Source organism: Arachis stenosperma, chromosome 1, assembly GCF_014773155.1.
Source record: "Arachis stenosperma cultivar V10309 chromosome 1, arast.V10309.gnm1.PFL2, whole genome shotgun sequence".
Taxonomy (NCBI): Eukaryota; Viridiplantae; Streptophyta; class Magnoliopsida; order Fabales; family Fabaceae; genus Arachis; species Arachis stenosperma.
The window spans coordinates 115,476,031-115,548,119 of NC_080377.1; the positions used below are offsets into that span (position 1 = coordinate 115,476,031).

A 72,089-nucleotide genomic window follows, 5' to 3' on the forward strand; every position below is an offset into this window, starting at 1 on the left:
GTTCCTCTCGTCGTTGAACTCCACCCAGTTCGATTGTGTGGAACTCTTCTCCTTTGCCCCTAAGGTTGAGACTCTCGTTGTAGCAGCGACGCGCCATCCTCTGATCTGCTTTTATCGTAGCTATCCCTTTTGGAGTTGGGAATTTCATGCATAGGTGTGGGGTTGAGACTATTGCGCCGAGTTGATTGAGCGTAGTCCGTCCTATGAGAGCGTTGTAGGCCGAGCTGACGTCTACTACAATGTAGTCTATTTTGAGGGTCCTAGATTGGTCTCCCTTTCCAAAGGTTGTATGTAGTGATATGTATCCTAGTGGTCGAACCGGAGTGCCTCCTAGCCCGAACAAGCTGTTTGGATATGCTTTAAGTTCTTTATCTTCTAAGCCGAGTTTATCAAAGGCTGTTTTGAATAAGATGTCGGCAGAGCTCCCCTGATCTATCAGCGTCCGATGTAGGTTGGCGTTTGCCAATATGATGGTGATTACCATGGGATCGTCGTGTCCTGTGATGATGCCGATCGCGTCTTCTTTAGGGAATGTTATCGCTGGTATGTTGAGTGCTCCTTCCTCTCCTTCGACGTGGTATACTTCTTTGAGGTATCTCTTACGGGAGGATTTGGAGATTCCTCCTGCTGCGAAGCCGCCATGTATCATATGGACATGTCTTTCTGGCGTCCGAGGTGATCGTTCTATTCGTTCGGCGACATCATCTCGTCGTATCTTTCTTTGCTCATCATCTCGGGTAGCCAGGAATCGATCTAGTTTTCCTTCTCTCACTAATTTTTCAATGATGTTTTTCAAGTCGAAGCATTCGTTGGTGGAGTGTCCTCGGACTCGATGATATTCACAATACTCCTTTCGGTTTCCTCCTCCCTTTTTGCCTTTCAATGGCCGTGCTGGGGAAATTTTTTCTGTGTGGCAGACTTCTTTGTATATTTCAACCAAGGATGCCCTAAGAGGAGTGTAGTTATGGTACTTCTTAATTTTCTCCCCTTGTTTGTCATCTTTCCTTTTGGATTCCTTGTCTCTGTCACGGTAGGAGGCTCCCGATTTCGAGGATTCCCCTAAATGAGCGTTTTCTTCCATGTTGATGTATTTTTCAGCTCTCTCCTGTACTTCGTCGAGGGTAGTCGGGTACTTTTTTGATATAGATTGGCTGAAAGGTCCCTATCGTAGACCGTTGATGAGTCCCATGATTGCGGCTTCCGTGGGTAAACTTTGTATGTCCATGCATATTTTGTTGATCCTTTCCATGTAGTTGCGAAGGCTCTCCCGGTCTCCTTGTTTGATTCCTAATAAGCTGGGGGCGTGCTTAGCTTTATCCTTTTGAATGGAAAATCTTGCTAGGAATTTTTTAGCTAGGTCGCCGAAACTTGAGATGGATTTTGGTGGTAAGTTGTCGAACCACCGCATAGCTATTTTTGTCAGAGTTGTTGGGAAGGCTTTACAGCAAACAGCATCTGGGGCATCAGTGAGGTACATTCTGCTTCTGAAGTTACTGAGATGGTGGTTGGGATCCGTGGTGCCGTCGTATAGAGCCATATCTGGGAGTTTGAAGTCTTTCGGAATTTTGGTTTTCATAATTTCTCTGGTGAAGGGGTCTTGCTCTTTGTGTGAATTTTCTTCTGGATTAGCGCGGGGAGCTTTTGATTTGAGATCGGCTTCCAATTGCTGTAGCTTTTCTTCTAATTCCCGATGTCTCCGCATTTCCCTTTGTAGATCCCTTCCGATTTCTCGCTATTGCTGGGTTTCTTTTTCCAGCTGCTTTAAGCGATCTAGAAGTGTTTCTATGGTCCCTGCATTTGGTGAACCTTTGTTTCTATTAGTTTCCAGTGTGTCTTGTAGCGTAGCATCCGTGTTCTTGTGTGGTGTTCGATCCTCCAAATCTGAGTCGTGGTTGTTGTCATGGTCGTCCGCCATGGTGGTGGGATGACTTCCAGGTTCCCCGGCAACGGCGCCAATGTTTCGTGGGTTACCTGAAACTAGAGGTCGATCTCTGTTGAGATCTCTTGCGTGGGTCGGAACTGTTGTGTCCAACTTGATGATGGTGGTTGGAGCCGCCGTGTCCGACTTGTTGGACTGGGTGACAATGCTGATCCTTCGTCCCCGGAGGGTGCGGGGTACCTGCAAGGGACTCCGATGCTTAAGTTAGCAAGGGTATTAAGCAGGTATTGTGTAGAATCAGAATATGAGTTATACCTGGGTGCTCCAGTGTATTTATAGTGTTGAGACGTGACCTTTGTTGGATAAGATAAGTTAGTTATCTTATCTTTATCTTTATCTTTAGGGTTGAGGTCAGCGTATCTTCAGCGGAACCGCCTTTATCTCTATAGGCTTAGGCCGTCTTAGGATTTGGGTCGTGTTCCTCCATTTGGGCCCTTTACTGGGCTCTCTTATCGATTTGGCTGAGCTCTCTGAGAAGAGGTCGGATAGTCTGACCTGAAGAGGTCGGTCGCTTTATCTTCAATCATCCCAGGTCGGATAACTCGACCCAGGGTATGAACACCAGGCATATGAAACGCTCAAGTCTCAGCCCCAACACACACCAAGTGGGCCCCAGAAGTGAATTTATGCACTATCTATCTCAATTTACTCATTTTCTATAAACCTAGGTTACTAGTTTAGTATTTAAATAACTTTTAGAGATTTATTCTGGACCTCATGACATTTTAGATCTGAACTTTGTATCTTTGACGGCATGAGTCTCTAAACTCCATTGTTGGGGGTGAGGAGCTCTACTGTGTCTCGATGGATTAATGCAATTATTTTTGTTTTCTATTCAAACACGCTTGTTTCTATCTAAGATATTCATTTGCACTTCAATATGATGAATGTGATGATCCGTGACACTCATCACCATTCTCAACCTATGAACGCGTGCCTGACAACCACCTCTGTTCTACATTAGATTGAATGAGTATCTCTTGGATTCCTTAATCAGAGTCTTCGTGGTATAAGCTAGAACCCATTGGCAGCATTCTTGAGAATCCGGAAAGTCTAAACCTTATCTGTGGTATTCCAAGTAGGATTCAGGGATTGAATGACTGTGACGAGCTTCAAACTCACAAGGGTTGGGCGTAGTGACAGACGCAAAAGGATCAATGGATCCTATTCCAGCATGAGTGAGAACCGAAAGATGATTAGCCATTCGGTGACAGCGCACCTGGACCATTTTCACTGAGAGGACGGATGGCAGCCATTGACAACGGTGATCCACCAACACACAGCTTGCCATGGGAGGAACCTTGCGTGCGTGAAGAAGAAGACAGAGGGAAAGCAGAGATTCAAAAGACAAAGCATCTCCAAAACTCCAACATATTCTCCATTACTGCATAACAAGTATTATTTAATCCATGCTTTTTATTTACTACCAATCAAAACTGAGAATTATTATTAACCTGACTAAGAGTTACAAGATAATCATAGCTTGCTTAAAGCCAACAATCTCCGTGGGATTCGACCCTTACTCACGTAAGGCATTACTTGGACGACCCAGTGCACTTGCTGGTTAGTGGTACGAGTTGTGAAAAGTGTGATTTATAATTTCGTGCACCAAGTTTTTGGCGCCGTTGTCGGGGATTGTTCGAGTTTGAACAACTGACGGTTTATCTTGTTATTTAGATTAGGAAAAATTTGTCTTTTTGGTTTAGAGTCACTAGGATTGCATCTTTTTGTATTCCTTTTAAAAAAAATCTTTCAAAAATTTTATTTTTCTTTATTAGTTTTTAATTTTTTCTTGGAGTCTTTTGTTTGAGTTTAGTTTCATATCTTAAGTTTGGTGTCAATTGCATGTTTTTATTTTCCTTTAAAAATATCTTTTTACAACACGTTAAATTTATAGCTCAGTTGGCTAGAGCATTGTGCTTGTGTTCTTGGTAATTGGGTATCTTCTTTTTAAAACTTTTTCAAAAATAATTTTTCTTTGATTAAATCTTGTGCCAAATTTTAAGTTTGGTGTTCTCTTGTTAATTTTTCTTTAGTTTCGAAAATTTTATTTTGGTTTTCTAAAAATTTTAAGTTTGGTATTCTTTCTTTTGTTCTTATTGTTCTTGTGAGTCTTCAAGGTGTTCTCGAGTCTTCTTTGTGTTTTGATCTTAAAATTTTTAAGTTTGGTGTGCCTTGGTGTTTTCCCTCCAAAATTTTCGAAAACAAGGAGCATTGGATCTAAAAATTTTAAGTCTTGTGTCTTTTGTGTGTTCTTCTCTTTCATAATAAAATTCAAAAATTAAAAAATATATTTTCCTTTAATTGCTCATAATTTTTGAATCCCTTGTGTTGACTTGGTCAAAATTTTTCAAATCATATCCTTTTAAGATTTTTAAAATCATATCTTTTTCAAAAATATCCTAACCACTTTCTCTCTCATCACTTTTTCGAAAATCTTCATAAAATATTTTCAAATCTTTTTTTATTTTTATTTTATTATTTCGAAATTTTTTTAAATAAATATAATAAAATAAATCAACATCATCTCCCTTTCTCCATCATGGACCCAAGTGAAAATAAATAGTCCAGAAGGACTCTGGGGTCATATGCTAATCCCACTACTGCTTCATATGAAAGTAGTATCTGTATACCCTCTATCGGAGTTAGTAGTTTTGAGTTGAATCCTCAGCTCATTATCATGGTGCAGCAAAGTTACCAGTATTCCAATCTTCCACAGGAAGAACCTACAGAGTTTTTGGCATAGTTTTTACAAATTACTGACACAGTACATGATAAGGAAGTAGATCAGGATGTCTATAGATTATTACTGTTTTCATTTGCTGTAAAAGACCAAGCTAAGAGGTGGTTAAATAACCAACCTAAGGCTAGCATAAGGACATGGAAACAGCTGTCAGAAAAATTCCTGAATCAATATTTCCCTCCAAAACGGATGACACAGCTAAGGCTGAACATCCAAGGCTTTAAACAAGGAGATAATGAATCTCTTTATGATGCCTGGGAGAGATACAGAGAGATGCTAAGAAAATGCCCCTCTGAAATGTTTTCAGAGTGGGTGCAGTTAGACATCTTCTATTATGGGATTACAGAGAAAGTTCAGATGTCTTTGGACCACTCAGCTGGTGGATCTATACACATGAGAAAGACAATTGAAGAAGCTCAAGAGCTCATTGATACAGTTGCCAGAAATCAGCATCTGTACCTAAGTAGCGAGTCTTCCATGAAAGAAGAGGCTAAAACAGTAACTGTTGAACTCAGTCCTGCTGAACAAGTTACTGGATTCAATCAGCAATTAGATTTTCTAACAAAACAGCTAGCCGAATTCAAGGAGATACTACAAGACACAAGAATGGCTAATATGAATATGGAAGTACAGTTGAAGCAAACAAAACAGCATTTATTAAAACAAATAACAGAAGAGTGCCAAGCAGTTCAATTAAGAAGTGGAAAAATATTAAATACCTCACTTCAAAGCAGCAGGAAGCCAAGAAATGAATAAACTGCTACCCAAAATCCCTCTGAGGATAGTAAGAGCCCAGAGAGGAATAATTCTGGCGCTCAAACGCCAGAAAAGGGTGGAGAGCTGGCATTAAACGCCCAACCCATACTCAGTTCTGGCGTTCAAATGTCACAAACAAGCAAGGAGTTGGCGTTAAACACCCAAGGGAAGCTCAGTTCTGGCGTTCAAACGCCAGAAACAGGTAAGGAGTTGGCGTCCAACGCCAATCCAGCTTCCAACCCTGGCATTCAAACGCCAGTGAGGGACCAGACACATACAAGTGCTGATAGCAACCCCTTTAAAAAGGCTTTCCCAACCACCTCTGTAAGAAATAAACCTGCAGTAACTAAGGTTGAGGAATACAAAGCCAAGATGCCTTATCCTCAGAAACTCTGCCAAGCGGAGCAGGATAAGCAATTTGCCCGCTTTGCAGACTATCTCAGGACTCTTGAAATAAAAATTTCGTTTGCAGAGGCACTTGAGCAAATACCGTCTTATGCTAAGTTCATGAAAGAGATCTTGAGTCATAAGAAGGACTAGAGAGAAACTAAAAATGTTTTCCTCATTGAAGAATGCAGTGCAGTCATTCTAAAAAGATTACTAGAAAAGCTTAAACATCCTGGAAGCTTCATGATACCATGCACATTAGAGGGTACTTGTACCAAGAAAGCTCTATGTGATCATGGAGCAAGTATCAACCTAATACCTGCATCCACTATCAAAAAGCTTGGTTTGACTGAAGAAGTCAAACCAACCCAGATATGTCTCCAACTTGCTTATGGCTCCATTAAATACCCATCAGGCGTTATTGAAGACATGATTGTCAAGGTTGGGCCATTTGCCTTTCTCACTGACTTTGTGGTGCTGGAAATGGAGGAGCACAAGAGTGCAACTCTCATTCTAGGAAGACCTTTCCTAGCAACTGGACAAACCCTCATTGACGTCCAAAAAGGGAAATTACCTTGAGAGTCAATGAGGACGAGTTTAAGTTGAATATTGTCAAAGCTATGCAGCATCCAGACACCCCAAACGACTGCATGAGCACTGATATTATTGACTCTTTGGTGGAAGAGGTCAATATGATTGAGAGTCTCGAATCAGAGCTAGATGATATCTTTAAAGATGTTCAGCCTGATCTGGAGGAACCAGAGAGAATAATAGAACCTCTGAAAATCCCTCAGGAAGAGGAGAAACCTCCTAAACCCGAGCTCAAACCATTACTACCATCCCTGAAATATGTATTTCTGGGAGAAAGTGACACTTTTCCTGTAATCATAAGCTCTGCTTTAAAACCACAGGAAGAGAAGGCACTAATTCAAGTGCTAAGGACGCACAAGATAGCTCTTAGGTGGTCCATAAGTGATCTTAAGGGCATTAGCCCAGCCAGATGCATGCACAAGATCCTATTAGAGGATAATGCTAAGCCAGTGGTTCAACCACAAAGGCGGCTAAATCCAGCCATGAAGGAAGTAGTGCAGAAGGATGTCACTAAATTACTATAGGCTGGGATCATTTATCCTATTTCTGATAGCCCCTGTGTAAGCCCTGTCCAAGTCGTCCCTAAGAAGGGAGGCATGACAGTGGTTCATAATGAAAAGAATGAACTAGTTCTTACAAGAACAGTTACAAGGTGGCGCATGTGATTGACTACAAAAGACTCAATACAGCCACCAGAAATGATCATTTTCCTTTACCATTCATAGACTAGATGCTAGAAAGACTAGCAGGTCATGATTACTACTACTTTTTGGATGGCTATTCAGGTTATAACTAGATTGCAATAGATCCCCAGGATCAAGAGAAAACAACATTCACATGTCCATCTGGAGTATTTGCATACAGAAGGATGCCATTTGGCCTGTGCAATGCACCTGCAACTTTTCAGAGATGCATGCTCTCTATTTTCTCTGATATGGTTAAAAAATTTCTGAAAGTCTTTATGAATGACTTCTCAGTATTTGGAGACTCATTCAGCTCCTGTCTTGACCATCTGGCACTTGTTCTAAAAAGGTGCCAGGAGACTAACCTAGTTTTAAACTGGAAAAAATGTCACTTTATGGTGACTGAAGGAATTGTCCTTGGGCACAAAATTTTGAACAAAGGAATAGAGGTGGATCAAGCTAAGGTGGAGGTAATTGAAAAATTACCACCACCTGCTAATGTTAAGGCAATCAGAAGCTTTCTGGGGTATGCATGATTCTACAGAAGGTTTATAAAGGATTTTTCAAAAATTGCAAAACCTCTGAGTAATCTGCTAGCTGCTGATACACCATTTATCTTTGATAAGGAGTGTCTGCAGGCGTTTGAGACTCTGAAAGCTAAGCTGGTCACAGCACCAGTCATCTCTGTACCAGACTGGACAATGTGTGATGCCAGTGATCATGCCATTGGTGCAGTGTTGGGACAGAGGCATGACAAGCTTCTGCACGTCATTTATTATGCCAGCCGTGTTCTAAATGATGCGCAGAAGAACTACACAACCACAGAAAAGGAATTGCTTACAGTGGTTTATGCCATTGACAAGTTTAGATCCTATTTAGTAGGATCAAAAGTGATTGTGTACACTGACCATGCTGCTCTTAAATATCTACTTACAAAGCAGGATTCAAAACCCAGGCTCATAAGATGGGTGTTGCTTCTGCAAGAGTTTGATATAAAAATAAGAGACAGAAAAGGGACAGAAAACCAAGTAGCAGATCACCTGTCCCGAATAGAACCAGTAGAAAGGACATCCCTCCCTCTTACTGAGATCTCTGAAACCTTTTCGGATGAGCAACTTTTTGCCATTCAAGACTGAGACTGGATTAAAGCTCAGTAATAGTCCAACTAAAGACGATAAAGAAGCGCTTATTAGGAGGCAACCCAATTTTATCTATCTATGTTAAAATACCATTCTTATTTTGTGTTTTCTTTAGGTTGATGATCATGTGAAGTCACAAAAACAACTGTAAAAATTAAAGCAAAATCAAAAACAACATTAAAAAAAGCACACCCTGGAGGATAAGCTTACTGGCGTTTAAACGCCAGTAAGAAGCATCAGACTGGCGTTTAACGCCAGCAAGGACATTAAAGCTGGCGTTAAATGCCAGAAACAAGCTGCAAGCTGGCGTTTAACACCAGAAACAAGCAGCAGTCTGGCGTTAAACGCCAAGATTGCACTAAGAGGGCATTCTACACGCCTAAATGGTGCAGGGATGAGAAATCTTTGACACCTCAGGATCTGTGGACCCCACAGGATCCCCACCTATCTCACCATTCAAATTCAAACTATTCCCCTCCCAAACCCACCCATTCACACACCTCCATCTCCTCCACTTCTCCTTCTACTCCCTTCTTTCTTCTTTTGCTCGAGGACGAGCAAACCTTTTAAGTTTGGTGTGAAAAAAGCATTGCATTTTGTTTTTCCATAACCATTATGGCACCTAAGGCCGGAGAAATCTCTAGAAAGAGGAAAGGGAAGGCAGTTGCTTCCACATCTGAGTCATGAGAGATGGAGAGGTTCATCTTAAGGGTCCATAGTTCAGTGGTAGAGCATTTGATTATAGATCAAAGAGCCTTGAGGGAAGAGCAACAAAGGCAAGGAAGAGACATAGAGGAGCACCATTAGATCTTCAACAGGTAGAACAAGCCGCCATCACTAAGGTGGACTCATTCCTTAACTTCCTTGTTCTTATTTTTCTGTTTTTTTTTTTTGGTTTTCATACTTCATGTTTGTCTATGTTTTGTATCTTTACTACATGATCATTATTGTCTAGTGTCTATGTCTTAAAGCTATGAATAACTCCATGAATCCTTCACCTCTCTTAAATGAAAAATGTTCTAAAAACAAAAGAATAAGAAGTACATGAGTTTCAAATTCATCCTTGAAATTAGTTTAATTATATTGATGCGGTGACAATACTTTTTGTTTTCTGAATGAATGCTTGAACAGTGCATATTTTTTATATTGAATTTTATGAATGTTAAAATTATTGGCTCTTGAAAGAATGATGAACAAGAGAAATGTTATTGATAATCTAAAAAATCATAAAATTGATTCTTGAAGCAAGAAAAAGCAGTGAATAACAAAAGCTTGTGAAAAAAAATGGTGAAAAAAATAAAAGAAAAAGAAAAAGTAAGCAGAAAAAGTCAATAGCCCTTAAAAGCAAAAGGCAAGGGTAAAAAGGATCCAAGGCTTTGAGCATCAATGGATAGGAGGGCCCAAGGAAATAAATCCAGGCCTAAGCAGCTAAATCAAGTTGTCCCTAACCATGTACTTGTGGCATGCAGGTCCAAGTAAAAAAGCTTGAGACTGAGTGGTTAAAGTCGTGATCCAAAGCAAAAGAGTGTGCTTAAGAACTCTAGACAGCTCTAATTGGGGACTTTAGCAAAGCTAAGTCACAATCTGAAAAGGTTTACCCAGTTATGTGTCTGTGGCATTTATGTATCTGGTGGTAATACTGGAAAACAAAGTGCTTAGGGCCTCGGCCAAGACTCATAAAGTAGTTGTGTTCAAGAATCAACATACTAAACTAGGAAAATCAATAACACTATCTGAATTCTAAGCTCCTAGAGATGCCAATCATTCTAAACTTCAAAAGATAAAGTGAGATGCTAAAACTGTTCAGAAGCAAAAAGCTACTAGTCCTGCTCATCTAATTAGAACTAAGCTTCATTGATATTTTGGAATTTATAGTATATTCTCTTCTTTTTATCCTATTTGATTCTCAATTGCTTGGGGACAAGCAACAATTTAAGTTTGGTGTTGTGATGAGCAGATAATTTATACGCTTTTTAGTATTGTTTTTAGGTAATTTTTAGTAGTTCTAGCTACTTTTTAGTATGTTTTTATTAGTTTTCATGCAAAATTAATATTTCTGGACTTTACTATGAGTTTGTGTGTTTTTCTATGATTTCAGGTATTTTCTGGCTGAAATTGAAGGATATGAGCAAAAATTCGATTTAGGTTGAAAAAGAACTGCTGATGCTGTTGGATTCTGACCTCCCTGCACTCGAAATGGATCTTCTGGAGCTATAGAAGTCCAATTGGCGTGCTCTCAATTGTGTTGAAAAGTAGACATCCAGGTTCCATCAATATATAATAGTCCATACTTTGCTCGAAGATAAATAACGTAAACTGGCGTTTAACGCCAGTTCCATGTTCCATTCTGGCGTTAAACGCCAGAAACAGGTTATAAGTTGGAGTTAAACGCCCAAAACAGGTTACAACCTGGCGTTTAACTCCAGAAACAGCCAGGCACGTGAAAAGCTCAAGTCTCAGCCCCAGCACACACCAAGTGGACCCCAAAAGTGGATTTCTGCACTATCTATCTCAGTTTACTCATTTTCTGTAAACCTAGGTTACTAGTTTAGTATTTAAACAACTTTTAGAGATTTATTTTGGACCTCATGACATTTTAGATCTGAACTTTGTATCTTTGATGGCATGAGTCTCTAAACTCCATTGTTGGGAGTGAGGAGCTCTGCTGTGTCTCGATGGATTAATGCAATTATTTATGTTTTCTATTCAAACACGCTTGCTTCTATCTAAGATATTCATTCGCACTTCAATATGATGAATGTGATGATCCGTGACACTCATCACCATTCTCAACCTATGAACGCGTACCTGACAACCACCTCCGTTCTACATTAGATTGAATGAGTATCTATTGGATTCCTTAATCAGAGTCTTCGTGGTAAAAACTAGAACCCATTGGCAGCATTCTTGAGAATCCGAAAAGTCTAAACCTTGTCTGTGGTATTTCGAGTAGGATTCAGAAATTGAATGACTGTGACGAGCTTCAAACTCACAAGGATTTGGCGTAGTGACAGACGCAAAACGATCAATGGATCCTATTCCAGCATGAGTGAGAACGACAGATGATTAGCCGTGTAGTGACAGCGCACCTGGACCATTTTCACTGAGAGGATGGATGGTAGCCATTGACAACGGTGATCCACTAACACACAGCTTGCCATAGGAGGAACCTTGCGTGGGTGAAGAAGAAGACAGGGGAAAGCAGAGATTCAAAAGACAAAGCATCTCCAAAACTCCAACATATTCTCCATTACTGCATAACAAGTATTATTTAATCCGTGCTTTTTACTTACTACCAATCAAAACTGAGAATTATTATTATCCTGACTAAGAGTTACAAGATAACCATAGCTTGCTTCAAGCCAACAATCTCTGTGGAATTCGACCCTTACTCACGTAAGGTATTACTTGGACGACCCAGTGCACTTGCTGATTAGTGGTACGAGTTGTGAAAAGTGTGATTTACAATTTTGTGCACCAGCACAGTAACATCAAGTTCAAGGAGACTTTTCACTTTTTGGATGCTCCCCCATTAGATTTAGTTAGTTTAATGAGAGATGATGTAAAAGGAGTTCTTTGCCCCCAAGAACCTTTAGTTTTGTAGTTTTTTTTGTGTGGGCCTAGTGCCCCTTGCACTTACCAAAAAAAAAATCAAACTGAAATTCTCAATTTGTTCAAAAACTTCGTGGTTAGGGTTTTGTGCTTGAAGCTTAACCAAAAACAATTGTGAAATTTTTTGGAGCAAATTTAAATTATAGTTATGTCTTCCCATAGCCATACTAAATGTTGTGATTGAGTTAAACAAATAATAAACAATATCTCAAATTAATGGCTAAGAAATTTTTAGCCAAATAAACATTGTATTCGAAATATACATTTAACTTGATCTAAGACACTATATTTGGAATATGAGGTGTTTTGCACATACATAAATATATCTTATAGGAAGCATTTCAAGTGCACCGGAAGTACCGGTGTACCAGTTGTTTTAACCGTCGATCTGAATTATAAAAAATATATATAATATATATTAATTAAAATCAACGGTTAAAACAACTGGTGCACCGGTGCTCCCTGGTGCACTTGAAATGTTTCCTATCTTATATTATATATTTTCGTAAATATTATATTTAAATAATTTAAATAACAAATCCATTAAGCAAGTCCTAAGTATTTAAAATTAAATCTTTTAATTTTTGAAACGGCTCTACAATAAAATGAATTATATAACTAAATCTAACTAAGTTGTTATAACTATTTTTCACATTATGCGCCACTTATTCTTCTTTCACTTTCGTCGTCGTCATCGTTATCGTCACCACTACCTCCTCCTCTTCTTCCTCCTCCCATTTGATTTATTTTTTCATTCTTTTTTCTCCTACTCTTTCATTATCATCACCATCATTCTTCTTCTTAGTTATATATCACATAATTAGTTTGACGATAAAAAAAAAAATTGCATCATATTTTTATATCACGGTTAAGAAATTTCGATGTCAAAATTAAAATTTTTCTATGTCGCAATTAAAAAAATTTCAATGCTACTTTTCTTATAAGTTCTGTATAATTCAAAACTTTACTTCCTCCTCCTTCATTATCATCATCTTCTTCTACTTCTTTTTTTCTTCTTCTTTTATTTGTTTCACATTTTCATAATTCTTATTTTACCCTTTTAACAAAAACCTGTGTCACAATTACAAAATTTCGGTGTTAAAATTAAAAAAAAAAATTTGTTACAATAAAAAAATTTTATTGATATTTTCAGATAAATTATAACTCAAAACTCCTCATCCTTTTCGTCTTCTTCTTCAATTAAATACCACAATTCAGTGATAACAAAATACATCATTTAGTTTAAAATGACACGGAATTTTTTAGTGAATGACATAAGAAATATTTAAATAATCACAAGTCTAAAATCTTAACTCAATCAATCAACAAAATACATTCAAATATATTTTAGAAATAAAAAATGCATCAGTTTATTGTAAATGATACAAAAATAGCTAAACTTCTTATATATAAATTTAATACCACCCAACTAGTTCGATGTTAAAAAAAGTATATTTTTTTCTTCTTCTTCTTTCACATTCTCACGGTTCTTATTTCACTTTTTTAATAAGAATCGGTGTCACGATTAACAAATTTTGATGTTAAAAATAAGAAATTTTTGTATTACGGTTAAAAAGTTTTGATATTATTTTTCTGATAAATTCTGTATAATTCAAAACTCTTTCACCTATTCTTCTTCATCTTCATCTTCATCATCTTCTTCTTATTTTCTTGTTTCACATTCTCATAATTATTCTTGTTTTATTCTATTAATAAGAATAAAAATAAGAAAAAAAGGAAAAAAATCAAACGAAGAAAAAAATATATAATTCTATAAATTACAAAAAAGAGAAAGAGGAAAAAAATGCAGCAACAGCAACAACAATAAAAGAACGATGATGAGAAAAAAACACGCAAAAAAGAAGAAAGATCACGAAAAAGAAGAAGCGCGAGATACAAACGTTCACGTTAATTGGGAGTTGGAGCGTGTCTAACATTCTCTCACTAATAAAACTTATTTTTGTTGGTTTATACCGATTTGATTAAATTTAGTTGTAAAAAAAATTTAGATGTATAATAGGACCGAATAATTTTTATAACTAATAGTAGAAAAAATGATAGAATCTTATTTAATCTATTTACCTTTATTTGAAAACTTAACATTTTTTAATATTTTTAAAACAAAAATTATATTTATTTGTATTCAATAAAAGATTTTTAAAAATAAACACAATCAAAATGATAATTTAAGATTGTTATTTATTATATGAGTTTAATTTTTTATATTGGGATAGTGTAAATCATAAAAAGGTAACTATCTTCGATGATGCGACAAAGCATAATTGGATGTACATGTAAAAAAAATAGGGGTTGCAAAGCGGATAGCCCGCCTAATTTTACCTCCTTCACCAAGTAAGGTAGATTTAAAATGTTAGTCCGTCCTTTTTATAGTGGGCTAGTCCACTTAACTTATTTTTTTAAATAAAATATTAAAATTAATAAAAAGTTTAATTAAAAAATTAAATATAAATAAAAAATAGTCAAATTATAATATAATGTTTTTATTTTTTTAATTTTTTAACTTTAATAGAATTATTTAAAATAAATTCATCAATAAAATCATCTTTATTTTAAGAAATAAGTTAAATAATTTGAACATATATACAAAGTGTTAAATAAAATTAATAACTAAAAAATATAAAAATAATAGAATGAAAAATATGTTTAACAATTATATAATTATTAATTTTGTAATATTAATTATTTTTTTATTTAATAAAAAATAAAATAAAATCATTTTTGGCCTAACAAGATAGAGCAGTTTAAGTTTGATAGATGTTTTTTATTTGACGAGTAAACACCCAATTCGGTCTCTATCCATATTAAATTAGGACAATGCGATTTTTCACCAAAAAAGTAACCCACGCCGGTCCCTATCTATGCATAAAATAACTCATCGCGCCCCCTCCCATGTATTCCCGTCCATGGATAGGGACCGGCTTGGGTTACTTTTTTGGTGAAAGATCACATTGTCCTAATTTAAAATGGACAGGGACGGGTTGGGTGTTTACTAAAAAAAATATTAAAATTAGTAGTGTCAAAAAATATTACAAATTTTTTATTTTTTATTAAGATATAATTAGTTAAAAATATGACACTTCTATATGTTGAATATATTTTAACACTTCTCGATATTCATCCGATACAGTAAATCAGTAAAAGTGTTCGCACGTCATAATTGATATAACATGAAAAAAAATATGTATTAAAATATTGAATCATTTGTTATATTGACACATTGTGTAATAAATACAAATAATACAACATAAGTGTTAAAAATACAAAAGATAAGAGAAGATTGACGAAAAAGAATGACACAAAAATAAAAAAATTGATAATACACAATAAAATTAGTGAATATTACCTTGGTCATAAGATGTTTTACATTGGCTATGTGAAAAGATTTTAGTAAAAAGAATTGGTAAAATATCTATTATACCCTTAGTAATGAACTAGTTATATTCGAAATTTCCTATTAACTTCTTTATTTTTCCACTAACGAGCAGCCACGAAGCAAAGTTAAGTTCTATACTTTCCAAAGAAAACAAAATCTGATATAAGAGAATAATAAATTTGTCAATAATAAAAAAATTAATTTTTTCATAACAAAAAAACTTTTTTTATGAATATTAAACTTATTTTTATATGGTGATTAATTTTTTGTATTAAGGTAATATAATTGTATAAAATAAATTCTATATCTACATTATTAAAATCTTTTAACTTTTTGAATTTATTGAAAAATTAATATATTTAGGTAAATTTTTTCTAATATATTAATTTTAATAAATTGAATAAAAATTAATTTAAAAATGAAAGAATATCATGGCTTAATTTTTTTCTATAAGAAAAAATTTGGATATTTTTGTTGAAAATTGCCTTTTATTGAAAAAAATTTGGATATTGCTGTAGGTGGAATAGGTCTAATATATAAGGTGGATCATAAGTTATAACTAAAACACAAAATACGTGTTGAACACTATATGTGCGCCATGCTTGGATGAATCTTTGACGACACTGTAGTAACATCTCTTGCGTATCCAATTGTCAAATATTAATATTAGATAAAATACCACTTTTATTTCTATACTTGCTAAAAATAATTTCTAAAATATCAACTGTAGTCAAGTAGTCTTTATATAATTTTTTTATAATATTAAATTTGCAATTTTTTTAACACTACTAATTTTAATATTTTTTTTAGTAAACACCCAATTCAATTCCTGTCCATTTTAAATTAGGACAATGCGATTCCTTACAAAAAAAGTAACACAAGCCGGTCCTGTCCATGGAGGGAAATACATGGGAGAGAGCGCGATGAGTTATTTTATACATAAATAAAGACCGGCGTGGGTTACTTTTTTTGTGAAGGATTACGTTGTCCTAATTTGATATGGACATGGACCAAATTGAATGTTTACTCTTTATTTGACGGATTTTAAAGTCTAGCCCAATGGTCTTTTTTGACAGTTTGATGGATTGATCTTGCAGATTTGGTCTACCTATAAAAATGTTGCATTAAAATGAAACTTTTATTAATCAAGTAGGTTAGTCTAATAATTAGTTTATTAGTTTATTATATTAATATTGGGAGTTCGAATTTCGATGGCTAACAACAAACTCTTTAATAAATTCTGATTTGATAGATTAGTCTTTGGTTTGTGGAAAAATATCGTAAAAAAAATTAAATACAAATATAAATTATGTATTTTCGAATGTGATGTAGTTTTAAACTTTTAATTGTTGCTCACATCTGCCCCTTTTCTACTATCGTTCGGAAGAAAAATAAAATTATTTTTTAAAGAAAAAAATAGAATAAAAAATAGAAAATAAAAAACATTGAATCAATAATTAGAAGCTCTTGTTTCTGCACCCGTGGTTTTCAACTATTTGTTCTGGAACCTCCGAAATCTTCTCCTTTTTCCAGTTTTCCTTACCCAGTTTTCTGTGCTTGATCTTCTCCTCGTATCTTGTTTTCCCTTTCTAAAAAGATTCCATATTTAAAATACCCACATGCTGTTTCCGCTCTACCCTAAGGTACAAAGGCATATTCCAACTCAATAATAGCAGACATATAGATATATAGATATAGAAAAAGAAAATAAAAATTCAATTTTTTGTTTCTGGGTTGTCAATTTTTTGATCTGGGTGTATTGAAGCTCAAGTGAGGAATACTGGGTCGTTATTGGGTTATAGGAGATAGGTGGGTATAGCTGCAAGGCGGTGGGATTGGTGGTTCTGGTGGTGGAGCTGAAATTATGATGGGAGATTAATGATTTCGAATCTGTGTTTGATAAATAATACTGTATCGGAAGCAAGCAACCTAGAGTTCAGGATATGGTTTTGTGTTCTGCAATGCGGCGATTCTGAATTCTGGTAAAAAAAAAAAAGTATTTTTTTTTTCTTCTTCGTTTTTTTGGTGGCACTGTTTGCATGCCATTTTGATAGTTTCCCTGAGCCTGAGGCTCGGGGGAGGGATCTGAAACTGAGATAGAAAGAGTCATGGCGTCTTCAGAGAATGAGCCTTCTCCTCACTCTCCTCCTCCTCCTCCTCCTCCTTCTGCCTCTGAAGAAGTTAGTCTTCCTTCGCATGTTTGTATGCAGAAATTCAGGCTCTACGAGACTCGATCGGTAATCTCCCTTTTCTTATTTCTTTCATATGTTTTGCTAAATTTTATTCTAGTTTGGTATCTGCTATTGTTGTAGTAAGATCTCTTTGAATTCCTCATGTGATTTGTACCGCATCGTTGAAAATTTTGTGTAATTTTTATTTCACTTCAGGTCAAAGATTTTATCAGTGTACTGATTTCTGATTCATATTCATGTAAAGTTAACATGCAAGTGAAAAGGGATTTTTACAGCTTTTATGTATTTATAAGCTTTTGTAGTTATACGGCACTCGTCATCTTGCAACTGGCTATTAGTACTGATATTGCAGTGTTGAATGTTTTTGGATGAAGCATGAAACCAGCTGAGCATTCAAAACATCTGATTTTGCATGGTAGACTGCAATATGCACCATAGAAAGTACTCATAGAGTTTATAACCTCGTTCAGCGTTGTCTTTCTGAAATGTTATTTTTTGTCTTGTCGTTTGAGATTATATTGATGCTTCCTAGTCATTTTTAACCTCGAAGTATTATGTATCTTTTGCCTAAACTCATCTTTTTAAAGTGAGCCTCATTTCAAGCTTTAGATGCTTCGCAGTATGAACTGTTTGGAAGAAATAGTGGGCTATAAGATTGGAAACTTTGTTGAGGTTGCAGTGCTTATTGTCCACTTTTCTTTAAAATGTTTTACCTTTTGAATTTGTTTTATGCCACAGAACTTTTATATGATAGGAAGGGACAAGAGCAGGACATATTGGAGAGTGTTAAAGATTGATCGCCTAGATCCTTGTGAGCTAAACTTGCGTGAAGATTCAACCACATACACAGAAAGTGAATGTTCTGATCTGTTGCGCCGGATACATGAGGGTAACAAGGCCACGGGTGGCCTGAAATTTGTTACAACTTGTTATGGAATTGTTGGTATGTAGATCCATAACGTCTTCCGTGCATGCTGACAAATTATTAGCACTTATCATAATATGTTATTCTGCTTCTATGCTTTAGGGTTCATCAAATTTCTGGGACCTTACTACATGCTGCTTATAACAAAAAGAAGGCAAATTGGTGCAATCTGTGGTCACACAGTATATGCTGTCTCAAAGACTGAGATGATTCCGCTGCCTAATTCTTTGGTTCGGCCTGATATCATCAATTCTAAACACGAAAACAGGTCTTTACAATTCCACATGCTATCAAACTAAGTCTCTTTCTTTTTTCTTCTTTTTTCTAATTTTACTTTCGTCTTTAGTTATCCTGCTGATTATATCCCTCTGTCCGATGTTTACACTATTTTTATTCTCCTCTGTTCATATTTCTTTTAATTTGAACAGAACCTCATGTAAAAATTTCTTGATACATTCTTCCTATTTGATCCAAATATATATAAAATAACTTATAAAACAGTGGCACAGATTTGTTGAGGAGGAATTATTTTGATTGGCAATTTGTCAATGATGAAATAGGACATGATTGTGCTGTGCTAGGTGTTTTTATTTTTCCCTTGTGCCATCATTGAATTTAAACGCAGCATTTTTGCCTCATTTTCTGTTATTCTGGAATGTCACATTTTTTATTACTTATATGATTTTTCTCATCGGTATTTTAGATACAAGAAGCTGCTGTGCACAGTCGACCTTACAAAGGATTTCTTTTTCAGCTACTCATATCACATTATGCGTAGTCTTCAAAGAAACATGTGTGATAATGAGACAGGCCATGTCCTTTATGAGACCATGTTTGTGTGGAATGAATTCTTGACACGAGGAATTAGGAATCACCTCCAGAATACTCTTTGGACAGTTGCTCTAGTTTATGGCTATTTTAAACAGGTGAGATGAACGACACTTTAAAATTCCATTGAATACTGTTAAGCTAGTTGAGTAATCTTTTTAAATATTTGGTGGCTTTAAAATTTGCTGAATCCCTGCTATGCCGAAGTAACATTATGGTACTTAACTTGTGGCTTTGCTAGGACACACTAACGATATCTGGGCAGGATTTCATACTCACGCTCATTGCAAGGCGATCACGTCATTATGCTGGAACTAGGTCTGTAGTCTTCATTGTGTTATCTTTATCTTTTTAAACACTGTAACTTGTTACAACGTGATCATGTATATTCTGTGGTTGGTTATAGTGTTATACATCTGATTCTATAAAATATAGTATGAAACCTTCACAGTATATGAGTTGCCTTTCTCATGATTTGGTCACTATGCCTTTGAAGTTGGAATGTGTAATGGGTACTAGATATGAAATGATACAGAAATGTTCTTTACTTTTGCTTGTAATGCAATCATGAAAATTTGAAGGATGGGTATGGCTGCAAGTGTTCAAGTTCAAATGATACATGCAAATTCATGGCTTTATTTATATATTTTTATTTTGCAGATATTTAAGGCGAGGTGTGAATGAGAATGGTAGAGTTGCTAATGATGTTGAGACAGAACAAATCGTATTTGAAGATGTTCCAGAAGGTCTACCCATCCAAATAAGTTCTGTTGTTCAGAACCGTGGTTCGATCCCTCTTTTCTGGTCGCAGGAAACTTCACGTCTAAATATTAAACCAGATATTATATGTATGTATTCCAATTTCATGAATATGGCAATACTTGCAAAGATATCTTTTCCCCCATAACTTCTTTCCTTTCACGTGTTAGTGTCCTTATGTTTGCTAATAAAAGCATTTCTTCCCACCAGTGTCAAAGAAGGATCAGAATTATCAAGCCACCAGACTTCATTTTGAAAATCTTATGAAAAGATATGGAAATCCCATAATAATTTTAAATTTAATAAAGGTAACTTCCCATAATCCTCCCTATATATTACATGTTATCATATAATCTAATTATCTCAATTTTAGATTTTCTTGCATCTTGGTTACGATGATACATTGATGTTATATCTGGTAATGTCTTGACTAGCTTTATGTTATAATAATATTTTCTAAAACTCAGAACATTAAATACTAAAATGACAGTAGAAGTTCTGCCGATGGGCGTGGTGTCTTATATTTGACTCATTTACGTTTTATGAGCTTTTTGAGGAGATTAATGATATGCTTTTACAACAGACGCACGAGAAGAAGCCTCGTGAATCCATACTTCGCTCCGAGTTTGCTAATGCAATAGATTTCATTAATAAAGATTTATCTGAGGAGGACAGGCTTAGGTTCCTTCACTGGGATCTGCACAAACATTTTCAAAGGTTGGTGTCTTTCATCTTATCCTTTGATGCAAACTGCATTGTTTGTTCTGAGTAAGCTTATTCAAAAGTGGCTCTTTTATTTTTTCTCTCTTCTTTTGGGGAAAAACTTCCAGCAAAGCTACAAATGTGTTGATGCTTTTGGGCAAAGTGGCTTCATATGCCTTGACATTAACTGGTTTTTTCTACTGCCAAGTACCACCAACATTGAGGTCAGAAGATTATCTCAAATGGCCGTGTACTGAGTAAGTTTTGCATTTCATTACAAATTTTCAATTGCCTTTTCAACATTGTTTAGATTTGTTCTGTGTACTTGTGTAGTGGCTTGAGATAAAACATAAGAAAAGTTATTTACACTTTTTCACAGAACAAAACAAGCAATGTTAACTAAAAAAGCAATAAATCCTTTGTGGAGAGTTGGAATACTGGAAATTGTTTCACTGGCTTTTCATGTGAACTGATGTTAATTTTGGCTTCCAGTAATGTCGATAAGGAAAGCTTGTCACCTGCTGGACATGTTGGTGATGAAAACGAGGATGCTAATAATTTAGAGAGGAAATCTAGTGGACGAGATAATGATGCTGATGGAAATAATTCTATCAAACCACCCATGTTGCAGAGGGGTGTGCTCAGGACCAATTGCATAGACTGCTTAGATCGCACAAATGTTGCTCAGTATGCATATGGGTTGGCTGCACTTGGCCGCCAGCTCCATGCTTTGGGAGTTATAGAACACCCAAGGATTGACATCAATGATCCCGTAGCTGATGATCTTATGGGGTTTTATGAGCGGATGGGTGATACACTTGCACATCAGTATGGTGGTTCTGCTGCACACAATAAGGTGATTTGTAGTTGCAATTTCAGTCTGCAGTTCAGAGCTTAACCTTGTGAATTGATGTTTTTTGCTACATCAATTTGTGGCCTTCTAAATTATTCTTTGCAGTAGATGAGATAATCATCAACCTACTTGAACTTTTTAATGGGTGGGGGTTTTTTTTTTTTTTTGGGGGGGGGGGGGGGGGGGGGGGGATAAAGAAAGGAGACTTCTTTAATAATCATCCTCAACAATTTTAGGGATAAACCAGAGACAGATAATAGCAATTGGATGCTATACAACTGTCTTGTTAGCATGTGTCTTTTTTAGGGAACATTGATAAATTTGGCATGATGAATAAAACTAATTGATGTTATGCATAATTCAGAGTTGAATCATATTTGCATTTGTGAGAATGGAGTTACCTTGCTGATAGGCTGATCAACATTTAGCTCTTTTTTTATTTCTTTCCTGTTATATTCCGCTTTATCATTAAATGGGCGGAATGAAAGTTGTCATTGGATTGTATATAAAAATTATTTTATTGAATTGATATGTAGTATGGTGTAACATAACAGTTCAGCAGCATTGTCTGATGGTTTTTTTCTTTTAACTATTGTTTCTACGTAGATATTTTCGGAGAGGAGAGGCCAATGGAGAGCTGCAATACAGTCACAGGAGTTCTTTAGGACTCTTCAACGCTATTACAGCAATGCATATATGGATGCTGAGAAACAAGATGCAATTAATGTGTATGGACTGCAATAATGCATTTTCTTATCTTTCATGTGCTTCCAAGTTACATTTGCAGGGGTTGACTTGTATCTATTAATCATAGAATCCTGCTTATCCAGTTTGTTTGTTGCTTGTGTGTTCTGTTTCTACCCTCCCTTCTTTTTTGGAAGAATCTTATAGTATGCTTTTGAGTTGGATATGAATAAATTTCTTTTCATGTAAAGAAGGTTTGATAATACAGGAAAAGGTAAATAAGAATTCTGCTTATACACTGTAAAATAAATTAACAAAACATTGTCGATGGACTGAACTCTCCAATCTCCCTGCATTTCTTGCTTTTGTCTCAAATCATAGCAGGTTTTTGTCTGTCTATTTTTGGCAGTTGATGCCTTTGTTATATATTTCCTGTTAGTAAAGATCTTTCTATGATCTTCAATGATTACTCTTTTATACAATCATGAGGTGATTCTTTCCTACCTAATTTGCACAGATTCTTGGGAGATTTAGAGCCACATGGTAAACCTGCTCTATGGGAGTTGGGTGCAGATCAGCACTTTGATGCAGGGAGATATCGAGATGATGATGCAAGGTATCTGAACGCTATTTATGTACGAGAAGATACCTTTATTGCATAATATTCCATGAATCAGTTTTGTGTAAAGGTTTCTACTCTTTAGAACTTAAGCTGTTCGCCATCTCCTTCCTTATAGTATTGCATGATCTATGAAACTCACCCCGGAAGATAACAAAACCTAAAACTAAATTCTAGTTTAAAAAACTTGGTTAAATTGTTGCATTTAGGAGATATTAGGGAAAAAAAATAGACATATGATATACAGCCAGTAGTGGTGATCTTTTATAACAGCCAGTGTAAAATAGTAGTAGTAATAGATCTAGGCATAAATATCTGAAGTAAATCAAATAACCAGAAATAAGAAAGACTGATGAAATAAATGACATATATGCAGAACATTTGATTAGTATTTGCCCTTTTGATCCTTACAGTACTATGGTAATGTGGGATCATCAAAAGCACAAGTGTCAAGTTTGAGATAATATACAACGAACAAGTCTAGAGAGTATCAGAAATGAGTTTATAGATACCACATTCATAATAATTACGACCTTGCTGCAAAATGTCCTGATAACATGCAGCTATTCCATTAAAAATATCTGCTGTTAACCCTTTGTGGTAACTCTGAAATTTTGTTTCTTAGGTCAATTATGAAGAGATCCTTCTCAGACGGAAACATTCTTCGTGATACTTCTACACCTATGTCAGCACCGGATGCCAAGGATGAACAATTCTCAAATGCAAGCATGCCAGACCGATCTGGAGAAGCAAGCAAGCCCTTTTGCGAGTCATCTCCTGATATATCTACTACTGAGAGTGACATGTCATTTTCAAGGTTTTTATTCTGTCTCCATGCCAATTTGAGTTTCAATCTGTTTCATACAGGAGATAGTTTGTCAGCATCCCATTTTATGCATCTTCTCTCTTTTGTACTGTGATCATGATTCATGAGAGAATTTAGCAATCTTTCTGTCTGAGAACATCCGTATAGTAACTAACATAATAAATACACATGAACTTGCATAAACCGGAAGATGGAAGAAGTTTATTCCATTCGAGACATTCTTCTCAAACTTTTAGCCTCTGATGTGTTTGAACATTGGAATGCCAATTAAGAGAGTGCAATTTCAAATTTGAAATCTAAACTTTGTTAATAGGCTCCCACCATGCTGATATTAGTTGGAAACTTATGTTGGAATTTTGCCAGTTGCTGCTTTGTCCATACAAGTTCACATGTGATGATATGCAATTTTTTAATTCTTTTCCCAATGTAGGTATACTCCCTCAATGCCTCGGAGACAGCTTTTTGGAGACATGCAACGAGAACGCTTCCATGACAGTGACCATATTTACTATTCTGATCACGGGGATTCTTTCAGCTGCTCCAACTTTGTTGACTTGGATTGGCTATCTTCTTCTGGAAATTCATGTGAAGATGAGCTATATGACAGGTGACACTTTCTAACATTATGTCATTATGTATTCCTTCCATCAAGAATGTTGTATTGTGGGAAAGAATATAAGAGCACAATGGGGTATGGTTAGATTTTATAAATTTTATAGTGAAGTATCTCTAACTGAGTATATCGGGGTGCTAGTAACTCCTGATTTCTGATCATCTCCAAAATTTGTTGCATTTCTGTCCTTCCTTTGAGAGATATATTCTCATTTTAACAAAAAACAGTTGTGTTTATCTTTCAACTGAAAGCAGGTCATCAATTACCAACTCTCCAGTTACCGGGCTTTCTTCAGAAAATATTACCAATGGAATGGTAGAAGCTGCTCCATCCACTAGTGATTTGGCCAGTTCCAGCCTCAAGGTTTTTACTACCCTTCTGATTATACTATAATATTAGATTCCACTAAAATGCAATGTATCTAGTTCTTGTAGCATGGATCTTGTTTAAACCCAGCAGGCACTTGCCTTTTATAAAAACGAAGGATTTATCCTGTTTGGGAAGGAAACCAAAACAGACCAAGTAAAAAATCAATCCCGTTCTTGGACCAGTAGGAGTATACCGATTAAAAATGATCATAGTAGGTGTCACCATATGTCAAGTGTGTGACATCCCTGAGGGAATACAAGTAATAATTCTGTGAAATATAATTATCAGGGAAGGGAACGAGCTGAATCGGAGTTATCTTGCGGTAATGCACAAAATGATGCCAAGTCCAACGTGCCGGATGAATTCCCTGACACTTTTGTTGAATGGGTAACTTATGGTCAGACACTTTGCCATTGAGAACATCTGCAAGCAAGCAATGATAGTAATGAACATCTTTCCCATTGAGTTGGCGTCCTCTGCTTGATTAGAAGAACACTAGAAAGAGCTCAATGATAAGGAAAGGGACTACATTTGAGTAGGCTTCTCTGTAAGATGCTAAGGAAGAATCCTGGGGCCTTTCTTGGTAGTGACATGCAGCATTAGTTGGTGCAAAATCTCCATCAAATCCCAAGAAGCATAGCAAAAAAGAGTACATAGCAAACGGTTGTAAAAATCCTTCTAAGTTTTCCCGCTCTTATCTCCTTTATTGATGATGTTGTTTCCCTGCAGCTGGCTGTATTTCTTAACCCTTTTAACCAGTTAAAATATGATAGTAGGTGCACTTGTACATATCGTTACCCTGTCTAGTGGGACCTCCACTTCTTAGAATTGCAGTTAATTGATTCTTTTTAATAACTTACTGCAATGTATAATTCATGAGAACACTGTTATTTGGGCTTAGTACCAATAGTAGTGTTTTTCTGTTTTGCGGTTCTTAGGAAAAGCAATAAATTTCCTCTAAACTCCAAAATACCCTACCCCAATGCTACTTTTTTCTATGATACTGATCATTTTGTAAACTACTGAAGAGCCTAACTTATTTAGTTTCATTGCAAACTGGTTCAGTTTCTAGTTGGATCACAACACGAGCACTATCACATCAAGTAATCTATTGAATTGGTGCTCAAAAGTCAAAAGATTCAGGTGTCAACAAAAAGTCAAAAATAACCTTGATAAATTCGGATGACAAAAATGTGCTTTTAACATTAAATGTTGGTCTGGCTAATGGGGTAGTTGATCTGGCCAACTGTTTTAGTCTTTCATTATTTGTGTTATTTTTAATTAATTTTAACAATGTACAAGCTGGAAATACAAAAGCCCCAATTCAATTTGGGTGAACCCTAAACACTAATAGTTCAGTTGTCACTCTCCCTTCTGTAGCGGTTCTTGGTTGCAAATCACGGAGCAAGATGGAGACATGGTGCGAGCAAAGTGCATAGCAAGAAAGTCCAAGACACTACCAACAAAGAAAGAAGATACTTCTTCTCAACACGGTAGCCAAAGATTTGATGTACAAGCCACAAGTTGATTAATGATTACCTCAAATTGAATAAATGAACTCGAAATGAAACGGAACAAAAAACAATTATGAATCGTAGTAGGTGAAAGCTGAGAGGTGAAAAAGACTAAGCATTAAAGAAGTGAAAATTATTTAAAATGCCACATAAGTAATGAAAGATTAAGAGTTAGCATCCATTCCGTTAGCTAGATCAGCATTCAACATTGTAGGAAATGAAATTCAACGTATGTCAAATTAAAAACTCAACACTTTTTTGTCATTCAAATTTTTTAGGGTTGTTTTTATCAAATCTTTTGAGTATCCATTTAGTAGGTAACTCTTAAATTTTAGGCACATATGCTAGTGAAATTCTAAGCTGAAAAGTTCACAAGGAAAAGAATTCTTCACGCTATCGTAAGAAATAAAAACCAAGTGCAATGAGTCGCAACTGGTTTTCTCGCCTAATACAGGTTAGGCCACAGAATTCAAGGCCATAACAAAATTTATTCCGTCTTTGTATATTAAAATTAACCACCAAAATCAACTATTATTTATGTGTATAAATACATATTTAGTTAATTTTCAATGTATATTTTATATTCTAACATTGTATTTTATAGTAGTAACTGATTTTAATGTATACATAACATAGTTGTTATTTAATAATTACACTTAAATCTAGTAGGTAAAACAAGAAGCTCAATAATAATAATGCTGCCCCGTTTCAATACCAAAAAAATAACAATAAAAATAAAAAGCAGCAGCTGCTATTTAGTAGATAATTAATCGCATTAAAGAAAATTAATTCTCCCGATATTAATGCAAAATCTGAGCAAACTACGATATAAGCCACCAAATATCAAACTAAAGCAAGGCGCACCACTAGATTTTGTAGCAACTGATCTCAAATTTCCAGTGGAATAAATAAAAAATGTAGTCCAGCTGCGGAAAAGTCAACTAAGAATGGGAAAGATGCGAGTAATATGCTCCAATGGTACACTATCTGAGGAATTTTTCTTCAAAACTGGGTCATTAAATTCATTTTTGGGAAGGACAATGAGCTGACCCTTGCCTTGGCTCTTCTCTATGACCCAACCATAGTTGGCTACTTGGTGCTCGAGGAATTTGTCCAAGGATAAACCTTCTATGTTGATTGCCTGTGCATTTCACAAAGAACAAACCATTTTAAAATTTGTAGTTACAGAGATCAACGCAACAATCATACTCGTATTAGAAAGTAATGAAAACAAAAACAATCTTCATACAAACCACGGTTCCCAACAAACTTCAGAACACCAGTCAACAGTAATATTAAACCCTAGTATTGTTGTACTATAAACATGTGTCATCCCATCACCTCAAACATGTTCAACTAGCACTTAGAGAATGTGTACTTGGTCCAGCGATATATGAACTCAAGCTTCAACAATGCTACAAGCACAATTACAAGCATACCTCAGCAAGCACAGTTCTAGGAACCTTTTGGTAAGTCAAGGAAAGGACATGAATAGCATAGCCTTGGACTGCCTGCTCAAATCCTGCATTTTGAATTTTTGATTACCAATTGAAGTCAGTCTCTTATGACAAACATGAGCACTAAGAGTGAACATATGACAGCATTTTGTAATAGTAGTAAATAATGTAATGATATATCATATACATGCTTAATTTCAAGACAAACAAGCTTCCCAATGGCACTTGACACAACTAATCAGATGGAGCAAAGTATACTTAAGCAGTAACAGCATGACCAAACTCTAAATTCTTGTGAATAGAAATTTCAAATCTATCTACTGGTTTACATTCTTCAAAATTCATTGATTGGTGTAATAAAATTTCAAATCATTATTCCATGAATTATAAAATAAAATACATAATGTAATACCTGGAACGGCATCAACTATATGACGATTTTTTGCTGCTTCATCCCAGAACTGACGAAACCTTCCTGTCTGAGGAGTAGACAAGGATTAGCTTATAATTTCAAACAAGTGCCCAAGGCTAGAATAACAAAGCTGTTGCATACCTCCAAATAGTGTGACAGAACAATCAGTGTCTTAAACTGCTCCTCCATTTGCTAAGAATCACAAATAAAAAAAAAATATTAACATGGCACAAAGTGTGATAAAAGAAAAACAAAACTGAACTAATCATCAACACAATGAGCCCAATTCAAATACAAATGCAACATTCCTGGAACACCATTGGCTGCAAAACTCCTTTCTGATTTTGTAAACTTAGTTATAAATTCATTTATTCAAATCTCTACTTATATGTACAGAAAATCAATAAGAACTGCTGCAAGAGGAGACTAGTTCGAGAAACATACCACCCGCTCAGGAATCAAAAAGAGACACAGGCTGAAATCTGGAGCTGGCATTGCCATAAGGGCCTGTTCACAAACAAACAAGTAAATAAGAGATTTAATCACGTGCTGACATAAACTATCACAACAAGCAATACAAATAGTGCCATGAAATCGAAACCAGACACAAAAGCGTATTAAGCACACCTTAACCAAAATGCGGGCTACAATCTGAGAACTCATCTTATCCGGTTCAAACTGCAGTGATAAATCCAAAGGGAAAAAAAACTATTATTTGTGACCCAGCAACAACTTCGTGAGCTGAATTAAGTAATTGATCCTAAAACCAGTGACGAAATAAAAAAAAAAAATAATAGTAACGAAAATTATAATAAATAACTATTTACCTGGTAGAGGCGAAGAAGGCAGAGATTTGCGTCGAGGCTGTAGGTTTGCGACGAGACCTGGTGAAAAACAAAAAGGAATTTGTGATGTTGAGAGACTTTTGCATGATATAAGAAAAACCCAAAGAAGAAGACGGGGGAGGAGGGGAATAGGAACCTGTTCGTTGACATAGTTTTCGAGATCGGCAAGAATATCGGGATTATATCGATTTACGGCAACAAGCTGCTCTACTGTGTATGCAACCGGCGGCTGCTGCTGCTTTGGTGCTTCTCTTCCCATCTTTTTCTTTTACCAACGTCTCTCTCTCTCTTTCGATCTCTCTCTCGATCTCTACCTGTGTTTTCTGGACCGAGGTAAACAGGTGATGCGAAAACCCTAGTTACTTTAACTCAATTATCTTACCAACTCCAAAGTCCAAACACAACCTTTAGTAAACCCTTTTTTGCCGTGGATTTGCTACTTTGTTTGGATTTTATTTTCTATTGGAATTTTTTTTAATTTACTTTTTATGCATTGTTATTTATTAGTATAAATAAATTTTATATACATTTAATTATATAATATTATATTAACGAAATAATTTATTTATCATTCAAAAGATATGATTAGATGAATATGTGTCATACTAATACATCAAAATTTAATTCAATAGTATATTTAATTAACTCAAATTATTTAAATTGTTAAATTAATTTTTAATTATATTTTAAAAATTGTTAAAACTTGTGATTATATTTAAAAAGATGTTTATTCTTATTATAGGATATAGAAAACAAAATTGAAATGTTATTCATTTCACAATAAACTTATATTCTAGTTGGCTTAATAATGTTACTTTTTTATTGATTATTATTAAATTACGCTTAACTTTGTATGCTTATTTTTATATGATCAAGAGAAATAAATAATATGGAGGGGTAATTCAGACATAAGAAAATAATGACATTTGTTACAACATGTATGTATAAGGATAAGGATGGATGTTTATTTATGGGTGGATCTGATCTTCTATACTGGAAGTAGCAAATTCACATGACATAGCATAATTAATAAAGTTTGAATGTAGAATTTATTTGTCTATAAAAACATGGACGAGGCAAAGGGATTTTACACATATAATTATAAATATTCCTTTTTCTTTCTCTTTTTACAACAATAAAATTATCTTCTCTCTTTATACACTATTAATAATTTCTCTCTATCTATCTTTACGTTACTGCATATAAATATATAAATTATTTTATCAAGTTAATTATATTAATATTAGAGTCTTCTATTTACATATCTTTATTTTATATTTAGAACATCTTTCTTATTTATTTCACAACACGTTATCAGCACGAGATTCTGATCAAATTTTTAGGAAGACTCAGGTAATAAATTTTTATTATGTCGAAACTCTCTCATCTTGAATTCAATGCTCTTGATATATCTGGAAACAATTATTTATCATGGATATTAGATGCTGAAATCCATCTTGATTCAATGGATTTTGGAGATACCATTAAGGCTGAAAATAATGCATCTCAGAAGGATAAAGCCAAAGCCATGATTTTTCTTCGTCGTCATCTTGATGAAGGATTGAAAAATGAATATCTCACATTAAAAGATCTTGCAGATCTTTGGAAAGACCTTGAAGAAAGGTATAATCATAAAAAAACGGTGATACTTCCTTAATCCCGATATGAATGGACGCACTTGCGTCTACAAGATTTTAAATCTATAAATGAATATAATTCTGCAATGTTTCGAATCACCTCACGAATGAAATTATGTGGGGAAAAGATAACTGATCATGATATGTTGGAGAAAACTTTCTCAACCTTCCATGCCTCGAATGTGCTCCTACAGCAGCAGTATCGAGAAAAATAATTTAAAAAATATTCTGAGTTAATTTCTTGCCTTCTTGTTGCTGAACGCAATAATAAGTTGCTTTTAAAAAATTACGAAGCGTGCCCAACTAGCGCCGCCCCATTTCCTGAAGTAAATGCGATAAATCATTATCCCAGAAGAGGTAAATGGCAAAGTTTTAATAACAAAAAAAATTATGGAAGGAAAAAGAATTATGTTCAAAAGAGAGGATCTCACCAGAAGTGGGATAAAAAAAGAAATATCGGGTAGAGTAAATCAACAGAGGATAAGTGTTTCTGTTGTGGTGGAAAGGGCCATTAGTCACGTACCTGCCGTGTACCCCAAGGCACCTAGTCGATCTTTACCAGGCATCTTTGAAAAAGGGCGACAAGGAAAAAGAGTCGAATTTTGTTTCAAATGATGCTGAAAATTCCACCACTCATTATGATGTAGCTGATTTCTTTGAGGATCCTGAAGGAAATACTGGTCATTTGATCAATGATGGAATAGTTTAATGTGTGAAATTGATAAGTATTCATGTAAATAAATAATGTAAAGAACTTATTATTTAAGTTTTATTTTCTATATATTTAAGTTTCAAATATGATGTATATAAATAATGAAATATTAATGTTTATGAATTTTGAAAACATTAAAAATGTCATGTTTTAAAATAAAATTTCAGTATATGACATTTTTTTATATGCAGTATTTCTTAGAAAAATAATTCCGATCAAGTATTCAATTTAACTGTGCTACTACTCATTTTATTATTATTTGAAGATAATGGCAAGGATATGTAATGAAGATGTATTGCGGATAGTGCAAGTTCGCACACTATTCTCAAAAGTGATATATATTTTACCCATCTTGTGCCAAAAGAAGAATGTATTAATACTATTATTGGCTCAGGCAATGTGATAGAAGGCTCCGGAAGAGCTATAATTTTGTTTCCTGAATGAACAAAATTCATAATAAATAATGCACTACTGTCTACCAAGTCTCAAAAAAACTTGTTGAGCTTTAAAGATATTCGCCGAAATGGATATCATATTGAGACTATGAATGAGGAAAATCATGAGTACTTATGTATCACAACTCATGATTCAAATAAGAAAGTTATATTAGAAAAATTACCCTCACTTTCATCTGGGTTATATTATACCAAGATTAGTGCAATTGAATCACATGCCATTGTAAACCAGAAGTTTACTAGCCCATGACATTCACTAAAGAACCAGAAGATTCTTAAATCTAGTGAATTTTGTTGTGCTACATATTCTCAAGGGAAGTTAATTTTAAGGCCATCACTAGTAAAGATTAGATTTGAGTCCTCTGAATTTCTAGAAAGGATTCAAGGTGATATATATGGACCTATTCATCCACCATGTGGATCTTTTAGATATTTTATGGTCCTGATAGACGCATCTTCGAGATGGTCACATGTGTGCTTATTGTCTTCTCACAACCTGGTGTTTGCGAGATTACTGGCTCAAATTATTCGATTAAAAGCACAATTTCCAGAAAATCCAATTAAAGCAATTCGTCTTGATAATGCTGGTGAATTTACTTCCCAAGCTTTTGATGCTTATTGTATGGCTAATGGAATAAGTGTTGAACATCCAATAGCTCATGTTCACACACAAAATGGGTTAGCAGAATCACTTATTAAACGCCTCCAATTAATTACTAGACCCTTACTTATGAGAACAAATCTCCCAACCTCGGTTTGGGGGCATGATATTTTACATGCTGCAGCACTTATTCGTTTGAGACCAACGAGTTACCATAAGTTCTTTCCTATGCAATTAGCTGTTGGCCAGCAGCCAAATATTTCCCATTTAAGAATATTTGGGTATGCAATATATGTTCTCATTGCACCACCTAATCGCACTAAAATGGGACCCCAAAGAAAATTGGGTATATATGTTGGATATGATTTTCCCTCTATAGTGAGGTATCTTGAGATACAACTGGGGATGCATTTAAAGCCCGATTTGCGGATTGTCATTTTGATGAATCAAAATTTCCAATATTAGGGGAAGAGAATAAGCTTCCTGAAAAGGAACTTAATTGGAATGCATCATCATTGATACATTTAGATCCTCGATCAAGGCAATGTGAACTTGAAGTTCAAAAGATTATACATTTACAAAGAATAGCAAATGAATTACCTGATGCATTTTCCAATTCAAAGAAGATAACCAAATCTTATATACCAGCAGAAAATGTCCCAATTCGACTTGATGTCCCAGAAGGACAAATTGCCACTAAAGCAAATACACACCAGAAGCGTGGCAGGCCTGTCGATTTCAAAGACAAAAATTCTCGAAAGCAAAAAGAGGTAAATACTATTCTTGTTGAAAAAGACATAGTAGAGACACCTGCAGTTGTCCAAAATTCTGATATAGTTTTAACGCCAGAAGATGTTCAGGTACCTAAAAATTGTGAAAATGACAAGATCTCGATAAATTATGTCTTTACAGGAGAAAAATAGAACCGAAATAAGACAATTGTTAATGATTGGCCAAAATGGAAAGAAGCCATGAAGACTGAGTTGGACTCACTTGCAAAACGTGAAGTCTTTGGACCTATAGTTCGTACACCAGAAGATGTAAAACCTATTGGATATAGGTGGGTATTTGTGAGAAAACGAAATGAGAAAAATGAAGTTGTGCGCTATAAAGCCCGACTTGTGGCACAAGATTTTTCACAAAGGCCTGGTATAGATTATGAAGAAACGTATTCCCATGTAGTGGATGCGATAACATTGCGTTATTTGGTCAGTTTATCTGTATATCATAAACTGCATATGCATTTAATGAATGTGGTAACAGCCTACTTATATGGCTCATTAGATCGGGATATCTATACGAAAGTCCCTAAAGGACTAAAGATATCTAAACCATCCAATGAATATTCGCAAGGGTTATACTCAGTCAAATTGCAAAGATCTCTATATGGTCTAAAGCAATCTGGACGAATGTGGTATAATCGTCTTACTGAGTATCTGACAAAAAATGGATTCAAGAATGATGATATTTGCCCATGTATTTTCATAAATAAAACTGCATCTGGATTCATTATTATTGCTGTGTACGTTGATGATTTAAATATCATTGGGACTCCTGAAGAGATTCCAATAATTATAAAGACTCTAAAAGAAGAGTTTGAGATGAAAGATCTTAGAAGGACTAAATTTTGTCTCGGCCTACAGATTTAGCATATAAAAATGGGATATTTATTCATCAAACAACATACACAGAAAGGATCTTGAAAAGATTTTATATGGACAAGTCACATCCCTTGAATACCCCAATGATCGTAAGTTCTTTGGATGTGGAGAAGGATTAATTCCGTCCTAAAGAAGAAAATGAAGATATCCTTGGTCTAGAAGTACCATATCTTAGTGCCATTGGAGCGCTAATGTATCTTGCTAATAATACGCGACCCGATATATCATTTGCTGTGAACTTACTAGCAAGGTATAGTTCCTCTCCAACCAGAAGACATTGGAGCAGAATTAAGCAAATCTTTCGATATCTTCATGGAATGGTTGATATGAGATTATTTTATCCCTATGGATTCAAGTCACAACTAGTTGGCTATGCAGATGCTGGCTACTTGTCTGATCCACATAAAGGGAGATCTCAAACAGGATACATGTTTACATATGGTGGAACAGCTATATCATGGAGGTCCACAAAACAGACGATTGCTGCAACATCCTCTAATCATGCCGAAATACTAGCGATTCATGAAGCAAGTCGCGAGTGTTTTTGGCTCCGGAGTTTGATCCAATATATTCTGTCATCATGTGGACTGATTGATCATAAGATAACTCCAATTGTCCTGTTTGAAGATAATACATCATGTATTGCTCAACTTAAAGGCGGATATATCAAAGGTGATAGAACAAAACATATTTCTCCCAAATTCTTCTTCACTCATGATCTTTAAAATTAAGGGACAATTAATATCCAACAGATCCGCTCAAGTGATAATCTGGCAGATTTGTTTACAAAGTCACTCCCAAAATCCTCCTTTGAATGATTGGTACATGAGATTGGGATGCGCCGATTTTGAGACATTAAATGATGTCGGCAAAAGGGGGAGACTGTACTCTTTTTTCCTTGGTCAGGTTTTTTCCCGTTAGATTTTTCTTGACAAGGTTTTTAGTGAGGCAGTCCCATCACAAAGGATATTGTACTCTTTTTCCTTCACTAAAGTTTTTTTTTTCTTTAGTAAGATTTTAATGAGGCATATTCCTAAATGAGCATCCAAGGGGGAGTGTTACAACATGGATGGATAAGGATGAATGCTCATTTATAGGTGGATCTGATTTCCTATGCTGGAAGGAGCAAATTCACATGACATAGCACAATTAATAAAGTTTGAACGTAGAATTTATTTGCCTATAAAAACATGAACGAGACAAAATAATTTTACACATATAATTATAAATATAAATACTCCTCTTTCTCTCTCCCTTTACAATAATAAAATTAGAGTTAAACCCCAAAGTGGTCCCTGAGATTCACGGTTTGCACCAATTTAGTCCATGACTTACCAATTGCACCATTTATGTCCCCGACTTTCTTAAAATTGCACCAAGGTCGTCCCTAGCCACATCTCCGGGCAAATTAACTGCCGCCGGCAGTGACCTGGCACTGAAAAACCACGCTGGGTGCCACGCTGGAGTGTCAATGTTGGCGCTAAAACTGTTGATGGATGGAACGGCGTCGTTTCATGTAAGTTTAGAAACAAAACCCAAATAACCCAAGTTCCATGATCACTTCATCTTCCTCTTCGTCTTCTGAAAACCAAAACAATACACCATGAAAACCTGAGTTGTAACCACTGTATAGGGTTTGCAGATTGAAAACGTTTGGCTCCGTGGAGTTCACTGCCACTGTGAGAGTGTTGTGCGGTCGTTGTTGGTGAAGGAAGGAGAAGCAGTTAATCACGAGCACACAAAGGTACGTCTGAACAGTAAAAAAATAATGCTTTTCAACAAAAAGAATAGCATCAATATCTGTGTTTGGTGAAAATTTAATTTTTGTTGATGAAAGTTGAAAGTTTTTGATTATCTGTTAGGGTTTTTGTGGGTAGTGGAGAAATTTTCTCCATGCTCTGTTTTGAATGCAATCTTAGTTGGGTTGATTGATGGGCATTTCTGGTGTTTTATAAGTGATTGAATGCCAATGTTTGTTTTTGCATGTGTGAATCTGATTGTTTGGTTCCTCAATTTGGTTTTTTGCATAATGCAGATGGAGACTTTGATGGATATCATGTTCCATCATGGGGGAACATTTAAAAAAAATGATGATGGAATACTAGTGTACTCACCAGATAACAGAACTTGCTTAGGAGATTTAGATGAGGACACGTTGGATGTGTTCTTTGTAAGAAACTATTACAAGGAGCTTGGGTATGACAACATACATCAGTGTTGGTGGCTGCCTCCTGGGAGGAGCTTAGATGGTGGACTGAGGGCTGTTACATCTGATGGTGATTTAAGAGAGATGTGTTTTGCTGCACAGAATAATGATGGAGTTGTTGATGTGTACTTTGAGCATGGGGTGTCCACAGCAGAGGTGATTGCAGGGAATGAGGTTGTAGTATGGCTTGATGATACTTGTGAGGGAGACTTGGTGAGCAAGAAGAACACAAGTGAGGGTCCCAAAGCTGATGGTAACACCTCGAACCCAACTACAGAACCAAATTCTATCCCAAATGCAAACCCAAGCCCCATAAACAATCCTATTCTAATCTCCCCTGAAACCAACCCTGCCACTATTCTAAAACCCATTGATGATAACACAACCCCAAATCCAATGCCTGCTAGGGCTCATGAGAAACCCAATCTGAAGCCCAATTCTAATGCAAAGCCAAAGCCTAAGTCAAAGCCCAATCCAACATCCATCTCCCAGCCCAAATTGACTGAAAAGCCCAATCAAAAACCCAACTCAAGCCTGAAAACCAAGCTGAGAGAGACTACCAAGGCATGCTCCACAACCAAAGATAAAGGCAAATAAAAAATAAAGTCCAAACCTTAGTTTTTACCAAGGAGAATTACAAGATCTCAGGCTGCTGGATCATATAGAAGGTCTGCTAATAAGGGCAAGGGAGCTCTTCATGTTGACTTAACTGTAAATGATGATTCCAGTGATGATGATAGTTTAGAGGATAGTTCCTTTAAGCAAATATAAGAAGATAGCTCTAGCAGTGAAGATAATTCAAGTATGTCCAAACCAATAAATAAGAAAGTAAAGGACACCAAGAGAGCTAAATATGCTGCTGCTAAGACAAAAGAGAACATAATGCAACCAGATGATGCATTAGTTGAAGATGTGTCAGATGGAGAGGTGGACTTGGGATTTGTGGGAACTCTAGGGATTATTGATGTGTATGAAGCTCTTGACCCAGGTGCAGAATCTGATGGTGCTAATTCTTGGCACTCAGAGGAGATGAAGACTCCTCCTAATTCTGAGGATGAGCTTCAATCTGATGAGGAGTCAGATGAGTTTCCAATATTTAGAAATAGTACAAGATTCGGTGAGCTACATCTACAAGTAGGTATGAAATTCAACACCAAGTATGAGTTCAGAGAAGCTGTAAGAGAGTATACTATCCAAGAGGGGAGGAGAATTAAGTTCAAAAAAAATGACAACATTCGATGCAGGGCTGTGTGCAAAGTGAAAGAGTGTGCCTGGGTTGTGTATGCCTCAAGGGACTGTGATGACTCATGTTGGCAAATCAAGACTTTCAACGACGACCATACTTGTGCAAGGGAAAACACCAACAGGGCTGCTAATAGGGCTTGGGTTGCTAGTAAATTAGTGAAAAAGGTAAGGAAATACCCCAATTTCAAGCAATGCGAGGCTGCTGTGTACTTCAGAACAAAGTGTGACCTTATTCTGAATAGAAATTCTATTGCAAGGGCACTGGTAGATGCAAGAAATGTAGTATACGGGGATGAGAAGGCACAATATGCGAAACTAAGGGACTATGCTGAAACTTTACTCAAGACAAATCCTGGATCTACGGTACAGTTATGTGTCGAACCTCAACCAAATGGAGACGTCATATTTGATAAGATGTACGTTTGTTTGTATGGTTGCAAGATGGGATTTAAGGCAGGTTGTCGCCCCTTGATTGGGCTTGATGGGGCATTTCTGAAGACACAATTTGGAGGTAAGATCTTAGCTGCTGTTGCACAAGATGCCAATCATCACATTTACGTGATTGCCTGGGCTATAGTTGAAATAGAGAATACAGAGACTTGGAGATGGTTCCTGGAGCTGCTTCATGCTGATCTTGGAGACTACAAAACTAATGGATGGTGCTTTATTTCTGATATGCAGAAGGTAATGTTAACTTTCATGTACTTTTAACAATCTTTGATTCTCTGGATGTAAGTGAATTTGATGGAATAATGTACTTTTAAATTTCATGTACTTTTAAATTTGATGAGAATAATGTTAAATTTCATGTATTGTTAAATTTGATGTACTGTTAACTTTCATGTTATATATGTTCCCTGGATTTTGTATGCATGATGTTGGTTGTTGATATGCACTATTAGTTACATCCAAATAGCACAAGGGACAAATCGTGCACTTTACACATAACTGAAGGGACTAAATTGTATTAAAATGCGAAAGTCAGGGACTAGATTAGGGTCACTTATTTAAACTCAGGGACTGTTCTGTGGCACGATAAAAGTGGTTACCTTAGTTTTTGTTTCTGAAACATAGTGTATCAATGTCCTGCAAGGTTTAATTCAAGCTGTCCAGGATGTGATGCCAAGAGTTCACCACCGTTTTTGCATTTGGCACCTCTGGAGGAACTTCAACAAACAATGGAAGGAGCTTGAGTTGAGGGGACTACTTTGGGAAAGTGCCAGATCAACAACATTCCAGGATTTCATCGATAATATGAAAAATATTAAGAGGGTAAATGAGGAGGCTTGGGCATATCTCAATAAATGGCCTAGAGAGTCATGGACAAAGTCCCAGTTCAGCCATAGGGCAAAACTGGACAACATTTGCAACAATGCCTGTGAGGTTTTCAACGCAAGAATCAAAGAGGCCAGAAGCAAACTCATAATCACATTACTTGAGGAGGTGAGAATGTTTGTGATGAGAACTATTGCGAAGAATAAGGTAAAACTGGTAAATCATGTTGGCATACTCCCTCCTGTAATTCAAAGTCGCCTAGATAAAATCAGAAAAGAATCAAAGAACTGGATGCCTATCTGGACCGGTGATGAAGACTATGAAAAATTTGAGGTTCATGGCCATCCAACAAACATGGTGGTGGATCTTGGAAAAAGGCTATGCACTTGCCAATTCTGGATGCTGACCGGTGACACACCTCAAACTCTTTAATTTCATCATTAACATTTTGTGTATACTAAAAACCGTGATTGTCTAACACTGAATGTTTGTGTTACTAACTGTAGGCATTCCATGTGTTCATGCCTGTGCTGCCCTTGCAAGGGTAAACAAGAGGCCGGAAGACTTTTGTCACCAACTGTGTACTATGGAGACATACAACAAGACTTATGTCCATCACATTAACCCTCTTTCTGGCCAATCATTGTGGAAGAAATCCTTGTACACTCAACCACAGGCCCCTAACATTAGGAGGAGGCCTGGAGCTTTGACAAAGAAAAGGAGAAAAGATGCTGATGAGGGCAACAGTGGTAATAAGAAAGCTAAACCTAGTGGAAGTTTGAAAAGGCATTTGAAGCCATTCACATGTAGGTATTGTGGGGTAAAAAGGCATACTAAGAGAGGGTGTTCAAAGAAGAGACTGGATGAAGTAGCTGCTGCTGTTGCAGCTGCAAAGGCTGCTTCAGATAAAGCCAAAACAAATGCTGCTCCTTCTACTTCTGAGGCTGGCCCTCAACCTCAAATTGCTGCTGCACCAGCTGATGAACCTCCTGCTGTGGAAATTGACATATCACAACCAAACTACGAAGGATCACAGGTAACATACTTCTCCACATTACAACATAACAAAAGTATAATTTTGTTGTTATCTTGACTCATGTCTTGAACTGTTTATCTGCTGTAGGACATAGCAGGACCTGCTACAGCTCCACCATCAAGGCCACAGAAGTTGCCCACCAAAAGGAGGAGCTCACCACCACCTCAATCCATTGGTGTGGATCCAATGCAAGGAGCCAGTGTGGCTACATCTTCCAGATTGCACAATTTTATGAAGTTTGTTCCAACTCCCGGTTTCAAAGCACCAAGGAAAAAGAACAATTCATGACTTTGACATTAGGATGTTTAGGACAGTACTTTGTTATTTTGTTAAACGCAGTTAGTAGATAGTTGTTTTGTTTAGGACAATTGTCAAAACTTTTGTATTGCCAGCCTTGATAACTATGCTGTGGCACTTCTTCTATTCCTTTAATGTTTGCAACTCAAACAGGTTTATCTTTGCTACTTTTGTAATTATGCATTATGCTATTATGATGTCAGATGATCTGTAATTATTTCTCTTTATGATGACCACTCAATCAAAAACAGGGCATATATCTCAAGATAAAAAACCACCTTTTACTTTCATTCATCCATGAACACATTACATACAACATTGTCAGAACTTCAGAATTTCAAAGTCATAATCAATACAGCAACTACAGTGAAAAACACCACTATGCCTAAGAATTGTATCATAGATTTTTGGGTCCTCACTTCAGCTTCCAATTTTCTAATCTTTCAGGCTAAATTAACTCTGACTTGCTCATTGTCAACTGCAGTTGCATCCACTCTTCTTTCATGTTCCTCTTTTTCTTCTACATCATCAGCCCAGAGAAAAAATCCACACCATGTTTTGCCCCTAGTCTGAATATGAGATATCATAAGAAGGAAAGAACAGAAAACCAGTAATCAATTTTTCAACCCAAAAACTCACATTGTAATTTGGACAACCAAAGAAGGGAATATCTGGGTTGGTAGTTGTTTCGGACCAACGAAGCACCGGCCGGCAGCCGCACCCACACTGCTCTGGTACCCGCGACGGTCTGGTCCGACTCCGCATTCTCGTTGTCGATCGTGTAGAGCTTCCTTGACCCTGACTCGCACACCCAATCATGGTTTTCGTTTCAGTTCAACGAGTAACAACAACTGAGACAATGAAGAATGTTGCTGGGCAGAGAGAAGAAGATGAAGAAGGGTAACGATGCCATGGTAGAAATTGGGATTAAAACTAGGAATAGGACCACATTGGATCAAACAGTTTCAATTGCCATCTCAGCTTCCCGTTATCTATGCCAGCATGGCTTCTTAGTGCCAGGTCACTGCCGGCGGCAGTTAATTTGCCCGGAGATGTGGCTAGGGACGACCTTGGTGCAATTTTAAGAAAGTCGGGGACATAAATTGTGCAATTGGTAAGTCAAGGATTAAATTGGTGCAAACCGTGAATCTCAGAGACCACTTTGGGGTTTAACTCATAAAATTATCTTCTCTCTTTATACACTATTAATAATTTCTCTCTATCTATCTTTATATTACTGCATATAAATATATAAATTATTTTATCGAGTTAATTATATTAATATTAGAGTCTTCTATTTACATATTTTTATTTTATATTTAGAACATCTCTCTTATTTATTTCACAACAGCATTATCAAAAGTTGCAACATCAGTACATCACTCCTCTAACATCTATTTGGGAGGTTAAGAGTGCGGCTCGGATGAGTTATTTGAGAAAAAATGCAATATAATTTGTTGGAGCATTTAAAATACTTTTAAAATAAAGTGGTTGGATAATATTGTGTTTACAAATTTAGAAGATTGGATATGAAGTTCCATCCACCCCATGTTTTCTTATTGTAAGGGCTTGCAAAGTTTAATTCAAACATGTCCTTGCTATTTTCATCAGATCCACAGAAATCAATGAGCTTCGCTACAATTTCAGCGCTTTCTTGCACATGGTGCATGTCGTAAGGGTCAGTCCACAATTTGTTTATAAATTGCAGTCTCCTTTGTTTTCCTACTGGAGGAACTTCCCATTTTGCATAAAGTAGTTCCCTCTCCTCTGCTGTAAGTTTAGAGTTCACCCTCTTAGCTAAGTACTCTCTTTCTTGCCTTAGAGCTCTGATGCTGTGCATTGACAAGGAAACAAAGAACAAGATTAGTCACAATTAGTATTTTATAGAGCTAACAGTTTGAAAGACACTATTTCTTGTAAGCTGTGCACCTTGCTGAAACATGGCCTGCAGGCTCATCACCGAGAAGTGCAGGACTAGCATTCCCGAGCTCTGCCAGGTGCTGCTCCAACCATGTCAATCTTCTAAATTCAACTTCCATATATATCCGATCAGAAGGATCTCCCCTTAACAAAAGATAAAACTGTGTCCTGTGCACGAGAGAAATGTGGCACAAATGCCATAACATGATAATTTGCTGTCTCTGCTGTTCAAATAGAAACTCCCATGGTACGGGAGATCCACCAGTTGTATCTGTTTCTTCATTTGCAGACTTGTTAGCCTCAAGCTCCAAAACCTAGAACCAGTACACGGCAGAAAAATGTCAACACCAGTATATTATTCAACGAACACAATGAATTACTATTTAAGTTAGGCAAGCATGATACGCAAAGGCTAACCAAAAAAGAATAAGATGAATAAACATACCATAGTAAGTAAGTACTAGCAGAGAAAAGTAGCGAAATATATATTACCTGGCAAACAAGAAGCTGCTTCTGGTAATGCAGTTTTGCCACTAGTTCTTTTAACTCTGTAACATAAACTTTAAAGCTCTTAATGTTCTCCTCGGCAGCATTCTTAAACATTTTCTGAATCTTTTTCACATCCACTGATTTTGATTGCCGTGCAGCTGGGCTTCCTTCCCTTGATAGAATAGAATTACAACTTTCATCACCCTTTCTCGGATTATCCTTATGTAACCTTGCAACTGTACCACCACCAATATTATTGTTTGTGGGTACCCTGTTCTCGATTTCAGGTTCCATTGCTTTACAAGAAGAGGAGAGAGGTGAGCAAGGAGCACGTATTATGTGTTGCATATTTGGGCTGTTGCTTAAGGTGAAAGGAAGAATTTTTTTCCTTCTCAGCTGGGTCTTGCTGCTGTCTGGTGTCTCCTCCGTACCAAAAGTGGAGACCAGCTTATCTATAGATTTTTGAACATTCTCCAGTTTTCTTTCTAGAGATGCAATGGTGTTTCCTTGATTTTTTAACTGGCTTATTTTTTTCATCAGGTCAGCCTTATCTGCAGTCACAATTTCTTCTGGACTAGAGCCAGCTATTACCAAGTCTTTTATTTCAGACAGTACTTTTGACATTGTTTCAGCAGTTTCCTGATTTCCAAGGTTGTGAGTAGCAAAATCCTTGTGCAGAACCTCAAGTGCCCGATTTGCATCCTCACAAAGCTGCAGCTGCCGATGCTCAAGCTTCCGAATTTCACCAACCAGTATGGATGGATCAGGGGAAGCTAATAAATTCTTTAGCATTGCCTGCCTACCTACTACCTTTCTTCGGTCAGGAGTGTGTTTACCAATTGCTGATTCATTTTCTTCAGGAAAAGAAAGACATCTGACCACTGAGGACCCATGATCATTTGAACCCTGCATCATACATATTGTGACTGAGAAGAATAAATAAAAGCTAAAGTAATGTGATATCAGAATTTGCAATATAATCGTTCCAAATACCTTATGAACTTTATTTGCTCTTCTTTCAAGCTCAAGTTGAGATTGTGCAAGGTCTCTCTGGCGTCTCAGGTCTTCCATATCCTTTTCCATCTACAAATTTGTGTTTGTCAATTATTCTCAAGAAAAGTCACTATGTAGGTTATTTGACAGTTAACTCTTTCCCATTTATCTGAAAGCCAGTTCTCAGGATTGTTCCATTATGCAATGCAAAAGTGTTCTGTTATTATGTAAGTAGTTGCTGTACTTATTTTCTAGGTCCTTTTCAGTTTTACATACATTTATGAAAGCCTATTGAACGCTAAAAGGTGTGATATTCCTTTTTAAATCTTCCTTTTTATTTTATAAGATGTGATATTCCTTTCCTAGAGCGAAATCAATAAAACCATCGGGCACATCTAGAAGGCCACATATATATTGAACCAAGAGATAATGCAAAAACACACTCATATTTTAAATGACATTACGACTTAAGACCAACAACCAATAACTGAGATTTTTTACCTGAGTAATTTTTAACTCCTTTTCAGCTAGCAATGACCTTAGACATGAAGATGAAGAAGAAAGTTCAGGGCTTCTTAGCTCCCCTTCGAGTCTGGCAACTTCCTTTTGCAACTGTCTAACTAGTGTCTTATCTGAGACAACCTGTCGAAAAACAATCATCACGCTATCAAAAAGAGGGATTTCACTCAAGTGATATTTAGTACCATCGATAATCTTAACATCTGGGGTCAAGGGACATTTAGTACCAAATTTTGCATGATTCTATTTTAGAAACCAAATTTTCAGGCGAAAGAAGTGTAAGAAAGTAATGCACTTTCCCTCAAAAATAAATAAATAAATAAATAAATAAATAAATAAAAGAATTAAAAAAAGAGAAACTAATACGATTAAGACAAGTAACACTAACTAATCTATTCTTCAAGCAAATCATGTTTAGCCATTTATGTCATACTCATACCATATTCACACGGGCATTATTAACGACTTCCTTTGCACTGGTAGCAAATGTTAAAGTATTTTTTGTTTGCTCCACGTGACTTAAGGACGGACTTATGGTACATATAATTGCTGTTCGAGCATTTCCCCCTATTGAAGATTGCAATATTCGGGTCAGTTTTGAATCTCTGTATGGTATGTGACCACGTTTACCACCACTGCAAAACAAAAAAAAACCTCCGAATGCAGAGTTAGACTCCTTTATACTGACCAAATCAAGTAGCACCAAAGATCTTTACTAGATCGCAATAATGAATACAATTTAAGATTACCCCAACTTCCTCAAACAAAAGCTGTCACAAACTAGATATAGTCACCTGAATTTAGTTCCTCAAACAACTTTTCAGTGTGATATGCCTTGTTAGGTATTAGATGAACTTAGGCCTTTTGATGATCATAGCTGGTAATACTGGTTGTTATGACTATTTTGTAAAATAAGAAAGCGTAGCCTATTTGGATATGTTTCAAAACTCTATTAATGACTTACCTTAGCTTCCTAATGACTGTTGCAAGTGTCAATAAGCTTCGGTTGATGTGGTTGCCTTCCTTCAATCTGACTCCACATGTATTTGTTTGAGAGATGCGTTCACTTCCAGCAAGATCCACAAAATTCTATTAAGTTACAGCACAGTGATCAATATGATTATCTCATTATCAAGAATTTCAGGTCAAGATATGCAGATATACATACCAAACTGGCAACGTAAGACTTCACATGGCCTGAACTTTCACGAAGGCTGCTCTCGAGAGTCTGAAATATTTATAGAAAGTTAGAAACAAATAAATACTGATTATGGAGAGAAGTGAAGAGCCTAATGGAGATGAAACACTTCAAATGCATACATATCATTTATAAATAAAAAGTACATTTCATTAGTAGAGCTTACCAGCCTGACTATTTGATGCGATCTTGAGCTTTTATCATTTAAAGCAGTTTCCCCTACTTGCCTCTGAGCTGCAGATACAATATTTTATAGGTGAACAATAATAGGGAAATATTGAGTGACAATTTACATTCTAATAACATAATTACAGCTTCTCACATTGAGTGTAAGGTACATATAAATGCTAAATTTCTTTTTACAAACTTCATGGTATGGTCTCTACGGAGGAAAATGTAGATCAGAAATTTGCCATGGTGAAAAAAATAACATCTGAGCAGCAGCACTATGTCAACAGATGCACAATAAAGAAGAGAGAAAAAAACTAACAAAGTAATCCAGGTTTGATAATTACCTTCACAGATGCCAATTAAATGCCTTAAATGTTGACCATCTTTAGCTACTTCTTCATTCAGCTTTTCTACAATAGTCCCTCTCTGTATCCAAAGAAAATCAACAATTACTATCAAAGGATCTGATTAATTAATTCAATTTATACACGTGAACTATACCTCTGGGTCATCTAAAAGCCGAAGAGGGCCGGATTCACGATTTAGAAGGTCTATAACTGTCTCATTATAGATTTCCAATGCAGCGAATTTCAAGATGAAATGCCTTTCAGGTTTCTGTAAATTGAAATCAATATATATTCATAATGGAAGCATTTACCACGAATCATTGCAATTACACTTGTTCATAGGAGGATTCAAATCATTCAAAAAATAAAATAAAATAAATAAAAAACATCTTTTCTTCAAATTTTTTAACTGATGCATAAATAGCCATCAGCAGATGTAACTAAAATACGCATCAAGAGTAACTCACATTCTTGATGTAATTGTAGATGTCCTTAATAGCATTTTCCGTGATGCCTCTCATTGTGAAGGTCTTTCCACTGCTAGTCTGCCCATAGGCAAAAATTGTTGCTAAAAAGGTGGAAACAAGTTAAGGAACATTCAATAGGGCCCTAAGAGAGGGAGAAAAAAAAATCTTCAAGTAAGGTTTAGCTCAAAATTACCATTGATTCCTGAAAGTGCCGATAAAGCTACATCCCTAGCCCCTTCTTCATAAACCTTCTGTGTTGAGCATGAGGGAGCAAAAACCTTATCTGTGACATAATAAAGTATTAAAATAATTGTAGACTTGTTGTATTTTATAATAGGAAATTGACACTTAAAAAAGACGACTAGCTTCAGTCCAACAAACTTAAATTCAAACATTAAATGAAAAAGAATCAACGACATTGATGACAGTAATTTCCATTTATAAAGAAACATGAATTTAAATTTGGAAATTCCTATTTATGAATAAGTTCAGTTACCAAAATCAAATTATATGTAATGGGAAGCAACTAGGATTGGTCTAGTGGTGTGAACGGTTTGGGTAACATGCATGATGCCTAAGTTTAAATCTCATTATATATATGGAAAGAAAAGAAAGGATGTAATAATACATGCAACGCATGAGCACTTTTGAAGGCAACATGAGAAAATACCGAAGGTGTATGGTGTGGCAGGCCTGTCTTGATTTGGATTCTTGAAGATAATGGAGTGCTCATCCAAGCATTCCCAGGCAATAAGGTCGTACATGGCTTGTTCCTTGCGGTTGAGTGGCCTCATACGAACCGTTACGCGAATCTTCTCCTCCTTAAATTTGGCACCACCACCAGGTGTACATAAAAGGTTCCTCTGTATCTTAGACATCGGTGTTGCCGCTGGAGGTGTTTCCCCCATTGTGCTCCTCTCTAAATCTCTGCAAAATTATTATCACCGATCACACATCATCAAGAGCATTTTCCAACTCTTAATTTCCAAAAAGAGAAAATGGTTGAAAAACAGAGATACGAAAGAACAAATATGAACAGGAAGAAAGCTAGCTTTTACGGATGAGCTCACTGCCTTAATACTCGTTTTAATAAAGTTTCCGAGTTAAAGGACAAAATGGAAAAGGAAATCCACGCTTCATGAGGATACGAAATGAGATTTACAAAAGTGACAAATGCAGTTTGAGCTATCTAGATAGAATCTAGCACGATCCGAAGCTTCTAAAATTATGCAACTCCACTAAATCTCCATGGCGATTTGAAATCCCTGCTCATGTGATGCGATGTTCCTAAATTTTCTTGTATTATTATTTTCTTTCGTTTTTATTTGTTCTTGATCTTTCCTTTTCCAGTTTGAACTGCATTTCTTCGAAAAAGTAAAAACACTGTCGTGAGAGAAAGAAACATGATGTAAGAAAGAAAAGAAAATAATAAGTACTTGGAGGTGAGGAAGGACGGCTCGGCGGTGGTGGAAGGCGGAGGAAGATGGAATCACACGGCGGAGAAAATGCGGAAGGACGTAGTTTTAAGTCCGAAAACCAGATTCTTCGGAAGAGGAAAATCTGCGAAATGAAGAGAGAGCAGTGATAGAGGGAAGAGAGTTGTATAGTAACGGATACTTTTTGTGCGTTGCGCGGTGGCTCTGTTGCTCAATGCTCACGAGTCACGACTCACGCCTCACAATATAACAATAACAATAAAGTAACGGGCTGTTTAAATTCCTGGGTCCCACCGCTTACCAAAGAAACTGGACAACTTCACCTTTTTTGGACTTGGGCCAGGCCCAATTAGAAAATGAAAACCATGTTGGGAGCTCAGGCCCAATTAGTCGGAATATAATAGACCTCTGCTGTAGTCCAGGTAGGGATCATGTCCTTTTCGTGCTTCTTTATTAAGATATTAGAAAAGGAACTCTCCTTATTAAGTTCTCTCTGTTTGATAGCAACCCATTTTAGAGGGAAAGGGAAAGGCTTCGAATATAGACTTTTCTTCAGAATTTTAAATATGATACAAAGCATGCATGCCTCGTCACTTATCAGGCCCTCGTAATTAAATGATTTTTCATATGTGTGAGTTTCATATGCAAAATATGGCCCAATGTCTTTTTCTTGAGCTTCATTATGAATCTTTATAATAATCATTCCAATTTTTTTATACAAAAAATTACGAGCATATTATATTGGCTTATAGTTTATATCATATCAGTTTAAGTAATTGAATATTTTCTGATTCATCCATTATAATTCATTATCAGCCGCCTAATAAATCGGTATTAGTACAATAAATTTTATAAGACGTGATTATTTTTACTATAGGTAAGTCACGAAAATAAAAGAAAAACGGGTCTGAACATTATGTTGACTTAAATATTTTATATAACAAATAACCTTAAGAAAAAAAGAGGTGCATTATTCATTCTAAATAATACACAGTATATTATTTTTTATTTTTATTTACTTAAATATCAAAATGCTTTTACAAGTATCTATTATTACCAATTTTTTTTAAGAGTCGACGTATATCTAACCCATTTCAAACGAAATCAATCGTACAGAAGACGAGCTATACACCATAGAAGGCTCACCACATCAGAACACTTTCTTTAACAACTTTTAAATTTGGGTCTCGTTGTCCAATTGCAACAAGTTTCATATTTTAGGTTAACATTTTGATAGGTCGGATCACTATCATGTGTTATTTATCATTTATATGATATTTTTTTAACCAAGTCAAATTCTACGTTACTTTATTATTTCATAGTATTTAAAATCTAAATTAATCGCTTAAATCTCGTATCAAATTAGAGGTAAATTAATTCAATATTTATAAAAAAAATATAGGTAGACAATGAAAATACTAAATAACGTGTACCTTATAAATTTGAAAATAAGATCAAATCAAAACTGACCAAACAGTTCGAGAATTATAGCAAAAGAGCTCAATTACACAATTCGATTACCGTTTTAAATTAGTCAAATATTATCTACAGTCCGTTACCAATAATAACGGCACCCACAATATTACTAAAAGATCGGAAAAAACAAAAAAAAACTAACACTTCACTTATTTATATAAACGAACCAATAAACTTGAAGAACGACAGGTCACACAATCCACTTTATTTCTTTTTTACATCGCTTTCTTAACGTCTTATTCGCTTTTTACAGGTGCTCCTACCGTAGTGTTTCATTTCGCCGAGGTGTTTCATCCTTCACCCAGAACCACATATAACTCTCCATCAAAACCGAATGTTAGCGGAAGGAATCTTCATACCTCGGCTGCTCACGATAATATGAATAATAAATATATCGGATGTTAAATTAACTAGATGTGTAGATGGTTATCCTAATATTAAGATTTAGGTGGATAATTTGAGATGTAGTGTATTTTTATTTTTTTTTAAGCCAATTTTAGAATAAATTGTTCACATTATTCAAAAAAATCATTATCTATCTAATAAAAAAAAGTCTATATGTAGATAATAATATTGTTAAACAATATAAATAATAAACTTAAAAAAGTAAATTAATTCTAAATTTAATTAGTGACATGAGTAATTAATATTTAATAATAACTAAATTTAAAATTCGTTGTTTATATTATTCAAAAAAATAATTGAATAGCTAGGATAACCTTTTAATTTTCATTCTTTGATTTATTGAACATTGAGCCATTCAAATGCTACAACAGTTATGACTCGATTTTATTTGTTTTAATGCAATTATTCATTTTCAGCTCATAATAGACAATCTTAATAATGATAATTACGATCAACTTAACAATTACACATCATAACATCAATATAATTATTTCAACTCATTAAACTAATGATTTAATATTCTCTACCTTTTAACAAAGTACGAGTCTTAATGTCTTATGCTCTAACTTTACATATCTTATAACTCACGTATCATGTACATAACATCTTATATTTTTAATAATCTTTTAACAGCTTTATTAACGATAATTTCCCAATTTATATTGGTATGATTGGAAAAGCATTTACTTAGTTGAATACGCGGAGTAATAATGAGTTGATACAAAAAAGATTGAACTAATTTCTAGTAGTTAAGGGTGAATGCGGATCGAATCGGATCGGATCGGATATAGCCAAAATTTAGATCCGATTCGAGAAATCATCGGATCAGATCGGATCCAATATCCGCAGTTTTTAATATTGGATCCGATCCGCACATTTGCGGATCGGATATCGGATATATCCGCAAAACACAAAAATATTTTTAAAAGCTTATTTTTATTAAAAAAATCAATAAAATTCATTTTTTCTATTCTTATAAATATGTTTACTCTTAAAAAAATATTAAACATACTTTTCTTAAATAATAAATTAAAATAATATAACATATATGATAATTATTAGTTGAAATAAAACATAAAAAGAATATTTAGTTATTTATTTCTTTATTTTTGCGGATACACGGATATGCGGATAGCAACACAAAATCCGAAATCCGATCCGATTAGTGTGCGGATCTGATCCGATCCGAAAGCCTTGCGGATCGGATCCATATTTGCAATTTTCGGATCAAAATCGGATAAACACCGCGTATATGCGGATCGGATCCGATCCATGAACACCTCTACTGGTAGCAGTTAATTGGCAGTAACTCTATCCCAATGCATCGATTCTTAGACTGTGAGAATTAAAACGGATCACTCCCCTCTTCTCTTAAACTCTAATCCGAGAACTGAGAGATCTAAACGGCGATTCAAATTTCAAGAAAGATGGAGTTTCAATGATGAAATAAGGCAGATTGTTAGAGAGGTTTGGTATGAACAGATTGATGGTTCGGCCATGTATATCCTAACTCAAAAAAATAAAGTATTATCGGCATAAGATTGTCAGATGACAGCAAGAACACAGATCTAATTCGAAAGTGGTGATTGATTTACTGCAGTCTGAATTAGAGGAACTTCATTTAGTAGGAATTCATGGAGGCGACATCGTTTTAGAAATAGAGGACAAACTTGAGAAAGCATTGCAAAATGTGGAATCTTATTGGAAAGATAAGTCTAGAGTCAAATGGCTCAAATCCGGTAATCATAATACATCTTTCTTCTATTAGAAATTTAGAAATCGAACCCGAAGAAATAAAATTTGGCAACTAACTGGCAATGATGGTGAGTGGCTACTTCAAATGCTGGTATTGTTTCTATGACTGAATTTTATTTCAATGACATCTTTTCCTTCACTTGTCATGAGAACCTTGAACTTCTGTTTACTGAACCTCAAAATGTTCCAAGAAATGATGATATGACAACAAATTTTTTTCAAAACTTCTGGAACATACCTAGTGGTGATGTGTTTCGAGCAGTTAAGAGCTTCTTTTCATGGGACAGAATTTTAAAGGGTTTTAGCCACACTCAGAACTGTCTTATTCTCAAGATTTCTGATTCTAAAGATATGACTCAGGTAAGACCAATAAGTCTATCCTCAGTCTTTTACAAAATTATCTCCAAAGTACTTGTACATAGACTTCAGGGTATGATGAATATACTAATTAACCCTATGTAGAGTGCTTTTATTAAAGGCAGATTAATCTCTGATAATATTTTAATTGCTCATGAGTGTATGCAATTATGCATTACTTGAAGAACAAAAAAAAGGACTCGAAAATAAAATGACGCTAAAATTAGATATGAGTAAAGCATATGATAGGGTGGAATAGCACTTTCTTTGGTTTATATTGGAGAAGTTTGGTTTTGACTCCCGATACATCATGTGGATTCGAGAATTAGTGACAACTGTTTCTTATTCTGTCATTGTGAAACGACAACCCTATGGTTTCTTCAAACTAAATAGAGGTATTTGACAAGGAGATCCTCTATCTCCCTATCTTTTTTTTTTCTGTGCAGAAGGTCACTCCTTCTTGCTATACAAGGCAGAACAAAACAGACTAATTCAGGGTCTTCAGATACATAGGTGATGTCCCAAAGTCAACCACCTCCTCTTTACTGATGATTCCATCTTATTCTGTAAGGTTAATCATGAAGCATATTCAAACATCCTGCATTTATTGAATTCTTATGAAAGCATCAGTGGTCAAAGGGTAAATCTTAATAAATCTGCTGTATTCTTTAGTCACAATACTCCCTCCACTACTCGTACACTACTAGCTAACTCTATGAATATTAATCATATTTGAGGCCAGGATAGATACATTGGTTTGTCTTTTACAGTCTCTAAATCGAAAAAAGTTTGAAAAAGAATCTAAGGGTGGAAGCGCAATCTTCTATCATCGGGTGGTAGACAGGTATTGCTTAAAAAAGTGGGAGAAGCTATTCCTATTTATACATTGTCTAGCTTCAAGTTGCTTGATGGTTTAAGTTCAGAAATTCACTCTCTACTTTCTCAGTTCTGGTGGGGACAGCAAGGTTCTGAAAGACGGATGGCTTGGATTACCTGGGATACTATGACTCGCCCACGAAGAGAAGGAGGCCTTGCATTTAAAGATCTCAGAATCTAAAATCTGGCGCTTTTAGGCAAACAGTTTTGGCGACTCGTAACACAGCCTACTTCCCTATTATCCAAAATCCTAAGAGGTAAATACTTTAGTAATGGTAATGTTATAACTGCAAAAATTAGAGTCTTACCTTCTTGAAGATGGAGGAGCATACATGAAGGCTGAAAGATTGTTGAAAAAGGTTTTAATTAGGCTGTGGGTACTGGAGAGAATATCCAAACCTTTGAGGATCCTTGGCTGCATTCTCTGTATTCTTTAATGATTTCTGACATGCCAAACTGACAGGCTATTTATGAGTTAGTTCTAAGAGTTAAAGACCTAATTACTAAAAACATGAATTGGAATTAGAATCTCATTTAAGAATTATTTCTCCAAGATGTTGCAGATAGGATTTTGTCAGTTAAAATTTAGCAGAGTAGGGACAAACTGCAATGAAATTTGAACAAATCCAAGCAATATGATACAGCTTCAGGTTACAGAATTGGCTATTTATTTCACCATCCACCTCTGGAGCTTTTCCCTAATTATATGCAGCAGAAAAAACCGTGGAATGATCTATGAAAGTTGAACTTGTCTCACAAAATTAAGCTATTTATCTAAAAAGCTCTCCATGTTCGGCTTCGATGCTTGCTTAGATTCACCACCGCATCTCATCTATATCGCCAATATGCCCCTACTGTCATGAAGCAACAGAAACAATCACTCATTGTTTGATCGATTGCTCTAGAATCAAAGAAGTATAGTCTCAGAGTTATCTTCGTGATTGTCTTTCTCCTCAGAGTCCTAACAAGTTTTGGACATAGTGAACTGCATCAATAGAGATGCTTAATCCGTTGAAGAATGCTGACCGTAATCCTCAATTGCTTACCATCATTTGCTGGAACTGCTGAAAAGCTCGTAACTAGTTAATTTTTTAAGATTCTACTTCAATGCTGTCTGCATTCTAGCAAGCTCTGTCAAGTTGCTGCGTGAAATCCAAAGAACTTTCAGTTTAAATCGTCATCTCCATGAGACAATCTCTTAGTTTCATTCAATTTGATTTATCATTTTTTCTTCTTTAAAATTTTTCTTTATTTTTTGATCATGCACTGCACTGTTGGATGAATACCTTCAGTATATTATTTTAAGAAATTCTCACTTTTTATTATGCTGTTCTACTTTTGGACATCTTTATATTTTATTTTTCAATAATTAATAAAATATAATTTAATATTTTTGAAAAAAAATCTTTTATTATTCTATATACGTATAATATTTGCTTACACGAGTATTGAAATATTTTTACAAGTATGTCTTTATTTACTTTCAGTTTAACTTGATTACAACTACGAAAAAACTTTCGACAAAAATATCTTAAACCGACTTATAACTCAAAATTATCATTTTATGATAGATACATATTTTATGAGAAAAACTTCGAATAACAAATACATTAATAAACTATATATGTCAAAAAAATATTTTGATATTAGAAGAATTCTTATTCTAATTTCTAAAAACGGTGTAAAGAATAATAATCTAAGTAAGGATGGCTCATCTCTTCTATGATCAATTCCAATGTCTTTTCAATTTTTTTATAAAAAAAAATATTTATATGCACAAATAAATCATCATCAATTTAATTGTTACACTTATCACTTATCACTTGCCATTTATTTTTTATTTTTTGGTTTGAAATCATATATATTATGGACATGATTTTCTTAGGACTAGCTTCATTTTTTTTTTTCATTACTTGATTCACAAGTCACCGCCAAACTCACTATAAACTTAAAAATATATGATAAAAGGTGAAGACATTTGTTTTAATCGTCATGTCAACTAGTCATTAAAGATTCCAAAATATTAGTTATGCCTCTATAACTAACATGTCATCAACATTTCAATAACAAAAATAAGTAAATTAAATTACAAATAAAATTTGAAGAATGATTTAACAGGTTTACTTAATTTCTCATAATAAAGCAAAATGATGTTGCGTATTATTGTTGACAGGTATGTGGAAAACTCATTACCAACCTGACTATGAAACAACTTAATTAGAACTCATTGCTCATATATATATACCATAATTAATACTAGAATTGTTTAATTTCCAATTTGATTAATCGGGAAATTTGGTTGAGTTGAGCCATCCAACTCCTAATGGAGAAATGAGTATTAATCAGTGCCACTTTGAGTGTAAGAAAAGTCATTTTGCAGAGCCATAAAAAATGAAAAGCCAATACATGAGATCTGTGTCCTTGTACTAAAACCATCTAAGTAACCCACTGATTTTCTTAATCCCAATTATATACCAACTTGATGGTCAACGACCCCACATGTAGTGTCCAACTATCACGGACTTTAATTTAATTTACTGCAGAATTTAAGGTTGGGTTTGGTTTATGTTTTTATATTTAATATTTTTTATTTTTTAAATTTTGTAAATAAAAAAGTAAAAATAATAAAATATTATATTAATATAAAAATTACCATTATTCAATATAAAAGTATTTTAAATTTTTTCTTGGCAATAAATGCGTTAAAATTTAAATTTTTATATTAATTAGTGGTAAATATTTTTAAATTTAAAAAATTTTAACACAACTTCTTTATACTTAAAATAATTTTAGGTTGAATATTTTTAACACAGCAAGAAACGCTGCTGTGCACCCTTAATCTCATTGACTCCAAGGCATATAAGTGCCATGAAAAAGCACAAAATAGATTGTGATTTCTCGATCTTCATCAAAGGTTGAGTATTGTGTCATGGCTAATGTAACATGTGAGGGCCTATGGCTTCTGCACTTACTACACACATTTAGTGTTAATCATAATCTAGAGTCTTTTACTTTAATTTATACAGTGATGATCATTGTGCACTCTTCATGGTGGCAAATCCAGTTCTATATGAAATGACCAAACATATTGTGCTTTTGTGGAGAAATATTACATGATATAGTATGCTAATTATGTGAAGTATGAGTTAGTTAGATGAGCTAAAAAGAGTTAGTTAACTTAACAATTTTGATAATGTAGTTAGTTAGTATGTTACACTTGTCAAATTGTGATTAGTTTACTAGTATTAGTTAGTTATAGCTTATTGTATATATAAAAGTTTCTGTAACTAATTTCATTGAGATTCATTATTAATCTTTGATAAGTTAACCCTTTACATTCATCCCTTTTCTCTACTTCTCAACTCAATTCTAGAAATTCATTCTTTTGCATTTTCCCATAATTATCATTTCTCAAAATCATTTTCCAAGTTTTTGAGAATTAAAATTTTGGTTTTGATTATGGGAAATGAGTTATTACTTATTAGATGTGGTTAATGGCCCAAGTGGTCTCCTAACTCCTAAACTATAATAGGATAACTAGCTACCAAGAGTTAGATTAATATTTATTAGATGTGGTGTATTTATTATCAGAGTCTTAACTTCTAAGTTAGGTGCTAGACAAACTAAACTATTATTTTGATATTAGCAATGTTAGAGAGTCAGCATTTTTTAAGATTTTAAATAAACAAACAACCAGCATTTAAAAAGAAACAAACAACAAAAGTAAAATTTTATCAAACATTTGAGAAAAAAATAATATTTACTGACTAAATAATGACTAAATTTAATTAAAACGGCTGATTTCTGAGACTTTCTATTTAGATATTTTGCACATACAGGTTAATAATAATAATAATAATTTCACAACATGACAAATGATCGCAATAGAAATTTAACATAAACAAATATTGCTTTTCCAATTGAATTGGGAACCTTTTAGTTACTTATACAAAAAAGGCAAAAAAAGAAGGGGTTGCTTTGCCGAATAGTAAGGTGTGCTTTATTAGAATTAGACTCATCAAACTCCACTCTTATTTATTTGTTTGTTATGTAATTTTATATAGAGTAAAGAATTGTTTTTATTCGTAACGTTTGTGATAAGTTTTGAAGTTATCACTAACGTTTAATCGTCTTATTTAATTCTCTAACGTTTTAAAATTGGTTCAATATTGTTCTGGATTCATTAACAGAATTAATGGTAGGACAAAATTGAGACAATTTTAAAACGTTACGAACTTAAATAGAACGAAAATGTTGGGACAAAACAATACATAGAAATAAATTTTAATTTTATTCTTCAATAATATCAATTTTTTACTGTATATAATATTCAATTATTTTTTAATCACATCTAATTAAATTATACTTAATCACACTACTTTCATTCTAAATAAAATTTTTATATTTTTATATTAACTTATAATTTTAAGTATAAAATTATAAAAAAATAAAATTATTTAGAATGAAAGCAATGTGATTAAGTGTAACTTATTTAGATGTGATTAAAAAATAATTGAATATTATGTATAGTAAAAAATTGATATTATTGAAAGATAAAATTAAAATTTATTTCTATGTATCGTTTTTGTTCCCACGTTTTTATTCTATTTATGTCTCTAACATTTTAAAATCGTCTCAATTTTTGTTAACGAATTTCTAGTGATAAAATAACATTAAATTAATTTTAAAATATTAAAAACTTAAATAGAATAATTAAAATATTAGAAATACATTTAAAACTTATCTTAAATATTAGAGACAAAATCTATACTTTACTATTTTATATACTGATGGGTCTCATTCATATATAAACTTGTCAAATATGTTGTGGATTTCATAGAAGATGGAAAATGAGACCATTAATGCCTTCAATACTTTGCATTGAATAGTGATTACAGCAGTATAACAAATCCAATAGATTATTTAAATTTTAAGTTCGACGTAAGATGCCGTCAAAGATTTATTAAGTTTTTAATTATAAATATTTTTAATTTACGAAAAAATATTGAATTAACTCTAATATTTTTTATATCATGAAAGATTTAATTATAAAATTAAAGTAGTGTAAGAACTTAATCAAAAGAAAAAAAATACAAGAACCTAATTAAAAATTTGGTGAAACTATAAAGACTAACAAAATAATTAAACTTTTATTTTTTGTTTTATATTTGTTGGTTATTTTGTTTTTCTATAAATAAATCCTATTCCATATTTGTTCAAACTTTTTAAATTAATACAATATATATATATATATATGTTAAGTTTTTTTTATAACTCATCACACAGTTAATTCGTTGAAACAAAATTTATTTGACCTTCAAAAAAAAGAAGCTAAATTTCAATGATTTTTGTCCAATTTTATCATATCATTACAATATTAGCTAGAAGGAGGTGATTTTGTTTCTTATTTTCACTTTTCAAAATAAATCAAGTATTGAGTAATGAATCGACGTCTTTTATTTAAATAAAAATTTCATACTTTTTCAATTTAAATACTAATAGTCAAATAGAAAAACAACTTGATTACAAATCTTTGAAATAACAACAAGCTTAATTGAATTTTTTTTATTTTGATTAATTTAGATAAAAAATATTATGCATATATTAAGATTAATTATCAAAATAAATTATTATATATTTATATATAAATATATGTATTGTTTAATTTATTTTTAATATATATTTTTTATTTTAATATATATTTTATATTAATAATTAATTTTAATATATGTCTAATATGTTGTATTTAAATATATAAATCGGTAAAAATATAATATTTTTTCAAAAACTCACTTCAATACTAATTACGGAAAAGCTCTGCATACAAGCCATTAGGGCTTGTATGCTTTACAAGTTTATTAAACAATAAATTTAAAATACGCGCTCCTCCACGTACGTTGATTACACGCGCTATATAATATCCCGCGTATATCTAACTTCCAAATTTAAAATATTTGTTTCCTTCTTCGTTTTCGTTATTTTGAGATTTGGTTGTTCTTCTTCTCGCGCGTCTTCCCTCATTCTTCTCCATCGATCTTTTCCTCTCCTTTTCTCACTGGTATGTTCTTCGTTTACGTTATCTTTTTCTCTCTCTGCAACTCGAGCTTCGTTTTCTCTTTTGATTTGTTGTTTTCTGAAATCAAAGTTTGAACTCGTTTTGAAGATAATGGATCATTCAAGCTCAGATTGTGTGATGAATCCAGGCGAAGTGGATTATGAATTTGAATCTAACGAAGTTCCTGAGGTTTGATTTACAGTAATTTGTATAGCATTGTGTAGTTTAAAAATTGCTCAACATTGTTTAATTACCTGGAATTTATAGCAGACGCTCGGGTGTAGATCAACTCTTCTTTGGGTGTATTTTAGCTATAAGTGTGGGTGTATATACACTTTACTGGTTTTTTGTTATTTTTAATTGAGTTGTTGTTGTTCAGGTGTATTATATCAGACATGATTGGGTGTGTTTTTAGTTTTTGACATGGTGTATTCTGCAGCCTGTGTATTGACAGTTTATGGCTTTAAAGGTCATTCTGTAGTTGAGTTGTTTCGGTTCGGGTGTATCATATTAGACATGATTGGGTGTATTTGTATCATATCTATGGGTGTATTCACAGTTCTGACACGGTGTATTGTGCAGCCTCTCTCGGTTGTTGATGACGAGCTTGTTCCGAAGGTTGGAATGACCTTTACCACCCTTGAAGATGCTGAAAAATTTTACAGGAACTACGCCAAGGCTGCAGGTTTCTCTACAAGAGTTCGGTGCACAAATAGGAAGGGAAACGAGATTAAGAATCAACTGATTACATGTAGCAGAGAGGGAAAATGGAAATCTAAAATATCTCCAACCGAGAAGACCAATCCGACAGCCGGTTTAAACTGTCCTGCAAGAATTTATATACACACATTGAAGAATGTCGGTTCTTGGATCATTTCAAAGGTTGTGCTGGATCATTCACACCACTGCTGTCCAAGCAAAGCAGGGATGCTCAAACAGCACAGGGAACTAAGCATGTCCATTCGTCGTACGATAGAGAATAACGACGAGGCCGGTATCAGACCAAGCAAAACCTACCAATCATTTGTTGCGGCTGCCGGGGGTCACCGCGAGTTAAATTTTATCGAAAAGGACGTGAGGAATTACATTACCAGGGAAGTGCGGAATGTTTCCGAACAAGAAGATGCAAAGGAATTCGGGAAATATTTCTTAAGAATGAAAGAGAAGAATCCGAATTTCTTTTTTGAGCTCGAACTCGAGGAGGATCAATCGATTAAGCTGGCTTTTTGGGCCGACGCAAGAAGCAGAGCCGCGTTTGAGTATTTCGGAGACGTCATTTCATTCGACACCACCTACAATACTAACAGGTAACAAACTGTCCCTGTTTATGATGCTAAATTAATTTATTTTTACGAATCCGCAGCAGAGGTGTATATTGGCTGTTTCATTGGGTGTATTCGAAGCATTTGTTAGGGTGTACCTAATGATTTTGCATTCTGGACCATGGTAATTCGTTTCAGGTATAATTTGGTCTGTGGTTCTTTTGTCGGGGTGAATCACCACGGTCAGTCAACACTTCTCGGATGCTCTTTGATGAAGAACGAAGAAATTGAATCATTCAAATGGTTATTTCAATGCTAGCTTCGTTGCATGGGAGGAAACGCTCCGAAAGGGTTTCTCACCGATCAGTGCGCATCAATGAAAAGGGCTTTAGAGGCCTGTATGCCAACAACAGTTCACCGCTGGTGTATTTGGCACATCATGAAGAAGATTCCAAGCAAATTAAACGGGTACAAGGGACATGCCGATATCGAACAACAAATGAGCCATGTTGTTTGGAACTCTCATAGCAAAGACTCATTCGATAGGAATTGGAACGATTTTCTGGTGAATTTTGGTCTTGCGGACAATAAGTGGCTTTCAGGTAATGTGTTTTTAAAATCTGCAGCAGAGGTGTAAATTGTACGATCTCTCGGGTGTATTTTACAGTGTGTGTTTGGGTGTATTATGCAGATCTGTACGAAGACCGTCACATATGGGTTCCTATCTATTTGGACCACCACTTCTGGGCAGGGATGAGAAGCACACAAAGGAGCGAGAGCATGCATTCATTTTTTAACAAGTACATCACCCGGAACAGCTCGCTCATTCAGTTCGTCAAACAGCACGATAATTGCCTCGGAAGCAGGGAGCAAGCAGAGAGAGAATCAGATGCTGCAGATTTTCATACGGTCATACCGTGTGCAACCAAATCCTCCATCGAAGCTCAGTTTCAAGATGCGTACACTCATGCAAAGTTTAGGGAAGTCCAAGCCCAATTCAGAGGAAAGGCGAATTGCATCACCAGATTAAAGAATTCCGCTCTAGGCTATTCAGTATACGAAGTCGGAGAACAAGTTTCCAGCTCAATATTCGACAAGTTCGCGGTTACCTACGATTCAGTTGCAGCCGAGGTAAAATGCCAATGCTTATTATTCGAGTCGAGAGGGATACTGTGCCGTCATGCACTAAGCGTGTTAAGCTTCGAACAAGTAAGCCAAGTGTCCCCTAGATACATACTGGAACGATGGAGCAAGAAGGTAAAGAGGCAACACACACACATCAAGAGCAGCCACGACGAGCCACTAATGGAGCCAAGAAGCAAGAGGTTCGACCAATTGGTTTTTCGTTCGCAAAATATTTACGAATTTGCCTCTGAATCGGAGGAGCTGACTGCAATTCTGCACCGTGCGTACGATAACGTCATGGCCGAGATGGAAGCATTAAAAGCCAAAAGGAAGGGGACATCATCTTTATCCCACGAAGACGCCAACTTGGAATCCGTTAACGAGCTTCAAAGCCCGCCAAGGATTCGAACAAGAGGACGTCCAAAAAACAGGCTAGGTTCAAAGCTCGAGAAACAGATTGCAAATGCCACAAAGAAGAAGAAGACGAAAGTTTTAAGCGAGGTAAATGTAATGTTCTTTAAATTTGTGGCGATTGAGTTTATTTTTTTAGTTAATAGTTTAGCTAATGCGGGAGTGTTATATTCAGATAAACCTGTTTGATGCTGCATCAGCGGCGCATTCAAATTGCAGCCAATATCATGGACAAGTTATAAATTATCAGCTCAGGGTACCAGCAGCAGGGGATAACTCTTTGGGTGTATAGTTATAAAGAGTATGGGTGTAAAAGCTCTGTTTCTTTTGGGTGTATTTTTGTTAATTGACAATTTACATATAGACACATATAGATACATATAGAACAAAAGCTGTAAAAATTCACAGGTTATGGGCGTATATTTCAGTTGATGTTTTTCTTCATATTTTAGTACATGTAATTCATTCATTTTGAATACAGCACACATAGTTGGGTGTATATTTTATTCAACCTCGGGTGTATTATTAGACTTGCATTGGGTGTAACAGTTTATAATTTATGTTTATATATGCCTTTATTTTTTCTTCATATTTTACCACCTGTAATACAGCTTTTGAATACATCACATGCAGTTTACCATCACAGATAGTTTAACTATCAGAAAAAATATACATCGAATAGAAGTTGTTGATAAATGGCAAATATTTACATCATTTGTTCAATTTACAAACTACGCAGCAGTTGGATTACCCAGTTTCTATATCAGCAGAATTAATCTGACAAAACGGACTCAATAATACAGAGGATGGCTTCGACAGCCTTATAGCACTACTCTCTCTAATTGCCCGATCTCTCTGTTTATTCATCTCACTGAATAGTATCCGGGAAGCATACTCCACTCTATAGTGGTCCACCTCCTCCTACAATTAAAAAGTATGTTATGTTTAAACAGAAATATTAATTCAGTAAAGTAATACAGAGTTATATAGTTCTAAAGACAGTTACCTGTGTCCAATTATCCCATTCATACTTCCCCTTTTTAATGTTTTCCGGCTCAATTAACTCAAGCCACTTCATAACGTAGATAGCGCAGTCATAGCTGAAAACGAAGAAAATAAATTACAAATCTCATTTAGGAAAGTTTAATGTTCAGACTCACAAATTTATACCTTGTTTTTTGCCCTGATATTTTAAATATGATGCTTTAATTTCCTTTTCCTTCTCGCCTTTCTCCAGAGGTTTTCCGCCGGCATATGTTATCAATCTTGAAAGTACATATCCCTTAAATACCAAAACAAATCAGTAATACACCCGAATGAATGCACATGATACACCCAACTGAATATGAAATATACACCCAACACAACCTTCGAAATAGACCTATCTATTAAAGTAAAGAAGACAGAGGCAACTTACAGTGAATTTATTAATTTCCTTTCTCTCATCGCTTGGAGCTTTTTTGTGTAGCGGGTCAAGTATTTGACATTTTCGCTTTGTTGTATTTATCAGCCATAACCACCAATGTCCCGAGTGGCAAACAGGAGCAAAAATCTGAAGGATTGCCACATTTCAACAGTGTGTTATTTTATTTGGCATATAAGTAAATAAATAAGCGTGCTAACAAATTTAGCAAACCAAAACTTACATATGGATGCGAACTTAATTTTTTTCTATCTATGAAGTGAATGAAACTCGGGTAGGCTTCCACCCTGAATTCCTTTTCCGTTTTCGGGGATATGAATTCCCCCCTTGGGTGATCCGAAAGTGCCATGCTCTGCAAGAATTGCAATACAAGAAATGAAATACTGAAAATACACAACTTACACCCAATCTAAGCTAAAAAATACACCCAAATCAATGTATAAAATACACCCAAAGTTCGTAGAAGTAACACTTACCACAATATCGGGGGGGAGACAGTATATTTATTCCTGAAACCTCTTTTCATTTTTCTGGTTTAGGATGAGGCATATGGCAGATACAATCTAGAAATCAATTTTAAATTAATAAACATTGCAGTTGACTTTGGTGTAAAAACATTAATGTTAGTCTAAAATTACCTGAGATTCTATATCACTTTTTGCCTGGAGGGATGCAAGGTGCGTTCTCATCAAAATGTATTCTCCTTGGCCAATCAGAGTGCATATCTCCTCAAACTCGTCAGTATCGCCTTTTGCATCTTCCTTCAGTCTCGTCCCCCAGATGTAGCACTTTTGTTTCATATCATCTGGAATTTGATTTATTCCCCCAAGAGTTTCAAACTTTGCAGAACTTTCTCCCCCAGTCTCACTCTGAATTTGTGGACTTTCGTCTTTTCCCTTTGCCGCACTGCTTGCTAATTTTTGGACCAAACTGTCTAATTGTTCTAGCATAGTTGCAGTTTCTGGAGATTTTTCCCTTTCTGTCTCCTGCGTTGACGCCTCCTCCTGGCTTGAATTTGTCAATCCGAGGCTGAATGATGGCATCCCCGGATCTGTTTTAGGAACATAGGTTGCTGTCCGTGCCATCATCAACAGGGCAGCAGCGTCCTCTGCGTCTGGATGACTGCGTCATTATGTATAAGAATAAGAGTAAGAATAAGAATATACGGATGATAAGCAAAGATTGATTTTAGTCTAATGAACTTACATTTTTGTTGGAGCTGGGGGAAGCTTGGGTGTTGTTTCTTGAAGTTGTTTGGGGGTTTCAGGAGTGCTGCACAGTTACACAAAATTAATCATGGCGTAAAAAAACTGATCAGGAAGAATATACACCCAAACTGTTAGCAAATATACACCCAAACCCTAAATAAATATACACCCAATACTATTTTCTTACGTTTCTCTAGCCCCTTCAATCTGTAGCATAGGGCTTGGTTCGAAATCTGCGTCAGTGGTTGTTTGTTGGGATGCCGGCACAAAAAACTGGATCAGGACTCTAAACAAGAATAAAAATGAAAGGTTAACAACGTATTTGAAAATAATAAGGTTATAAGGTTGAAATATTCTTGGAAAACTCACATTGCAAGCGCTTCCGACGGTGTTTGTTCCCTAACAACCATCATATTCGAATCAGTCGGAGTCAACCTAAAATACACCCAAAGAAGGTCAAAAAATACACCCGAACAATTCAAAAAGAAGACAGGCTTTGTTTTTTGAGAACTTACATACTTGCAGTTTTTGCTTTTTTTTGCTGCCTTTTTTTTCTTGAATAAAATAATAAAGGGCTTTTTTTTCTAAAAAAAATATATACAGAATTAGAAGTAGAAGTTATTAGAAGAACAAAAGTAACGGTTATTTGAAAGAGAAATTACATACTCTGAGATGGCTGGTTTACACTACTCTGTTCTGTGCGTCCTTGAGAGGAAGGATCATCACTTCCCAAGTTCACAGCCGGTAGTCTAAACAGATTTGATGTTATTCAAACGAAATATACATCCAAATTAGTAAACAAGATACACCCAAATTGTTTCACAGAATACATCCAAATCATGATAACAAGATTTTATTAAATAATAAAGCTTCTTACGTTTCAGAGGACACATAGCGACCTTCTGTCGATCGCAGGTCAGCTTGGTTCTCCCTGCGAAACAAGATACAATTATTAGCAAACAAAAGACACCAAAATCTCAAATACACAGCCCAGCAAGACATACCCCTCTGCAGCAGATTTATCAACGTTTTCCCTTAGCCATTCATCGAGTTCGTCACTTGATATTTCATATCTCTCACTACATTCATAAAATAAGACGTTAACACAAAATAATTACGATGATAGACCGTAGTATAGCTTACGAGGTACTGTACCCATCAAAGTATTGATCTTCTTCAGGAGGTGAATCCTCCACAACAACTTTTTTCTTTTTTTGTTGTGTTCTGGGTGAAAAAAAAAAACAGTACCAATCAGAAATAAAAAATTAATTTTATCACATAATTTTATCTAAAGAAATGCTTACTTTTTTGGAGTTGTTTTTGTTTCTTTCTTTTTCTTCTCCTTTTCCGCAGGCGATGATTCTTCGCTCCTATAAGTTAATAATAGACACTTCAGTTAATACACGAAATCTTTATAACGAAGCCAAAAGAAAGGAGTATTAATTTTAGGACATTACTCATCACTTGGTTCAGATTCAGATTCTGAATCAGAATCTGACTCGTCTTGCCTCTGCTTTCTTTTTCTTGAGTCCATTCTGGAAGGCAAACAATTGTCATTTAGAACATACTAAAAATACACCCAAATGAATTCACAAGTTACACCCAACTAAATATACAATATACATCCAACGCAGCAAACGAAACACACCCTGCTTAATAAGCTACATACACCCAACGTGGACAAATAAAATACACCCAAACCGAAAAAGAAATTACACCCAAGTATGGTACTTACTTTTTCCCCTTTTTGCCGGGGTGTTTTCTTCCCGAATCCTCTGAGTCTTCTTGAGCCTCAGACTCAGAGGTAGAAGTGTCACTGTCAGTAGTTTCTGTCTCCGAAGACGATGTTGGGCTCGCCTTCCTTTTTTTGTTTTTTTTATTTCTTGTTTTTTTTTTCTTTTTTTCTCATTTTTTCTCTTGTCTCTGCCATCTTCACAATCCCCTGAAACATGAGATATTTTAGTTAGCACCATTCGAGTAAATAAAATACACCAAATTATTATGATTACTCACCAAAATTTCCCCTCTTTCTGCATTCATTCTTTCCACCAACTGCTCCTTAGTCCAGTTGGCAATCCATGGCTTTTGTGGTCTTTCAGCCCTGTTCTTGCCTTTGTTTTTTGAAAGATGAAAGTAGATTATCATCAGGGCGAAGAGGCAGCCATTGATTGCCTTCTTCTTCTTCTCTTGATAGTCTGTGATGCCCTTGACCATGAAGGTCAAAACATGCCCCCCCCAGTTTCTCTCCGATATGCCGTCCATCTTAAAAATTGGGGCCAGGTGCACGGGCGATATTTTGTTTATCGTCGTTGGCAAAAGGAACGCCATCTGTATGTAGAGGATGAATATCCTCTTGAACATCAGGCGTTCCTCTTCGTTGCCAACGCCAATTTCCATCATTTCATCGGTAAGACTTTTGAGGGTCTTACCCTGAAATCTTCTATAAATTATTTTGTCATCATCAGAAAGTTTCTTATAGTCAACTTTCTCAGGAAATAGATCTCCTACAAAAAGGAAGACAACAAAGCATCTAAGTCGGTTCAAATACACCCAAGCATCAGGTTAATATACACCCAAGCAACAACTTAATATACACCTATAATTTTGAGCTAATTACCTGTTGCATTGATGCCAAGCGCATCACCTATTTTTTTTGGGGTTATTTGGAAAGAACCATATCCTGTCTTCAGTCTGTTCTCCCCAAGTTTGAAGTTGTTTGCCAGCTCCCTTAAGAGTTGGTGATCCACCCTCAGTGGTGGGATGTGCATCAACCCACCGAATCCAAGATCCCTCACAATCGCCTTCTTCTCCTCAGTCATGTTTCTGAACTTATCATTCAGGAGATGTGTGGCACATTTAAGGTCTTTTGTTTGGTTTCTTGCTGCCATTTTCTCTGAAACTAAAAATACACCCAAAGATATCAGTAATATACACCCATATATATATGACTCAGATACACCCAAAGATATCAACAAGATACACCCATTGATAACAGTAAGATACACCCATATATATGAATCAGATACACCCAAAGATATCAACAAGATACACCCATTGATTACAGTGAGATACACCCATAGATATTATTCAGATACTTCCATATAGATATCAGTCAGATATCACTCAACCATGCTTCAATATCAAGCCACATTACAAGGTTAAGCAGTTTACACCCCCGAATCTACGGAATAAACCCCCAAAAATCAACAAAAATAGCAGGAGAACTTAGAATAACAACGTAGAATGACGTAGAACTTAGAAGAACGACGTAGAACTTAGAACAGTGTAACAAAGAAGCAAGAGTAATAGTAAACCCTAGAAGAACGACGTAGAAGAAAAGTAAAATATACAGTATCTTAATGGACTTACGTTGAGTATTGTTGCTTTGTTTTTTCTTCAGATTCTTCACGGAGAGTTTGATGGTGTTTTGATGCAGTTTTCGAACTACGATTTCTATATTTTGAACTTTGATTTTCGCTCGAAAATGGAAGGGTTTCGTTGTTTTGAAAGTGCCTTGAGAAATGGAAGAAGTGGAAGAAGTGGAAGAAGTGGAAGAGTCTGCCATACGTAACCGTTCGAATGTTGAGCGCGTGATTTTGATGCGCCATCTTATCTCTCTTCATGCGCGTGAGTTCTGTTTGGGTTGGGCCAACTTGTATGCTTGTAGGCTTGTATGTGTAGCAGGCCCGTATTAATTATTACCGGGGGATGGGAGAAAAAACAAAGAACCGAAAAAAACACAGAAAAGTGTGACTGTGAGCGATGATGGCATACGCACAACACGTGAATCATGTAATATCAGTTCGATGAGTCAGCTTTCTTGTTTTATTCGCTCATTCTTTTTCGCATGCAAAATTCCATATATAATCCATAATATTCAAATTAATTACTTGTTAATACAGATGAAATATATTAAAGAGATCAAAATGAAGTGTCGTTCATTTTAATTTGTTTACTTTTATCTATGAGACTCATAATTTGTTTGGCTTCTCGTTTGCAAACGGTAGTTTATATAAAATTAATTTTATAAATTTAATTTTGATGAAAAATAAATTTATGTTAACGTGATTTATGTTTAGTATTTTTTATATTAAAATAAATTATAATAAAATAAATGTTGTTTGGATTATACTATTTAAAATTATTTTTAGATAAAAAATTACTAAAAAGACATCATTTTAAATAATTTTTTATATTATTTTATTATTTTACTTTAGATATTTAAATAAATTTTATTAAAAGACGTGATAAAATACTAATAAAATACATAAAAAATAATAAAAAATATCATAAAAAATTTATATAATAAAAAAATTCATATGAACTAGAAAAGAATAAAAATAATAATATATATGAAAAAGTAGAACATTAAGAAAATAATATAAAAAATATTTATCATATAAATAAAATAAATACAATAAAAAATAAAAATATGAAAGTTAGTATTATACATTTTATAATGTCAAAGAAAAAAATGTTCTATAATTTTTTTAGTATTGTTAGTACTTTTTAATTTAGTATTATTTTAAATTATAAATTTTTATTATTTATGACTCTTTTATTATTTATAATTAGTATATAATAAAGACGAAAATAAAAGTACAGTGAGAAGTACAATAAAAACGAAAAAAATCATGCAAACATAGTATATAATAATTACGATCAACAACATATATTATATAAAAAAATTACAATAAAAAATAAATAAAATTCATATAAATAAAACTAAATAAAAAAATAAAAAATGTATACACAACATAAAGATAGTCTAACAAAGGATAGAAAAAAGAATTTATATAAACAAAAAATAATAAATTTTTTATCTGGGCCGTGATTGAAATAAATTTGTAAAAAAAAAATAGAACGAAGAACATACACAAAGAACTACTGTAAAAGTTATATGATTACTTGCATCTTTTTTATAGAAGAGAATAAATGGTAAGGTTGGTAGAAAAAAATATTCTTATCTAATTTCTCAATAATAACCAAATTAGAATTTTTTGTTTCAAATAAACGTACGTTTAGAGGTGTAACCATTTTTAGATTGAGAGTTTTAAAAGATTGCCAAACATAAAAATGGACGCTCAAACGAACTTCTCTCTTCCCCGACGTAAACCCCAAACATACCCTAAATCTGATTTATATACTTATCTCGAGACATTAAAATCACAATTTAGTGTGTGTTTGGATTGTGATTTGTCAAACTGGAGTTCGAATAAAAATGATTTTATATAATTGATGTTGGGTAGAAATAAGTTTGTGTCAACATATGATTTATGTTTGACAACTCATTACTAAAATTGATTTTGATAAAATAAATATTGTTTGGATAATATTAGTTAAAATCATTTTTAGATAGATAATTACTTAAAAATATATTACATTAAATTATAATGTTATTTTTTATATATATTTAATTTTCTTTTTTATACTTTTTTTTCTTATATGTTTTTTATATAGTATATTTTTAATATTCTTAGTACATTATAATTTTTAACTATTATTATTATTTATGGTTAAACTTTTTGTTTAATTTATTTTACCTAATGGAATCAATAAATTCTATTATTAAAAGATAATAATAAATATAATACACAAAAATTATAACTATAAAAATATATAATATCAAATAAAAAAATTAATAAAAAGTATAAATAATAAATAATAAAAAAGAGTTCATATAGAGACAAATAATAAAAATTTTATAAATATGAAATAACATGTACAAAGAATAAAGTTGGTAAAAGAAAAATAAATATTGAAAGTAGTGGCGGATCCAGAAAATTTTAGAAATGGGGCAAAATAATATAAATACATAAAAAATATATATTAATATTAATATATTTAGATATTTAAATTTTGGAGTATATTAGCTAATCAAATTTTTAATAAATAAATATAATTAATACATTTAAAAGTATAGTAATTTAATTTAAAAATATTTTTTTATTTTCATATTCGGTAATATTGCATGAAAAACATTTATTATTAATACTTGCGCTTAATCAAGCATTTAATATCCGTCAAATTACATTTATATTGATTATTTTTTATTTTTTTATATGATATAAAAAAAATTATAACTCAATAGTTAAAAAATTTATAAGAAATATAATTCGAATGAACTAATTTAGAATTTTGACTATTTTTTATTTGATGTCTAATTGTTTAAAAAATTATGTGAAAAAGACAAAAAAATTTGTGAAAAAAATAAAATTTTAAATTAAACAATTACAATTATCTTTATATGTAAGTATAGAGAAAATAATATATTTTTCTATTAAAAAAATATCAAATAATTTTTTAATATTTAATTGTAATGTTGACATTTATAATATTATAATAATTTTTTTAACGAAAACAATATTATAAGTATGTATAAACAAAATTAAATTAAACAAAACAATAAAAAGTAAATAAATGATACATATTATAAAAAAAGTATTAAACACTAATAATCTCATTTATATTTAAAAAATTAAGCTTAACTTGAAGTAATTAAATAATTAGATTATTATTAATTATTATTAATATTTGTTTTGAATTTATATAATACAATAATTTTATTATTGTATTAATATCTAATAATATAAATATTTTTTACATATAATTTTTTTTAAAGTGTGGAAACAAATAAACTATTGTAATGGAGTAATTCTCTACACACACATATATATATATACTTACTATTAATTTTTTTAAAGTTTAATGGGGCAATTGTCCCCATACCTTTACATATAAATTCGTCCTTAAGTCTGTATATATCTTAGTAAAAATATTATATTAATTTTAATATTTTTAAGATGAAAAGGACATTATTATAAAATTAAAAGTAGTATAGAGATTCAATTAAAAAAAATATAAAAACTTAATTAAAAATTTAGTAAAACTATAAAAATCAACAGAATAATTAAACCAAAAATACAAAAATACAAAAATACTTTCATAATATTAAACTTTTCACTATAAATACGTTTCATAATTATTTTTAAAAACATTACCTTTTAATAATTTTCTCCCGAAAAAACTACCAAGCCCTCGAAGGAATATCCCAATGAATAGCCCTAAGATCCCAAACAGATGAGAAATATGGTCCTGCATGTACCATAAAAGTACTAAAATAGTATTAAGCTAATTTATTACATCATATATTTATTATTCATGGTGGCTACTTTATTTGATAAAGTCGAGCTGGCAGTAATAACTTTACATTATATTATGAGAAAATTGAGAAATAGAAAACAACAGCATAAAATTACACACAAGAATTCATAGTCATTTGTTTGAACAACTTGGACCCAAAAATACTAAGCCAGGTGGGAATTTAATTTCAACCCAACTCCACCTAACTACAAAATATTGCATATTTTGTATGAATATACCATATATGTTTTCTTACAAATATTATTTATAAATTTAATTTTTTGTTCAATGTTAACATAAAAAAGTTTTGCGCTCTTCTAAGAAAAAATAGTTTTAATTTGCTCTATCTAGAACTTCAACAAACTTATACTATATGTATTCTTGGATCAATTAAATTTAATAAGCGGTTTTTGTGTATGGTTAGAATGTGAATAAATATAGAATACATGTATAATCACCAACAAAATATACAGAGTACACGTATGTGTACTATCTAATTAATTTACGTGTACTATCCAATTATTATATATTAAATCTAAAAGAAATATTTAATTGATTTTCTTTTTAAACTCTTGCAAATAAAAATAAATAAGCATGTACCATTTTTCATATTAAGAATAGTTTATTTATTCAAATTATTCTCAAACGATGAAATATATTAATTTTTATGATCAATTGAATAATCTAAAAATGAAAAATGTGTAACTATTCTCATAGTATAATTATAAGAATGTTTAATTTTTTTCTACGCTTAGAATATTTTTTATTATTTTATTTCAAATGTACACTCTTTTTTTTCTTGTCTATATTTACAAAGGAAACAATTATGTATCCTTTTATTTGTTACTTGTGTAGTAAATATAAAAACTAATTAAACTTAATAATACAATAATATATAATAAACTGAATAAAAGACTTTATAAGTTTTGAGCTAATCAATGCGTAGATTAAGATTAAAAAAAAAAAACAGTGATAATTATGTTATGTCGGTGGTTAATGCCACGTCAAACATCGATTACTCAGCTGTGATGTCTCTTACTGCTTAGTTATGTGGTCCCACTGAACGTAAATCTTAGCGCTGGAGAC

The 72,089-nt window shown here is 34.2% G+C and overlaps 4 protein-coding genes across 7 annotated transcripts; 2 read left to right on the top strand and 2 right to left on the bottom strand.

Annotated features, from left to right (window-relative positions):
- Positions 1-16,727: 16,727 nt before the first annotated feature.
- On the top strand, positions 16,728-25,514 carry LOC130966869 (phosphoinositide phosphatase SAC3). Its single transcript, XM_057891692.1, has 16 exons — positions 16,728-17,481; positions 18,175-18,379; positions 18,464-18,629; positions 19,065-19,287; positions 19,431-19,507; positions 19,850-20,037; positions 20,159-20,256; positions 20,532-20,665; positions 20,779-20,907; positions 21,143-21,506; positions 22,110-22,231; positions 22,705-22,803; positions 23,432-23,623; positions 24,063-24,239; positions 24,500-24,608; positions 24,903-25,514. The coding sequence occupies exons 1-16, from the start codon at positions 17,353-17,355 to the stop codon at positions 25,029-25,031; spliced, it is 2,541 nt and encodes an 846-aa protein (XP_057747675.1). The 5' UTR covers positions 16,728-17,352; the 3' UTR covers positions 25,032-25,514.
- Positions 25,515-26,880: 1,366 nt separating this feature from the next.
- LOC130977968 (eukaryotic translation initiation factor 3 subunit K) lies at positions 26,881-29,236 on the bottom strand. Its single transcript, XM_057902228.1, has 8 exons — positions 28,979-29,236; positions 28,825-28,881; positions 28,625-28,675; positions 28,442-28,504; positions 28,139-28,189; positions 27,998-28,064; positions 27,568-27,650; positions 26,881-27,269 (listed from the first exon to the last, which is right to left on the bottom strand). The coding sequence occupies exons 1-8, from the start codon at positions 29,099-29,101 to the stop codon at positions 27,066-27,068; spliced, it is 699 nt and encodes a 232-aa protein (XP_057758211.1). The 5' UTR covers positions 29,102-29,236; the 3' UTR covers positions 26,881-27,065.
- A 7,682-nt stretch (positions 29,237-36,918) lies between these two features.
- Positions 36,919-39,958, top strand: LOC130983841 (uncharacterized). The gene is made up of 4 exons (XM_057907558.1): positions 36,919-38,043; positions 38,434-39,043; positions 39,141-39,670; positions 39,758-39,958. The coding sequence occupies exons 1-4, from the start codon at positions 36,919-36,921 to the stop codon at positions 39,956-39,958; spliced, it is 2,466 nt and encodes an 821-aa protein (XP_057763541.1).
- A 1,516-nt stretch (positions 39,959-41,474) lies between these two features.
- On the bottom strand, positions 41,475-47,706 carry LOC130946051 (kinesin-like protein KIN-7B). 4 transcript variants are annotated; one of them, XM_057874752.1, is made up of 15 exons: positions 47,508-47,706; positions 46,742-46,998; positions 46,265-46,354; positions 46,072-46,172; positions 45,759-45,872; positions 45,602-45,683; positions 45,253-45,320; positions 45,057-45,116; positions 44,853-44,977; positions 44,328-44,523; positions 43,871-44,011; positions 43,370-43,459; positions 42,380-43,282; positions 41,897-42,201; positions 41,475-41,799 (listed from the first exon to the last, which is right to left on the bottom strand). In XM_057874752.1, the coding sequence occupies exons 2-15, from the start codon at positions 46,977-46,979 to the stop codon at positions 41,475-41,477; spliced, it is 2,838 nt and encodes a 945-aa protein (XP_057730735.1). In that variant the 5' UTR covers positions 46,980-46,998; positions 47,508-47,706. The 4 variants fall into 4 exon arrangements, with proteins under 4 accessions (XP_057730735.1, XP_057730729.1, XP_057730723.1 ...); XM_057874746.1 differs by having other exon boundaries at positions 46,700-46,998; XM_057874740.1 differs by having other exon boundaries at positions 42,380-43,459.
- Positions 47,707-72,089: the final 24,383 nt, after the last annotated feature.

Coding starts and splice junctions, on each gene's coding strand:
- LOC130966869 (XM_057891692.1), top strand. CDS start 17,353: ATGGCGTCTTCAGAGAATGAGCCTTCTCCTCACTCTCCTCCTCCTCCT. Junction 20,666..20,778: donor CTGCACAAACATTTTCAAAG/GTTGGTGTCTTT, acceptor AAAAACTTCCAG/CAAAGCTACAAATGTGTTGA. Junction 21,507..22,109: donor GTTCTGCTGCACACAATAAG/GTGATTTGTAGT, acceptor GTTTCTACGTAG/ATATTTTCGGAGAGGAGAGG.
- LOC130983841 (XM_057907558.1), top strand. CDS start 36,919: ATGTCCAAACCAATAAATAAGAAAGTAAAGGACACCAAGAGAGCTAAA. Junction 38,044..38,433: donor TTATTTCTGATATGCAGAAG/GTAATGTTAACT, acceptor TCTGAAACATAG/TGTATCAATGTCCTGCAAGG. Junction 39,044..39,140: donor CCAATTCTGGATGCTGACCG/GTGACACACCTC, acceptor TACTAACTGTAG/GCATTCCATGTGTTCATGCC.
- LOC130977968 (XM_057902228.1), bottom strand. CDS start 29,101: ATGGGAAGAGAAGCACCAAAGCAGCAGCAGCCGCCGGTTGCATACACA. Junction 28,065..28,138: donor TTCTGTCACACTATTTGGAG/GTATGCAACAGC, acceptor TCTACTCCTCAG/ACAGGAAGGTTTCGTCAGTT. Junction 27,651..27,997: donor TATAGTTGATGCCGTTCCAG/GTATTACATTAT, acceptor TTCAAAATGCAG/GATTTGAGCAGGCAGTCCAA.
- LOC130946051 (XM_057874734.1), bottom strand. CDS start 46,979: ATGGGGGAAACACCTCCAGCGGCAACACCGATGTCTAAGATACAGAGG. Junction 45,684..45,758: donor GGCTTTTAGATGACCCAGAG/GTATAGTTCACG, acceptor CTTTGGATACAG/AGAGGGACTATTGTAGAAAA. Junction 41,800..41,896: donor GCAGGCCATGTTTCAGCAAG/GTGCACAGCTTA, acceptor GTCAATGCACAG/CATCAGAGCTCTAAGGCAAG.